The 60,948-nt window shown below is 49.4% G+C and overlaps 1 protein-coding gene across 1 annotated transcript; it reads left to right on the top strand.

The window, feature by feature from the left end:
• Nucleotides 1-1,936: 1,936 nt before the first annotated feature.
• On the top strand, nt 1,937-56,484 carry PDLIM4 (PDZ and LIM domain 4). Its single transcript, XM_029998264.2, has 7 exons — nt 1,937-2,116; nt 17,422-17,573; nt 28,240-28,324; nt 45,367-45,548; nt 48,227-48,384; nt 52,647-52,767; nt 53,638-56,484. The coding sequence occupies exons 1-7, from the start codon at nt 2,024-2,026 to the stop codon at nt 53,840-53,842; spliced, it is 996 nt and encodes a 331-aa protein (XP_029854124.1). The 5' UTR covers nt 1,937-2,023; the 3' UTR covers nt 53,843-56,484.
• The last annotated feature ends 4,464 nt before the right edge of the window (nt 56,485-60,948 follow it).

Below are 60,948 nucleotides of genomic sequence, written 5' to 3' on the forward strand. Positions count from 1 at the left end.
GGCTAATTCTAATTGTATTTTACTTGGGTTAAGTTTTTGACAAGCTTTAAGTGACATGAGGGGTAACCTAGGCTGAGCATTCAAAAGGCCTTGAAGAGAAAGTGCCTTGGAGCCAGCAGCTTTCCCATCAGCTTTTGAAATGAATACTTTAATAGAGAGGATTTCTGTTTTTTGATCATCTATTTCCTACACCCACGAATTACTTTGAAAATGCTGATGGTTTGCTGCACGGCAGAGCCTGCCACTCACAGCCTGGGTGCAATTTAGAAACCACCCCGGTAATGAAGCCCCGATGAATGCCAGTGGAAAATGTTTGACTCCACAGAACTGCAGTCTCCATCTTTTTCTCTACTCTTTTCATTTTCTCTGTTTTTATTGTTGCTGCTTTCCAGAAAACTTAGTTTCTTTTACAGAAAGGATTTTTTTCTTTTCCCTCCTAAGAGGAAGGAGATGCCAGTGCCGACACACCGCATTTGTGCACACCTTTAACTCAGTCCTCCTCGTCACTGAACAGCGAGAGCAGGAGAGGTGGGACATAATCTAGTCCTCCAGCTCTCTGGAAGACAAATTTTGGTGTTCAGCTAGGTGGATTTTCTAACGCAAGCAGGGAAACCTCAGGCCAGCCTACTCCCAGACTTCTGCAGCCTCAGTGATATCATACAGGAATGAGGAGGTATGATTCATCACCAGTTGCACAGACAAAAGTCAGTTTTTATAGCCTCTCTCGGTGGAGACACGGGCTCACGTGGAACAAAGAGTATGGGTGAGAGCTCTGCTGGTACCAGCTGCAGCTGAACTGCTCCTCTGTAGGCACCTTTCTAGCAAAGCAAACAAAGTTTATTGTGTTTCGGGTTTGTAACACAGTGCGCTCACTGTATTCACGTTGCTAAATCAGAAGGCTGCAGCATGGCTCAGGAGTGTGTACAAAAGGCTCAGCTCCCACCCCTGTCCCAGACCAAAGCCTCCCGGATAACACGGGCACGGCAGCGAGACGGTCACGCAAACCTTCCTGTGTCACGAGCAAACGTGTCCAAAAAGACTTTGCAGCAAATAGCACATAAATCAAATTCACAGAAACCGGGCAACAAGAAGGTACTTGATGAAACTGGACTTTTCAAACAATGAATCCTTTGTTAGGTCCTTTTTTGAAGTGGGATATTCTGGCCCAGCCCTTTCCAGGAAGAGAGGGAGGTTTACAGGCATTTTGAGATTTGCTTTCAGCTTTTGGGGGAGACGCTAAGCAGCTGACCACCCATCCCACCTCCAAGCTACCGCTGCGTCCCTACAAGCCATCACATTAAACACTCTCTGCGGCGTGGACATCTTCTGGGTTCTCCGACGGTCACCGATTCAGCCGTACCACCGGGAAGCAGGGATGCTCTGCGGTACCTTGTGCCGCCCCAGAGACCCCTGCAAGACACCCCCCTAAAGATGCTGGGGCGCATTGGCCAAGCGATTCCCAAACTGCTTGAAAACCATCTTGATTATTTTCTTGGAGCTTTATCTTTTGACCAAGCGCTACCCATGAAGGATCCCCAAACTGCTTGAAACCCAACCTGATTATTTTCCTGGGGCTTTATCTTTTGACCAAGCGCTGCCCATGAAGGATCCCCAAACTACTTGAAACCCAACCTGCTTATTCTCTGGAAATTTTCTCTTTTCTCCTTCAACATACCGCTTGCGCTGAACCAGTCGGTGATGACGCGTTGACCGACCTCTGACATCATTTGCCTTCCGCTCCAGAGGCGCGGTAAGTGGAGGCTTGGACCTCACCGAATGCGATACGCTTAACTTTACTAGTGGGAGCAGTCGCTTTGAAAATCCCTAGTAAAAATGGTCAGGGAGCTAAAACTCCCCCCTCCACAACATCCCCCCTCCCTCCTCTAACGAGGGGTGGGACGGATCGATCCCGCCTCCCCGCCACGCCCCAAAGGGGCGTGGCGGGGAGGCGGGATCGATCCGTCCCGGTAATTAGGAGAAGCGCGAAGTGGCTCGATCGAGCAGAGCCCCTTCCACCGTCGTTATGTCCCATTCGGTGGTCCTGCGTGGTCCTTCGCCGTGGGGTTTTCGCTTGGTGGGCGGGAAGGATTTCAGTGCTCCGCTGACCATCTCCAGGGTGAGCTGGGGGGGGGAGAAAAATTGGGGGGGGGGGGAGAAAAATTGGGGGGGGGGACCGGTGGCAGGTGATGGGCGGGCAGCGGGGCCGCTCTGGTGCGGATGGGGCTGGTGGTACCCGGGGGGGGGGGGCAGCACCCTTTGGGCTTTTTTTTTAAAGTATATATTATTATATATCTACCCAAATACAGGCAAAGAAAGCGTTTCCCTTTGAATGCAGCGCTGTTTCAGCCCTCCCCCTGCCCCTGTTAACGCAGAGCAGGCAAGCCTTCTCTCTGCTTGATTTATTTTGGGGGATGTTAATTCATAAAGATCCGCTTTCAAAGTTTTTAGTGCTTCAGTGCTACAGAGGGCTTGGACTCCTGCCCTGGACCGAGTTCACAGGCTGTTGGGGTTTTTTTTAGGAAGGCAGGAGTAAAGTCAGCAAGAAGTTTCTCTGCTGTGTTATGGGGTCCCTGTGGGCTGGTAGTAATTACTGTGTAAGTGCACTCACACTTGTATTTAACCTCACAAAGATGTATTCTGGAAATTTCTTCGCTAAGACACTGCGGCTAGCTTGAAATAGGCTTTGTGCGCAGATCTAGGTGAAAACAAACCGTCCTCCATGCGGGAAGGAGCCCAGCGAGGTGGTGCGGTGGGCTGCGGGATGGTTGAGGTGCTGTGCCCGAGCTGGGCAAGTTCCCACGGGCACTGGTGTTTCCATTGCCATCGGGCTGCCTTGGGAAAGGGCTGGACACCCGAAGCTGCCCTGTGGCGTGCTGAGGCTGGGTAATGTTGCTGAGTTTCTCCTGGGCAGCTGCTGCTGGAGCGCTTGAACAAAACACTGAGAGTATTGAAAGGCTTTGAAAGGAGCTATAACTTAAAAAATATCGTCGTAACGCATACAAGCTGTTTGCCGTCTTTTCATTCAGCTGCCAAAGCTGTGACAGAAAAGGGAAAACACGTACCCTGAGTTTTAAAGAAATAATTATGGGAGAGAGCACATTTTAAAGAGACTTGGTTTGTATTTGAGTTCAAATGTGCCTATTACACGGCTTTGTGTCCTTGTTTTTACTTTGGACTGTCCCTGACCAAGTGTTCCAGTGAGGGCTTTTTTTGGAGGAGAGGCAGGAGGAGATGGATGGAGAGGAGGGAAGACTGGGACCGGGAAAGGCCGGGGCGGTGCAGGGAGCAGCAGCCGGCGGGTCTGGCCGTGCTGCCGGGGTCGGGCACGCAGCGGGGGTGCCTGTGCTGCGAGGGGAGGCACTCGGCTTTTGGGGCTCAGTCTACCCCCCTGGGCACGGGGAGGTCCTCTCTCTTCCCCAGTAATGTGGGATGTATCGCAGCAAAACGCAAAATCGCCTCTCGGTGACTGTAAAAAATCTTCCTGTTGTGAAGATGAACATCTTAATTTAGCGGAGGGAGGCTGCTTTCCTGTTACTTTGAAAAAAAGTTTGGTTTAATGTTAAACAAGAAAAAACAAAGTCTGCTTTTGCCTAGGCAGGTGGCTTGCCAAATTCCTTGTTTGATTCAGCAAACCTGGGAGATGTGAGGATAATTCTCATCAGGCCAGTCTCGCTTGGGATCATAACGAGGTGTAACACAAGTAGCAGTCGTGGGGTGTTGCTTCATGTTACTGTGTGTGGCAGCCTTTTAAATCGGATCCTCTTTTAATTCTGCTCCCACTGAAGAGAGGGGCGATGCTGCGATGTGCTGTACGCTAACAGCTGCTCCCAGAGGGTGATAAACAACTCCCTGGGATGTAAATAGGGGTGTAGGGTGCTCTGCTTGGGCTCTGGTCTCTTAACACAAGAAGAGACCTCACTAGCTTTGGTAATAATACCTGAAAATGTTCAAACTGAGGAGGAATTGGCTTCCCCTATAGCACCCAGCCATGGGGAAGGGGCTGCTGGGGGAGCCAGGGCTTCACTTGATGGTGGGTCCGTGCAACCCTGCCTCTCTGCAGAGGACTGAGCGTGGCTGGTGTGGTGCCATATTCATTTTTATTCTGTAATTGTCTAGTTAGACAATTAAACTAATTGTCTAACCAGGAGATCTGTTCTTTCTAGCTTGAAACCTGGGCAAGGGGGCTGGGATCTGGGATGGGGAGTCCCCAGCCCCCTTGCCTGGGCTGGGTCGCTGCAGGTGGGAGGGAGACTCTTGCGGTAGCCTAATTGTTGAGGCTTTTGGCTGACTTCTGCTTCCTTCAAAGTGCTTTTTTAAAATTTTATTTGTTTTGTATTAAAATGCCATTAAATTACAAACATATTTTGAAAAGCAGAAGTTCTGCCGGGAGGCGGGACCAGACTCTGGGACTCCCGTATCCAGCTGCCAGCCCAAGATGCGGACACGCTTCGGGTGCGCTGGGCTGCCCGAGGGATGCGGGTTTGCTGCACCCCGCTTCTGTGCCCGAGGGGGGCTGAGGACTGATGGGCCACACAGTGTTTGGGCTGTACAGCTCTGCAAGCATCCTACCCGGACTGGTTACGTTGGTGAATTCATAGGTTGCAGTTTGGGATTAGAGGCATCCAAAAGCCACCCACCTTCAGTTCTGGGTGCCAGAGGCTGGCTGCCTACTTACAAAACACAAATTCATCTGCGTAGGGGTTGAAAAAAAAATTATTGTCATTAATAGGTTAGTTTTCTCTACTCTTTGCTAAGCTACTACAGGAAACAATTTCTCCCCAGACCTCCCACTAGCTGTAACAGTGCAGAGATGTGTCGCAGCCCCAGGGAGCAATGCTTTGCTGTCTGCTGGGCGGACCCTAGAAGGGTGCAGCTTCTTCTCCAAAGCCTGTCTTGAGTGTCGTTGCTCCGGGTTAAGTGGAGGCAGAGTTCCTTCCTTGACGTTGCATTTGTGGGACTGGAAGGCAAAGTGTCACTGTGAGAGGGGAAATAACAAAGCGGTTGGTGCGAGAGGAGCTGCCAGCCCGAGCGGAGCAGGAGACGCTGTGGTGCGGCTGAACCTCAGGCAGGGAGAGGTGCCTGGCGTGGGGCAGGAAGGAAACCTGAAGGTAATCCCCGAAAGTGGCTTGTGACAATATTGTCAAGGGCTAAACTTGGAAAAAATGTGGATTTGGCAGCAAGGAAAATAGTGACCGCACAGTCCTGCTTTGGAACGGGACTTGACTCACTCACCAGGACTTGCTTTAGCCTTTAGCCCCCAGGAGGTCACTGCATTTGTGCAGGTGCAGCTGATGGTGTTGAGCCCATCCCTTGCAGCTGTTTCAAATATGCTCATGAAATCAAGGAATGATCTGTTTTTCTTGAAAGCGGGTCACTTCCCTCTGTGGTTTGATGAATCTTAAGTGACAAGTGTTAAAGATGTGATTGCCGGAGTGACTGGGAACAGCTGATGCTGAGCACTCCCCTGGAGAGGCCAGGGCTCAAGTTGGAGTGTTAAGTTCTTCAATATTAGAGATAAGGAAAAAATAAGTGCAAATCCAGAAGGGTGTGCTTAGGGCATCTTTCTCACGTGGTCACATAAAAAGCTAGGTGTGCTAGCCGCCCTTTTCCCTCCCTGTTTCTCCCTGCGTTTTCTGGGGGACCCAGAAGAGCAGGGCTGGGGTTTGCTGGGCTGGTTTGGGGGCACGCAGCCCCGCAGGGTGCTGCAGCAGCTACGTGCAGGGGCGATGGTGGTGCGTTGTCAGCACAGTGCTGGGAAGGGAATTGTAGCCCAGGGCTGTGCTCTGGGGAAGCAACCCGGCTCGTTTTATACCCGCAGTTACAGTAAGCTGATGCTGGGTGTTGTACATCATGTAATTGATGGTTCCTCATCCTAGTGATATTTATAGGGGTAGGGGAGTGACCTAAAACATCTGCTTAGAGTTGGCCTTAAAACCACTTTCTATCAAGTCATTAAGACTTAATTAAGTTTCTGGTAGCTGACAGCTGCTTTTCCTCGGTTGAGCAAGTTAACAACTGGATACTGTGTGGTGGGAAAGGGAGCTTACGGTGGCTCTTACTCGAGGTAGTGACAACATTGCCTTTGACCAGCAACCATGGTTCAGGAACAGAAATGGAATAACTTACTCAGCTGCTCTCAGTGTGGTGCTTATAACCACATCAGTGAGTGCTGTGGTTCTGTGTGGGATCGCAGTTGATCTACCCCTTGCCTGGGATTAAAAGATAATCAGTCATTAGCGTAACTAGAGGAGCTGAATGCGTTTAATCACTTGAACTCGCTTGTCCAGCTCCTAGAGCAGTCAATGTCGTCATCTACCCAACTCTGCCAGTGTTAATCCAAGCACTTGCTGCTTTTAGAATCGTAGATAAATTACTTGGCTAAGCAGATAACTGACAAATGGACCGATTCCAGTATTTTTAAAATAAAATTTTGAAAAAATTTTTAATACAGTTTTTCTTTTATCTGCCAGCTTCAGCATCAGTTTACCCACTAGTCTCTAGCTGAGCAGCAAAAATGCATTTTTCAGTGTTGGCTTGGAACTGTAACATAAGAAGGGTGAGAAATAATTGGCCTGCAATCCATTATCCAGGTATTGTTTGAGTTGAGGTTGACTTTTAAACTTAAGTAGCTTTTGTATTTGAGCAAATACGTGTCCTGTTAAAGGTTAGGGTACTCGAGAAGGAATTCTGCTGAGGGAGGAATTCCAGTAAAAGTGGTCTTGTTGATTCCGTCGGGGCAGTCCGCAAATGCCCAAGTGTGTTGCTGTGATCCCACTTGAACGCAGAGAGTACCCGCTCGGGGTGATGATTTCTGGGGTGGCCTGTGAGGTTTGCTGTTGTGTGCTCCGGGTCGGGGACGGCACAGCACGAAGGGCTGGGCAGTGCTGGGGGGTCCGGGTTTAGTTACCCCAGGAACTCCACGGATGTTGGCGGAGAAAAGGCAAGAACCAGCGATGCCAGCAAAGGGAATGGGGCCATTTTTTTTTCTTTGCTTTCCATAAGTTGTTTTTTTTTTTTTCCTGGTTTTATGTGTAACTTGTATGTGTTGAGTGTTTATTAAATGGAAATGATGTGCTTTCTGTTCAGAGCTCCCAAATGGACTGAAGTAGTTGCTCTGTGGTGATGAATCCTAAAACTAGGACCCCAGCTGATTTCTGCTGACCTTTGGTGGTTTTATGGCTCGTATGGAGGAATGAAGAGATGCTAGCTATTAATGTTTGTTATAACGTAATAGTTCAAGTGGGATGATTTTTTTTTTTTTTTGAGTGGAAGGAAATAGTTTTGCTTGTCATTCTTCTTTGTTTTTGTCATTCTTTTTTGTTCTCATCATTCTTCCAATGATTGTTGCTTATAAGGTCTGGAGCAATAGATCTGGGTGGTTACACTTGAAGCTGTAGTGGCACTTAACGGTTAATCTGAACTACAGATAAGAACTAATGAAAGTATGTAACAAATATATTTGCTGCTGAAGTTATTCTATCACTGAGGCTTTATTTAATAACTGAAAGAGAAGAATAAATGCTTGTGCTGGTTCAGGAGACAGTAATGGTAGAATATGCTGGAATGAAAGCCTAATGCTAATTACTGTAATCAAGCACATTGATAATCCAGAGTGGGAAAGCAGGCGGAAAGAATGATTCATGTAGGTCCATTCATGCAAGGTCTGACCTTGGGGCAAGTTCAGCAAAATAAGCCTAGCACACCCTTGAAAACACTTCGGGCCTCTGCCAGGTTGAACAAAGCAGAATGGGCTCAGTGTAAGTGGTTATTTTGAGTTGGGGCTAGGGTTTTTGTGGTTTGGCGTTTTTTCTTTTTTTTCTTTTTTTTTTTTCTTTTAAATGATGGTGATGTCAATTTTCTAACTTCTTGAACATTGAAAGATTGCTTGTTGGGACAGGTATTAAGAGTTACTTTGGAGAAGTGCGTGGTTGTACCCCACTTGATACAGTGATAAAAGGAGAATAAAGTTAGATAGCAGACTTACTAAAATGGCCTTGTTAGTGTAGGAAGCATACAAGGGGGAATATGTGGAATTAATCTTTTTTTGTTAAACTTTTTGTTGATGTATAGCACGATAGCTGGTGATAATCCTGGTCCTCCTGGGGGCAGATCAGTCCTTTAATTTTAATACAAATATGCTGTTATGGATTGTGTGGGATTAGTGCAGACTATTGCAATTAATTTTTTTTTTGTAGTTTTGGGGGAAAATGCATATCACGGGTCTGCAGGAGTCATATGGCGAATCCTAGAAGGCACAAGTCCTCTTAAATGTAGTATTTCTGACTGAATTTGTTGTTTGATTTCTGAGGTCTCAAAATGCATTGACTCATGGTTCTTAGATACCCAAACACTTAGTGAAAATGTTTTTATTTTTTAAGTCATCTGTGACCACAGGTGCTAGAGTGTAAAAGAAAACAGTAGATTTCTCAAGATCTGGTAGTGTTGATAAAAAAAGCTAAAACAAACATGTTCACAGAAAATACTCTGCTTGATTTGTTGTCAGTGCAGTGCTGCCAGATGTGTACCGAAGCAAACCGTGGCGTATCTAGCTGGAGCTTGTTAATGTAGTGGATTTGTACACAGCCCTTAACACTGCACTTGCCCCAACCCCTGGAAGATAAGGTTATGTTTGGTTTCTACTTCAGGACTTGCGCAAAAACTTTAAGGAAACCCAGGATTCATCGGGTTACTTGAACGCCACACTGCAGCTTGACATTTTTTGCAGTTGCTCCAAGTAGCTTTTACAGCCAGCAGAGACCTAAAATAAACCCCACTTTCTCACCATAGAGAACAGAGCTCTATTTAAAAAAAAAAAAAAAAAAAAAAATTTGCTGTGCAAGAGTATTTCAGCCAATGAATTTTCCAAACATCATAAAGATGCCTCAAAGCCCATGCCACACTCAATCTTTCTTGTCAACCAGAGCAACTCAAATTCACACCCATTAAACCTTAAGTAGTTTTACATGTTGTGTTGACTGATAGCAGATTATGTGCGAATGACATTTTACAGTACAAGCTTCAGAAAGCAAAACGTACCGGATTAAAGAAGATTATTTCAAGTAATTATTCTTAATTATCAGATATGGGCAATGCAAAGCTAGAAGATAAACTGTCTTGAGCAGTTGAATCCAGGACTGTTCAATAGTGAGCACCATGGAGTAGAAGCTCAGCTGGGAGGTTTACAGTGCGCTGAGCCTGAATGCTGTCATTCACCATAAGCCACAAAACACTTCCCAGAAGCCTTTAGCCCATGTAAAGCTTCTGGTACAAAAGACTAAACCCTGCAAAATATCTAGCGTTTGCAATTAAACTGGGAGAAGGCAGACGCATTGCAAAGGCACAAATCCCTGCAGTCTGTGCGAGATTAACGCCTACTCGTTTCACAAGGACGAAGCTTCAGGTTTGCTCCCTGGATGAATTCAAACTTCTCGTGTTGGAGAATTTTCTGCTGTTTGGAGATACCTCTGTTGCCGCTTTCCTTTTGATAGGAAAGGTATCAACCCACCTTCCCGGCCGAGGAGGCCGGTGATTGGAACGGGAGAGCTCTGAGCAGCTCCTGCGTGTCTTCGGCAAAGCACCCGGGGGTTTCTCCAACCAGGGGTTTCGGGAGCCCCGCTGCTGGCTGCGAGGTGTCCGAGAAGGGGAGGCTTCACGGGAGACCTGAGCGCTAAACCTCTCGAGGAGATGAACCAGTTAATGATCATAAACGCTTTCTCTGATGCTGCTCAATCCAGTTTGCCCAGTGCTGTGCAATGGTGCGGTGTCCGAGGGACGGCAGCGATGCTCCGTCCTGGAGCCGTGTTCCCAAACATGGAGCGAGTATAAAGCAGATTTAAGCGTAGCAGCAGCTGTAGTGGTTAAGAGTGGGTCGCTCTGGTGTAGCGAAGCAGCATATCTATAACTTGTCCTCGGAGGAGGGGTCGGAGGGCTCCTGGTGACCGTGGACGCGGCAGGCAGCGTGGCGTGCCGCTGCTCCCGGTCCGAGCGCGGCCGGAGTTCTGGGTGCTCTGGGGCTGAGCAAGGCGAGCTTTTGGCCAAATAAGCCAGGTGTGAGTGTCTGAACGACCCGTGTCTGTCTCAGCATTTTGAGGTTTGCACTCGGGTTATGTGGTGGGTTGCTCTAAAATTTTTACTGGATTTCATTGATTATCAGCCTTAGGACGAGAGGAAATGGCCTCAAGTTGCGGCAAGGGAGATTTAGGTTAGATATTAGGAAAAATTTCTTTACTGAGAGGGTTGTCAGACATTGGAACAGGCTGCCCAGGGAAGTGGTTGAGTCACCATCCCTGGAGGCATTCAAAAAGCACGTAGACGGGGTACTCCATGACATGGTTTAGTGGGCATGGTTGATGGTTGGACTCGATGATCTTGAAGGTCTTTTCCAACCTAAATGATTCTATGATTCTTTTCTTTGTACAGAGTCCTCAGCCTTTGAGCTGAATTGGGATCTACGCTACGAATCCATTCTGAATTTGGATTTGGATCCATCAGCACTTGGATTCAAATGGATTTTCAAGTGTCTTGCCTTCTATAACGCTCGCACTCTGGTTCTTTCCCTTTTATGCTCTTAAGCTTCTTGTTTTCCTCAGTAGTTAAATGAATTCGTGTTGCATAAACAGTGCTCTTCATTTACCAGGCTGCACGGCACACCTAAATAATGTCTTGATGCACTGGACTTTTATATAAGCAATTAGAAAAATGCAAATGGTTGGTAAGGAATGTATGTGAGTTCAAGGCACGATGCTTTGAAAAGCTGAAGAGAATTCCTGGAACAAATGCTTAAAGGATTTGGGGAATTTATCTTCATTAGTTAGTCATTTAATTCTTGGTTCTTCCTGTTTTAAAAGAGATTGCTACCGTAAGATCACTGCCTCGTAGCATGCTTCCTGATAATGGAACAGGCTTGCTTTGTTTAAAAGCTGAGAATTTTGTCACACTATCTTGAAAGCCTCCCGAAGACTTTAATCGGGCCCTTTTGATCACACTTGCAGAACAGAAAATTTCCCCGGACTTGCCTGTAACAAGCTACCATTGATTTAAGAGAAGGGTGTTGTGGTCTGTGTAGGCTTGTATGGCATTGCATGTCTTAACCCATTAAGTTCTGGGAAGATGGCTTCATTGATTGATGGGATGTGTCGCATTTTGTTAATGTAGTGCTTTTTTTTTTTTTTTTTTTTGAAAGTGAAGGAGGCCTGGCAGAGAGAAAGCTGCCTTTATTATGTAGGTGTGATTGTCCTGATTAGGTGGTACTTGTTAATTTGAGTAAAAACTACTGGGAGAATAGATACTAAGTTCTTCCTTCCGATGGCTGTGCCGGGACCTGTGCAGGCGTGAGGAGGAACCGTGTCCCTTGTCCTTGGGTCCTGACACGGGTGATGTTACAGAGGTGGGGGAAAAAGAGGCGGGAGGAAAAACTGGGGGGGTGTAAGTTAATATAGCACATTAAACTTTCACTAAAGCGTTGAGCGTTTCAGCTTGCGGTGTTGGCCCAGTTCTCGAGATGGCTTGAGCAAAGCCGCTTCGGAGCCGAGCCGTCCCCGTGGCGGGGAGGGTTATCCCTGCGTGGGCGGTGGGATGCGCACGGCGAGACCCGGCGGACTTTGCCCTGTCAGACGGGTCTCACGGCCGGGCACGCTTCTGTGCTTGATCTCTGGGGGCAAAAGTGTAATGCGATGTGTGCTTCAAGAGTAAACTCCTCTCAGTGCAAATAATCTGGCTTACTAAATTAGATTGCACATCTCCCAACACCAACGGGCTTAGCGCAATAGTTGCCTTAATGTGCTTTATTTTATTGGCCTGATGTCAGATGCTAGCACTTAGTAAATCCTGACGAGGCTCCAGTGGCCAGATAAGATAGCTGCTGCTGGCTTTGGGGTTTTTCCAGTCTATTCCATAGCATCAGAGTATCCGCTTGGCTGGGGAGGGAGCTGCTCGAGGCTGGTCCCCTTGGAGGAGAGGAGAGAGGTGGGTGGTAATCTTGGGAAAGGTGGGGAAAATAATTGGAGAAACTTATTTTAAAAGATTGGTTTGTAATTGTGCAGTTGCAGTTCATGGGTTGATGACTTGGCAAAAGGAGATAGTAACTTATGGGGTGTTGGTCCAGCGCTACAGCCTGTGGGTCACATTTCCCCTCGTTATCCTTGGTTGGGGTGATGCTCACAGCCCTGTGACCAAACCTCCTGTGGTCAGAGGACAGTGAGAGAAGGGCTGTTTAATGGGCTCTCTTTCTTTAAAGTTCTCCTTTTCCTCTTGGAATAATATGAAAGGACTGAGACAGGCACTGATATTGGACCTTCAGTATTTTTTGAAGCACAGTGCTATGTGGAGGACATACAAAGGCGTCACAAATGAGACTTGTCCTGAGGGGATTAGAGAGAATAATATGCTTTTTGGAAAAGGGGGGGAAAAAAACAAAAACAAAAACCAAACAAAAAACCATTCTGGCTTCCTACTGGAGCGAATCCCTGCAGAAGGCATGCTGCACAGGGAGAGGCAGCTTTCTGCTCTCAACAGCCTGGAGTTACTTACCAGGAGCACGTGCTCTGCAAACCTCCCCACACCCTGCTGTACAGTATTGTTAGCTGTGCATGTTTTCTGTTTCTTTTAGTATTTCTGTTTATGAGTATTCTTATGCATCTGCATTTTTTTTTGAGAGTAACAAAGAAACAGCTGCTTATTTTTGTGGAGGGGTTAAATGCAGAACATTGTTCTCTCTTGGCTTTATTTAATTTTGGGAGAGCACTAAAAATGACACGCGTTTACGCTGCGTTCCCGGAGCAGATGCCGTGCTGTGCGTGCGCGGTCGCCTCGGGTAGAGTACACGCGAATGTGCTTCTATGGGCATAAAAGGAGCTGTGAAAACATGAGTGCCAGTGACCTCCCCAGCACACTGACTGGTCCTGCATGTATTCTGTGCTCAGTTCCTTCCTGCTGAAGATGCAGCAGCGATTAGGTGATGGGTAGTGGCTATTCCACACGTAGTGCTGTGTGGGATCTGCTTAATCATCTCGTGATGATCAGCTCACCACCAGCTAACTCCATCCCTGCCCTGGTCCCAGATGACTGGTCCAGTGCACCGGACCCGTTACGCTGAGTTGCTTTGATTCACTCTCAGAAAACTGTTCAGCTCTGCTGGATTGCATCCCAGGCTGTGCTTAAAAACCTGCTGGGCACAAGGGAAGAGGCTGGATGGCACGCGGGAGCGGGAAGGTGCAGAGAGAAGGTCTTCTCCCCTCTCCTGGGCAAGCTGTGGGGTTGACTAGGCTGTCTTGTGCAATTTCACCCCAATTGTCCATCAGCTGGCTTTGGATTTATGTTGGTGGGAAAATATCTTCAAGTGCAGGGCAACAATAACTAGCAGCACATGTTAAATGGTGGCCGGCAGTTCCCATCGGTGCTGCTTCGTTGCTGTATAAAGTTGTGGCTTTGGGAGCTCCGAGCTTCCAAGTGAGGCAGATTTCTTGTCTAGTTGAAAAAGAAAAACCTTTAGGGGAACTAATAAAAATATTTATGTTTCTTTAAGCCTGCGGTGTTTGCTGTGGGTTTGGCTCTCGGTGCTATACACTTGCCTGCTCTGAATGTGTATCGAGGTTACTGTCACCCCACGGCACAAGCAGAGCCCCTTGGGAGCCGCGTGGCCTTGATGCCAGCAGTGCCAGGGCTCAGACCACCCCGTCCACCCCCTTAATTCTCCACCAGCATCTTACTCCGGCCCTGAAATACCAGCACCCGCGCAGGGCACTGCAGCCCCGGGGGTTAGCAAGGAGCGAGGGACTGGGCTGGCTCCTTGCTAGTGTGTAATTGCCCCCCTCGAGCTCTTCGCTAGCGAAAAGCAGACAAAGAGCTCAAATCCTGGCAGGTGCCCAGCGCGGGCAAGACGAGGCATGGCACACGCAGGGTGCAGCGGGTGCCGTGGGATGGAGCCCGTGTTGGGACTCTGCTTTAGGGTACTCGGCATTGCCCGAAGAAAGGCAGCGTGCGGGGGGGGGGAGATCCAACCTGTCCTGGTCCCGGGGAGACCACTCGCACCACCCTGAGTTACCTATCCGTCGGTCTTGTCTTGGTCCACGTCCATTCAACCTTGATTTTTAAAATGGTTTGTTCTTAGCACTGATGGAGAACTTCAAAAACAAAGAAAGAAAAATCTTATCACCGTTTTTCTTAAGCCTATCCTAATCTCAAACCTCAGCTCCTTAGAGGCCCCTTTCGAGAACGCAGGGCTCCAGTGACCGGGTGCAGGTTTTCTTCGCAGTGTTTTTTAACTTCGTAACGTGTCCGGTGACTCTCCGATTTGTGCGTGCTTCGTTCGTGTCGCACACGCAGCGGTTGCGGCTCGCAGCAGACCCGAGGCCCCTCTGCAGGGAGGTGTGAGTGGGTGAGTGCCTCTGGTAAAAGCTCCAGCCCAAAACCGCTGTTTGCTGCTGGGCTGTAACATCACTGCCCTGCAGAGACCTCGCACCCACGGGCAATACCCGCGGCTGCAGGGACGTCGCTTAGGGCTATTGCCCTGCAGAACGGACTAATACACAAAACGAGGTTTATCACTTGTACATACAAAAAAAGTGGGGTTTTTGTTCTTGCTTATAATAGCAGATGCTCAGCAGCTCGTTGGGCAGCAGCTGGCCTTCCTAAGGGAAGAGGCTGGTTAAGGAGCGTTCTGGGTTGAGCCCATTGGCGCTGGGTGTGGGTGCTGGCTGCTTGTAGCTCAACGGGTGCCTGAACAAGACACCCAGATCCCTCCTGCTCCTTCCTTGTGTATTTATTCATTTCTGCGTGACAACAGAGGGTCATCTTTCTTGGGTGTTTTGCTCCAAGCGTAGACTCTATCACAAAAATTACTATATTTAAAATTGCATCCTTGTCCTTACGGAGATCCTGGTTTTGCGGTAGGCTGGCTGCATGGAGTGAAGCAGGTGAGGATCATCCCTTGCATGAGGATTCAAAGGCAGCCCTGACCCATAAGCAGGCTCGCAGGGCTTTCTGTGGCATGTTTGGCATCAATGGCTTTGCACAGCTGTGAGGTAGGAGAACTTGGTCTGAAGTATTTTAAACATTATTCACTAAAATACAAATTTTGGACCTGTCAGACATTACAATACTGATTCCCAAGCTGCTGTCACACCAATGCTGTATCTCAAACTAATGAGTTCTTGGAGTGCAGCTCTGTTTCAAGCCCTCAGTTATCTCCACGGCTAGCATAAAATGCTAACATAAAGATACTGCCAAAATAATTTGAAATAAACCAGAGTCTAAAAATAGGAAACTGCTAAGAGCCCCATTTATGAACAGCTTATTCTCCAAGGAAGCTACAATCTGGTTAAGATCAGCACAGGGAGAAAAATCTGTCAGACATCTAGACAGCATTGAATAGACAAGAACAAAATACAGCTGTCCTGGGTCAAACTGAAGGTCTGTTAGTCCAAAAGCCTGCTGGCAGCCGGGGCTGTGGGGTGGGCACTGACCGAAGTGGATTACAACAGGCAAGTGCGTGGAGATGCTTCCTTGGAAGTGCTGGTTGAGCTTCTGGTTGATTTTTCTGGTGGGTCTGGCAGCTTCCGAGGCTGTTAGAAGGACCCTAATGCTCTGTGAATGCCATGTCTTCTTACAGGGGTTCAAAAAACCCAACAGGACAAATGCACGCCAGGGAAGAAATAAACCTGTCCCGGGGTGAAAAGTCCTGTGTCGGAGCTTTACAGCTACTTTGGCTGTGCTCAGAAAAACCTCCTCTTGTTTGCTCTGAGCTGAGTCACGGGGGAGCCTGCGAGCAGGGACGGAGTTGGCCGGGCAGGTTTGTTAGAGCAAAATCACCCGGCTGAAACTATTGAAGAGCAAATGGCAAATGCTGATTTACTCTGACAACGCAACAAAAGCCTTAATTCGGGCTGCCAGTTCTACTTAAATGTAAAAAGTGGTTTGGAGCTCCTCGAACACCTTCAGGTTGATGTTTCAGTGGTACGGGCGGCTGTAGCCACGCGGGGAGCGGTGCGGCAGGGCTGTGTTACGCCGGGGGCTCTCTGCCTCTCGCCGGCTGTTCCACCGGCATCGGTCCTGTGAGCGGCCCCAGTGCGATCCACAAAGGGCTTCGGTGGCAAGACTAAATCCTCTCCAAATTCCCTGTGAAAACGGAACTGCAGAAAACGAGTCGAGGTGATAATGGGGACGATGGATGCGTGCCTCCCTTTCTAAAAGATTGCTTGTCTAATGATGGTCTGCGGTGGTCGGGGGGCTTGTGGGCACCGTGGAGCAGGCGGCCAGCACTTGGTCTCAAACTATCAGAAAAAACCATACCTGGTTTGTTAGCGTCTGGTTACCGCCATGCACCGATGTAAGATATGCCCGGGGGGAGATGGAGGATAGAGCAGTGATCCTGTTGCCTGGATCTTTTGGGCAGGGTGTGATGGAGCAGAGAGCCATTGCCTGAGACAGGGGATTATACCTGTGTAAATCATGAGTAAAGAGAATCAAAGCACCATCACACTCTAAATGCAGTGAGACCCCAATCCCCAAAAGTCAGACTCGCTGTACTTTCTCACTTGATAAACCATGTGGTTGGTTAGCGGAGCATTAGCAGATGCTCTGAATGACGGAAGAGGAAATTAGAGGGCAAGCACGTAGCTATTAAGAGTTTGAACAGACACATTTACCTGTCCTGTCTATGCCTTGCATCATTTTATATTATTGCAAAAATTAAAAACACATTTGGGCTGATGTAAATGAAATGGTGATTTCTCAAGAAACTCTTTTATGGGCTGCAGGATTGGTCTTACGGCTGACCACAAACAGTACCTGGACCTGTCATTAGTTCCTCAGGAAAGAAGTTACGAGTTCTATAAGGTTCTGGCATTCTTACAAAACCAGAAGGAAAGAGTTGTGGAGACTTAACGAGCTGCGTGATATTCCATGCAGGGGTAGAAAGAGACAAGTCATTTGAATGATGGTCAGGAAAAACTGATGTCAAATGTAACCTCTCCACAGGAAACAATTAGGATGACTGTGCTCATCTTCTAATTACGTAGTTAGCCAAAGAGGAGGGTTTCATCTGTTCTTTAGGGATTGACCCTCACAGCATGATTTAAGGCCTGCAAGCCAAAGGAGTGTAAAGCATCTCTGGAAAGAGCGTATTGGATTATGTCAAGCAAGAGACGAATCTGAAGAGAGGACCTGGTCACACACTGACTGGGGTTGGCAGAAATCTCTTATTTAAAAGAGCATTGTTGTAGAGGATGGCCTTTGGAGAACTGTGGCTGACCCAAGAGACCTGGCTCTGACATCCAGCCTCTGGTAGATGCCGTTGGTGTAGGCAAAAACCCATGTCTTCTCCAGAAATAACTATTCCCTTTATCTGCTGCTTATTCCAAACACAGGACTTTTTTTTAAAACCGAGCATTCTTTTAAGTAACCCTTTTATTTTTTCCTGCCTAGATTAACCCTGGCAGTAAAGCAGCCATGGCAAACCTGTGCCCAGGAGATATTATTCTGGCAATTAATGGAGAGAGCACAGAGAACATGACACACCTAGAAGCACAAAACAAGATCAAAGCATGCATGGACCAGCTGCTGCTCTCCGTGAACAGGTAGGTCCTCTTCGGTTTGGTGTGCTCGTGTGTCAGCTTTGCTTGGCTCTTCTGCAGAAAGCTTGTGGCTCGCCCCGGAGCAGATGTGCCCTGAGGCTCAGCTCTTGGTGCATCCCCGTGGTCTGTGTAATTGTTCTGCATTTTTAAAAACAGCAAAACAAAATTATTTTTCAAAGATCACAGATATAAAAAAAATGGGTTCAGTTCACTTATATGTGTGGATTATTATCTGTACCTTGCAAGGCTTGTCTGGGCTGTGAGCTGGGTTGGATCCCTCAGTCCAATGGAGGTTTTATCAACACAAGCAAGAGTAGCAGTGGGATTGAAATCTCCTTTGGGCAAAGCCTCCCTCTTCATTAACATCCACCTATTATTTTCCTAAACATCTGTTCAATGAATATACATTTGAAGGTCCTGCCAAGTTCACTTTTTTAGAATATTTAAAGCAAAACAAAGGCTTGGGGGTTTTTTGCTTTCGATTGGAATTAATTCTGTAGCTAAAGGTTCCTAATACAAATCACAAATTATCCAGGCAAAATGAGTGCTCCTTATAAGGCTCACAAATAGCTCTAGTAGATTTAAATAAGTGTATACAATTTTCTACTTCAGATTAAAAAGGCATTTCCTGCTGTAAAGAGCGATCATTTACTGTTTATACTTTTCTTGGAAAACATGTAGTTTCTGACTGGAAGCCGGGGCAGCAGGGAAGGAGCACTGCCGTAAATGGAGCAAAGCCTCGTTGGTTCCTCATGGTTCATCAGAGTGGTGTCCGAACCACCCGGCTGAAGCAGAGTCCCCTGAGTTCAGCCCATGCCATAGGGATGATGGGGCTTCAGCATTAGGAAAGAAAGAAAAAAAGAAAAACCAGAAAAGCCTTCACGCAGGTAGAATTTCTCATAGCCAAGAAGGACAGTCATTTTGCCTTCTATTTGGAGCAGTTTTAGGGAGACTGCATGGTCTTCTACCCCAAACGGGGGCTGTACCCACGGTAGGACAAGGGTTCCCTTCCTGGCTGTCCGCAGGCTGGTGGAGCTTTCCTTGGAAGAGGTGGAAATCCTTGTGTAGTGACGGAAGGTTTTGGTGAGCTACCAGCTGCTGAGGTGGTTTGGCAGCAGAACAACTTCGTCAGGAGTTAGAATAAAGTTTTGCTGAAAACAACTTTCACCTGCAGCGTGGCAGCATTTTATTCTCATGTATGAGGGTTTCTACTGTGTGAACTTATGGGATGAATTCCCACTTTTACACCTCGTTTTAGCCACCGGTATCAATTAGCATCTGTTTATTGGCTGAGACTGGACCCTCGAGTACTCCTCCTCCGTGGGAGGCAGGCGGTACGTGCCCAGCTTTCTGCTGGTGTCCTCCCAGTCCTCGTGGTTAGGAAGTGGTCCTTGGATCTTGCTGGTGGCAGCTGCGACCATACTGGTGGTGGTAGCTGCCATGTGAGCGTACGCGGTGTCTCCTCTCCGAAGAGGTGACTTCTTGCACGGACACAGGGCAGGGGTTGTGGCACGCTGGTACAGCTCCACTCCGTCACGAGAGGAGCAAGATGGAGGTCTCGCAGCACTGCAGGTATGTGCCTTGGTGGGGTTAAGGGTGATCTGTCTGTCTCGCTTCCCTGAGATGCAGAAATGGTCGTTAATGACCTCCTGGTGGTCTTGGAAGCTGCTGTGTGGAAGACTTCTGGCAGCAGGAGGGTCTGTGGCTTCAGGTTGGGTTTGCCCAACTGCACCTACCAAGACAGATATTTTTAACTGTGAGACCCTGCAGTGTGCCCAGAGGAGTGGTGGGTTCTCTATAGCAGAGGTTGCTGGTGATGGCCCACAGCCTTGCAGTGGTGCAGGGTTCGTGGGTGAGGTGGCTTGGGCTTTGCTAGACAGGAAGATAGGCAAGAGGATTGCAAGGGTTTTGTCAGGTCTTAAAATCTGCGTTTATGAAGACGTTAAAGGCTCTTGTGTCTCATAGGCAAAAATAAATGCTCAGGCTACTGCAAGAGAGGAACAGACAGGAGCTGGTGACGGCGAGGAACTGTTCAGCATGGGGTGGCTCCTCTCGGGGAGGAGATCGCACTGTTGGGTCGGATGGGTGGCTCCTCCGAGAGCAAAACACACCTTGGCTGTGCCCAGAGAAGCCTATGGGAGTGGCCTTTCTCTTGATAGGAAAAACTGAATAGTTTGGTTTTTCTACAGTAAGGACAGCAGCTCCAGTAATGCTTTATTAGGTCTATTTTTAGTTTGGCCCAAAGTGAGTGCTCGGTGACATGGCTCTTGGATCTCACTCCCCTGTTTCCCGAGTGACCTGTTGGATCCAGCTGACTCTCCCCAGCCGTTAGTCATCGCTGGAAACGTGTCCAGCGCTACCTCCTCGGTGTGAGCGGGTCCCTGCTCCGGGACCTGCCTCCTGGAGAGCGGGGTGACCTGGTGCCGGTGAGGGAACCGTGTCCTGGGGCAGTGACGGGGGGATTTTGTTCGTTTGTGTGTGTGTCCAGCAACTGCCGTTTTGTAATGGCTCCAGATCACTGCCCTGGACTCCGCTATGAGGCTGAGCTCCAGGAAGGCCCCAGGTGCAGAGGGGTGGATTAGTATCTCCTCCCCCCTGGGGCAGAAGGATGCTCTCCAAGCAGTGTTCTCTCTGTATGCTGCCTTCAACAAAATATAGTTTGCAAGTCAACAGAAGGAGCATTTTTTTTTTTAATAAGTGTGTTTGTCTGAAATTTATTTGAAACAAGAAGTTTGTTTGTATGTCTTTAGTGAAGATGTATGAAATTAAATGTTAATTGTGTTTTACCAAAGGAGGTTCCCTCCAGCTGGACGTTTATGGTGAGGGAGGGCAGGGAGCCAGGCAGCGAGCCTGGCAGCGAAGGGCTTCCAGCCTTCTGGGCTTCTTCCATCCCATGCCCTTTCTCCATGAACCCTTGACATTATGTGTTACTGAGGTAGAGAACAAGATTGGTTTTGTTTTCAAACTGTGGTCAATAAATGCCCTTTGAGTAGAAAGTTCAGTAGGAAAATCAGAATGGGGGGAAAACGTGTGGAGGAGGACAAGAAGGGGGAGTTACTGTGTGGTTTGATGGGACGTCCTGAGACCGATGTGGCCCGTCTGGGTTTCAGAGATGTTGGGGATGCTGACAGCCCATTGAAACTGATGGCAGGAGATGCTGCTTATCCTGTGTATCAAATTTGCTTCATTAAGACATTTGAATACACTAGTGGGGAAACAAGTAATGATCCACAAGGACTGACCGTTTGTGGGTAGAATAAACAATTAGAGTGTAAAACTTTCCCATGCAGCGCGGGCAGTATCTCTCCCCCATACTTGGGAGGGAACAACTGAAGTGGGATTTCTGCTGTGATGCAAACTTTGTCCACGGTCAGGCATGACCGTGCGGCTGGACTGCAAATAGATTGGCGCGTGTATCGTTAGCACAGTCTGTCATTAGGAATGTCACACTGGGTTTGATGGTTTTTCTCTTACCCAGCTGCATGGCAGAATCTGTTTATCTAGTCGGTCCGGAAGGAGAAAAACTGAGAGATTCTGATCAAACGTGAACGTGTAATTTCCAAACACCATAATGGAAAGCAGCACCCAGAGCGCTCCTCCCCGTGGCTCTGCCGGCCGGAGGACCGTGCCAGCTGTTGGGAAGCACATCTGCCGTGGCTTCACTGGCCGGGAGCTGTGCTGAGCTCCCGAGGGGGCTGGGGGCTCCAGTGGCACCGGGAGCCCTGGGGAAGTGGAGTTTTGAGGCAGCAGGAAAGATTCACGGTGCAAACGGCATGGCTGTGTTGGCAGAAGGGAACCACGTCGTTTCCTGGTGTATCTGGCACGGTTGCATGACAGTTCCTGGGAAATGGGAGGAACGCTTGTTTTCTCTCCTTGGGACACTCCAGTTTCTCTGGACTGGTTATGAACCCCGCAGGAGACAGGGCTGGGGGTGCAGCGCTGAGGAGGTAGCTGTGCAGATATGGGCCGCTGGCTTGCAAAGAAAAGCAGGGCTCAGGGCAGCTCTGTGTCTGATCTTTCACATAATTTTGGGGAGGCTGAGCAAGGCAGTGTCTGGAGGGTATCAGCAGCAAAACACACAGTACGGTGAGATGCTGGCAGAGCCTGGGCGTTCTGTTTCCAGACAGTGGTCACCTTGGATGGAAAAGCTGTTTTATTTTCTAACAGTAACAAAGGATCCAGCAACACAGGCTTGACAAATCACATCTGGATTTTCTGTAGTGATGTATGTTCGTGTGAACAAGTACTTGCATATTAAAATCAATATTATTTCTTGCAATCAACCCTTTCTTATTCTGGAAGACAGTCAATGTCTGGGCAAGTGCACATAACGCCTAGGGCCCAGAGATAAACCAGCTCAGCAGCGCAGCTTGCTCTGTTCTTGCTTAAGTATTCCTGTATATTTTCTTATCTCTTTTTTTTTAAAGAAAGCCTTCCCAGCTCCTTTGAATGTTAACATCTCTTGTGGTTATGCTGCAGCCCTAGTTATTAGGGAAGACTTGTTGCTTCAAATCGGATCATGCCTCAAATAAAAGCAGCCATAAAATTGAGTTGGAGCTGTGCTTTGCTGAAACCACCACTTGAGAACAGAGGCTTGAGTGCCCAGAGGACCTCGGGCACTGGACAGGAGACCTTGTGGCATCACCGATGCTGTTCCTGCAGACGCACACCGCTGGAAAGTCCTTGGCAGCACTGTCCAGACCTGCCTGTCTGTGCCAGAGGGGGAAGGCGAGCCCGAAAGCTTTTTCTGAAGCTTTTGTCATCTGCCAGCTGGGAGTTTGAGGCTTGTGCTGCATCCTTCCTGGAGGAGTTGGCCCCAAGTCCACATCAGGAAAACTGCTGGGAAGGGGACGTTACAGCTTTTCAAGTGTGTTGGGGGCTCTGGCTGCCCTGTGTCCCCTGCAGCCTGGAGTCAGTGCTGGTATCTGAGGCTGCCCCTGCTCTCAGGCTATACTAACATGTATTTCTTTTTTTAAAAAAATCTCTACTCCGTCCTTTATCAAGGACTTTAAGCACTCTTGGGGTAGTTCCCCCTCCTTCTTCGCACGCCCATTCTCTAATGCCTTTCTTGGCTAGACCCCTGTCTCCCCTGAAGCTAAAGGGTGTTTTGTCCCCGGCTTTGTCAGATTGCGTTTTGCCCCGAGATGTGCAGGGCTGTTTCTAGGCAGTGGTGCTGTGGAAAGCAAAGCAGCACAGTTGTCGTACTGTTCCAAAACGGAGTGGAGGAAAATCCTCATCAGCTCATGAAAGGAGTCGGTTTATGTAACCGATGCTCATGTGGGTACTGATGTACCGTGCAAGGAATTACTTGGGCATCCCTGTAACAAGGGGTGGGCATCCAGGTCATGGTTAAGGGCTCTGAAATGCGAGGCCAGGAGTTCAAGTGGGCTTAGTAAGGCTGGAGCAGTGCCTGGCACCTGGGCTGCAGGCGGAGGCGGCGATGGTGCTGATGAAGGCTTAGCGGGATGGTTCAGGATGCCCTGATGATAAATCAGCCTGTTCCAGTGTCGTCTTCCCAGCTGTTGAATCCCAAGCCAAGGTAGTACGGGGTCTGCTTCGCCTGCTGCATGGCATCTGCAAGGGAGGGTAAGGGCAGGTGTGTGGCAGCTGCTTGGAGAAGATCTTGGGTGTTAAGCAGCCTCGTGAATTATTACTCACCAAAATGTGGTATGGAGATCTTGGTATTTATCCACAAAATGTATGCATTTGACTGGCGGCCAAGGATTTCAGAGTTTTAAATAGTGTAAATGTGTGGATAAGGATGATCACGCAGTAAAACTTGTTCTTTTTCTTTTTTCTCGGAGACAACTTCACACTAAGTTACACAAATGAAGAAATTCCTTATCGGGCAAGAAGGATGCTTTCTGGCTCCTCTGCCCCGGGAGTAACGTGTTTACATTGCTGTGATGTGCAGGAAGGAATTCACGTGTGTGAGACATTTTTTTTCTTAAAAAAAAATAATAATTTTGATGCTGTTCTTCCCAATCCAATCCAATTACAGCCTTTTCTTTTGATAATAACACTGGGGCTGTTTGTGCACAGGGCTGGGTGGGTGCTGGAGGACTGGCAGCATCTGCCTGGCCCCAGGCACAGCCAAGGACCCCAGGGCTGTTGTGCTGTATTTATTTCCTGACTGTAGTGTCAAAGCATGAATTCTCAAAGGTTCAACTTTGGTTCCTTCTATCTATAATAAATCCTGGAAGCAGTTTCTTCCCCCTCCATCTGGTGTGCGTGCTGCAGCTGGGTCCTTGCCCCTGGAGGGAGGATATTTCAGAGATGGTGACTCTTTTTTTTGAATAGCAGCTGTGGAAACCCCTGCCCAGCTCTGGGGGCTGTTTTGCTCTGTGCAACCCTGGCAGAGCGAGGATGAGGGGCTGAGAAGGAAGCAGGCTGGCGTGCGTGGGCTGGGAAAACCCAAACTCCTTTACAGATGGCGACGGCATGCAGCGTTGTGTTCGATGTGAGGATCAGATTTGTTCTCGTTTGCTTGAGACCGAGTGACGAAGCCCAAGTGCAGGACTGCAGCGAGGCTTGTAGCCGCGAGCTGTGCTCTGCTGTGGGATGGAAAACCGATCCCCGCTTCCCAGGGGATGAGCGGCGTGCAGGGAGCCCACACGGACCGATGCACTGTTACAGTTCTGCTGAGTCTGCTTGGAGAATCTGAGTATGAAGACTTTCTATTTATTCCTGCTCTCTGTGCAGAGATGGAGCTTCTCTGGAAGTTTCTATGGGAGAAAGCCCAGTAATGAGTTTGCTGGACGTGTAGCCCCAAAAGTCCCTGGAACCTCACGTAGCTGATGTTCTTCTGAGCCCCCCTCCCGCCTCCCCCAGCCCGCGGAGGTTTTGTTGGGGTCTGTTTGCTGCGAGCAGTGCAGGCACACTGCTGGAAGATGGGAAGGATGACAATGTATGATGTTCTCGAGTTTCCAGTAAAAGTACAACTGAAAAAGTGAATCACAGCTTCCCCTCTGGAGCTCCTTGAGGACTAATAGAGAGGAAAAACGGCAGCTTTCCAGAGCCTCAATACACAGCAGTGGTTTCAGCTGAGAGGAATGAAGAAGGAGAAATCCTGCAGCTTCTCCTTCACGTACCCTGGACGAGCCGGGTCCGCCGTGGTGCTCAGCAGAGCTCAGCTCCTGTGCCCGTTCAGCAGCCTGTGCAAAGCCTTGCCCGCCTTGCACGGCCGGTGAAAGCCGTACATCAGGCTGCGGGGACGGACCCAACACCTCGCGGTTATCACGGCGAGGTTCACGGTCCTGGGGATTTAGAAGCGTCAGCTGTAGCTGCTTCTAGACTGAGTTGAGCTCCTAGAAGGCTAATGGCCTTATCAGTGATAAAAATCGGTTGTGACCATAGTGATGTGCCATCATGGGAGGTGAATAGCGTTCAGGAGATGGGCAGGAACCTGGAGTCACCCCCCTGCGAAGGGACTGTACGGTTTGGGGTGAAATACAGCGATGTGGTTGTTCTGGAGGTTTGCGTAGCTGTCGCCTGCTCACACCTGTGTGGCTGCACAATAGCAGACGGCAGTGTCCTGGGTCCGGTCTGGCGCTTTCCCAAGTGCTAAATGTTAGTTTATAAGAGGATGGAGAAATTAGAAATTCAATAAGACCCAGGAATTCTTGCAACTTGAAAGCAGCCCTGCAAATGTAGAGAGCAAGACTTGCGGATCGTTACCAGGTGAAAAAACATTTTGGTAAAATATGTGAGCATATGCAAGTAATCTTTTGAGAATGACGTTGAGTCTTTTAGAAAACAAATAGTGGGATAAAAGGTGTCTGCAACTTTGTTTTTTTAGTTATGTCTTGTTAGTGGGTCTGTTTCCCACGAAGCCCTGTGTTGAAGGCCTAGCGCTAACCTAGGTCAAGTTATTTTTCTTAGGATTGTCCTAGCAGCCGTTAAAATAGAGTAGGACGTTGTTAGTGCAGGGTAATGATTTCCACATAGCTGACTTTAATCCACTACAACACATCTGAAAACATTTTTCCTGTCCTTGAGCCGTAAATTAAATGACTCGGAACATTTGAGCGCGACGTCTGATCTCTCACCCATTATGTTAGAAAAGTGTGATTAGTTTTTGCTGTTGCCTAAACACAAAGCTTGGACTGTTGGTAGATGAACCTGCTGCCAGGGTGGCTTGGGGTGGCCGTGCTGACCCTGAGGTCCCCGCGGCTCTGGGGCTTGCTCGGTTCCCTGTCCTGGGGGGGCTGCAGGGACCCCCTCTGCTGCTGGTCCTGCCGGGGACGTGGGCACGGGGGTGTTCCTGCAGCCGGGATTGGGATGTCGGCTCAGAGCGTCAGCCCGTTCTGCAGTAGCTGCCCATGGCATCGTACTCGCAGACGGAGTCGTCTCTTAATTATTTCAGATGACCTCGTATTCTGCTGTTCCCAGGCAAAAGAGGGAGTCTCCTTGTGTAAGCATAAATGCTCATCAAACTTACGATTTGCATTTCTCTTTGGTGAGGCTGGTGTTTCTCCCAGTCCCCCTTTGCTTTGCCTTTAAAAGTGCCAAATAGAACCTAAATTGTGCTGTATCAGCTTAATTTCAGAGTAGTTCAAGTGGGAGCTGTGGCTGAGGTGAGTCCAGTTTTGTTCAGGCCATCGCTGGAAGCTGTACGAGGCTGTCTTGCTTATACCAAGAACTTTTGCTCGCTCTAAAGAACTGATGGTCAAGCCTTGAGTTTAATCATTAAAAGCACTAACTATGAAGGGGCTTTCTACATGCAAACCTAAGTCTGGCTGTGTCATTCATTAAGCGTGAAGACACCTATGATGATTTTTTGGAGAACACAAGTTTAGCTGTTTTCTGGTACAGATGGTGTGATCTTTGTTTATCAGAGCTATGGGGAACTTGGAAACTAGAAAGTGCTGGCAATACCGGTGACCAAATGCCATAGCTTCATGCAGAGCAGATTTACTGCTATCGCTCTTATCTTCTGCAGTCAGAATTGCTTTCTGAATCTCGGTTCTCATTTACTGGCAAATTGAAGTCTTCGGGGATCCTTTAAGCTGTGTTTGGCATGCGGGCTCCAGAGCTGAGCGAAGGGGAATGTCGTAACTGCCCCTACTCCGCAGCAGTGTGAGCACACGTCAGGCTGATTCAATGCAGGGGAAAAAGCACAGAAATAATAATGATGATCTCTTTGCATTGTTCTGGGCCTCCAGATGAAATTCTCAATGTGGGAGCAATATACACAGTGCTGGATCGTGGCAAAAAGCGAGTTGGGATTGCTGGGAATGCTGCCGTTCCTGGAAAGGATGGTTTCCTTTGTCCCACTGAAAACAGTTGGAAAGACCAACTTAAAGTGAATTGTCCCAGCCTAAAATCAAATAATTACAGGGAAGATGATTTATCAGAACAAGACATCTAGCTATGAGAAAAAGTATGTTATTCCCTGTTGAAAAAGCTGTGATGGTAGTACTGAGTAGTGGTTTGGAATAAAAAAAGCTTAAATCCTTAAGGGGTGGATCCAAAGTGCATTGAAGCCAGTGGGAGTCTTTGCTTTTGATAGGTTTTGGATCGGACCCTGAATTTGGGAAGGTAGGTTTGTATGCTGACTGGTTTAGATACAAAATACCAAAGGTAAAAAAATCACCTCAAGATTTCCTGGGTTAAAACCGTGCTCCTTATTTTTCAAACTTGGACTCTGCAGATAATTAAACCAAAGCTGAATGTCGTACATGGCAGGGGCCAGAGTCCGACGAAGGATACTTGGCCGCAACGAGTGATCTGTGCCTATCAGAACGAGGCCTGTTTTCGTTAAGTGGTGCACAATGGTGATGATAAATGGAATGGTTTGCATTTGAAGACTTTATCTTGTACTTCACACGGTTTCCATCTCCCAGCTCAACCTCTCAGCATCCAGAAAAGCCCGTGTATGTGCCTGCTGGACCTTGCCCGGGCCCCTGCAGCTCCCTCGTGCCCCGAGCGTTGGAGAGGACAGCCACGCTGGAGATCGCATCCCAGCTGTGCCCCCAGATGCCTCTGTGGGGAAAAAATGATCAGGCACTTGGAAAAACCTTTGGACGGTGGCAGCGTCCTGCTCTGGCTTGGCAGGACCGAAGATGCATTTGTGAATGGAAACTGTATTTTTAGAGCTTTTTCTATCTGGCACCTGTTGAAAGGGTCAAGATGATTCATACAGGGTAGCGTGTGAAAGGCATTTATATAATTCCTGCTGTGGTCTGGTATATAGGCCTGCCAGGGAATGCATATATATATATATATATATATATATATATACACACACACACACACACACATAATCAGAATACATTTCAGGATTCAGGGCCAGAACAAAGGGGCAAAGCCAGGCGTACGCAAAACAAGAACCACCACAAGCCTGTCTGCTGATTTCTTGAACTGAAATAAGTTTGTATCTTAAACTCCACACGAAGTTGGAGCCCGTAGCTTAAGAATGGTTTGAGCTTCCTGGTTTTAATAGCATGGAACTAGCATCTTCTCTATTTACCACTGTACTATTTCTGAGGATAATTTTAGACAAACGCATATACATATTCATTCCCTGGCAGGCCTATATACTATATATATGTTTGGTGGGGTTTGGTGTTTTTTTTTTAAAGTCTGTTTTTTGTTGCTCAGGGTTTTGGGTATCTTTGGGTTTTTTTTAAAGCAATTTAAGTTGAGTTTACTTAATTTCCCATTGCAGAGCTGAAGGGAAGACCTGGTCACCCCCTGTTCTGGAAGATGGCAAGGCTCAAGCGTATCGGATCAACATAGAGCCAGAACCGCAGGTACGGCAGCAGCAGCCCTGCACACAGGCTGGGCTTTCCAGCTTGGTTTTCTGGGGAGAGGAGATCCGTGTCTGGAATCTGGAAAGCTCTCTGCTCTGCTTGCAGTCCTTCCAGAAGTTAAGGAGTTTCTGTGTGTGGTTTTAAAACATCACGTTTGTTAGACTTTTCCGTGCAGGTCTTGCTGTGCATTCCTTGGGCTGGTACAGCCCAGGCTCCTGTGGTGAACTAGATCCCCAAACTGATCTGGCTTAAACCCAGCTCCATAATCGCCTTCCACCCAAGTTAGGCTTTGTTGAATGAGCTTGCCAGAGGCACGAGGAGGCTGGGCAGTGCCCTGGGGAGGGGAGCAGCACCCAGCACCAGACCCCCCTCGACGCCAGTGACCCAGCTCGTGCTCAGCATTATTTTTGATGGAGCTATTGGGAGCCTTCCTAAGGGTGCTGCCCGATGCCTGCCCTTCCTGGAGCACAGCACGCCCGGGGTCTGTTTGCACCTGCCTTGGCCGATGTGCCTCTGTCTTGGCTGCTTCCAAAATCCACTGCACCCTCCTAATCCCATGGCAGTGATTCATTTCACGTGGTGGTGGATGGTTTTTTTTGGTTTTTTTTTTGGTTTTTTTTTTTTTTTTTGTAATGGTCTCTTTTTCTGTCTCACTCCTTTCTCTTCCTTCTCTCTGCTTTGCAGCTTGTCTCTTCCCTCTGTCTTTAGCTCTTTTCCCTAGACTCTCCTGCCAGTACTCTGCCTGCAGCCTCCCCTGCCTTCCTACCCCGAGGTCTCGGAGAGCTGGGGCGAGGGCAGAACCGTCTCCAGCAGCAGCCTGCTACCGGGAGGTGGATGGAGCTGAACAGATCTCCATCTTTCGTACCCGTCTCTTGACTAATAGCTTGTTAGTGAGGTCAAAGATGACTCTCGTTCTCCTTTGGCTCCTTGAGGGCAAGAGGAACAGTGGTCTCGCTCCTTCCTTTCTGCCTCCAAGTTACCCGACTGTTGGGTTTTTGGATGTGCTGACCCGTGATGCCTGCTGGAGAGGTATCAGGGGAATGAGGAGGAGACCGGGAGGAGGGGATGAAGCAAAGGGGAGCTCCTGCTGTCTTGCTTCTCCTCGGATGGGTGCTGAGCTGATGCGCATGCTGCAAGCTTTCCCAGGGCACACAAGGTAATGGGTGGCAGGACTGAAGCCTGCTGAGACTTCTCGCTGCTGCAGGTTGGCCAACCCCTCCCAGAGCAGTGGCGGAGGCACCAGAGCTGCTTGCAAGCTTCGGAAAACAAAAGTACATCAGTTCAGGCTGGCAAAAAAAATCCTGCGATTGCCACAGCAACGCGGGAGCACTCTTGTGCTGATGCGGAGTGTTCAAATGTTGCTCATATGGTTTCTTTCTCCACAAAGGTGGTTTGTGTTATGGGCTGGTTTGTGAAAGCTTTTTCTCCAGCACTTATAAAGTGCCTGTGTGCAGATGCTGTTGGCTTAGCTCTGCTGCTTGTTCCTAGGGGTGGCTCTTTGAGTGTCCTGACAAGGGTCCCGAGGTCCCCCCACAGCCCTTCCTCAGCTCAGTCCAGAAGGAATACAAGACGTGCAAGGGTGGAAGAGGGAGGGATGATGCTACGAAGAGTGGTGTTGACCTCGTTTCCCTTCCGTGAGCAGTGGGGAGAGAGCACTGGCAGCAGACACTGCACCAAATGACAAGGTTGGGGGTGAGATTCTCCAAACCCCACAAAGAGTGGACCTGTATAGTCACGCCTGTGAATCTGTTGGCCATTGTAGCCATGTGGAATTTGCAAATGTTTTGCGTTCCTGCCCGGGGACAGCGGGCAGAGGGGCTTGCAGCCGCTGGTGCTGCGGAATGGCAGCAACGGCAAACCCATCCCAGTATCGCACACAAGCGAGTCGTGGGTCTGCTCGTCTTTCCTGCGCTGACTGACAGAGCAGGGGGATCTGTGTGCTTGGGCTTTGAGTTCTGGCCATGTTTGCTTCATTAATCAATTACGGCAATCTTTTTTGACAGTTATTTTTTCTTAATAGACTTTGATGTGCCCAAAACCCTATGAATAATATTAAATAAAGACCAAATGTGCAGCAGATCTGCTGCCAGATACAACATTTCTGAGGTTTAATGCAGATTGGATTTGAATCTGACTATTAATACATGTTACATATGGATCTTTTTAAAAATTAGACAGTTACATAGAATATAATGAGGGAGTAGAGGTGGATTTTCCCGAATCCAGACCTACACTGAAAATGTGTAAATCTGGGGAGTACTCAGTGGGTAAAGCAGACATGTTTGTGGCAAGGCACCGAGAGAGGCGCACAAACAAGAATACGCAGGTACAGACAGCAGGTTCCTGCTCTTGCTCTCTCTTTCAATAGATCTCCACGTTGTCTTGCTTAACGGCTTTTCTGGTCTCCCAGAGAGGAGGTGAAGGAGGTACCACGTGCACATTAGAGTATTCTTTCTGTGGTTGCACCCTAGATGCGCTGGTTGACTCTTCTCGCTCCCCAAACCGATGGTGCCTTGAGTGTGGTTCACGCTGACTGCTCGGGACGTGTGCCAGTAGCTGTACTAACTAACCCCTGTGTTATTGCAGATGTCCTCTGACTTGCGTGGTGCTAAGGGTGATCATCAGCACCCAAGAGTGCCGACCCACGCAGCAGGCATCCTGTCCACCGGGAACAGAGATCCCGGTCGCGGCTGGAGTCCCCTGTGGAGCAATTCCATATGACCCGGGGCTGTCCTATGCTGTATTCATTCAGCCCGTGTAGCAAAGGCACTTATTAGATTGTGAGAAAGAAAAGACGCGTTGTAAAGTAATAGCGTGGCTCAAGATGTGCAACCTTTAGGTGCACTTCCTTGCATCTGGAAAAAAGCAATCTGCTTTGAAACACAGGGAAAAAAAATCTGCTGGAATTTGGCCCTCGAATCGCAAAAATAGGTTTGGGGTTGTCCTTGAAAAGGGTTTTGAGAGCTTTACCCCAAGTGGCCTTTCCAGTAATGTGGAGCACATGTCTTTCCTTCCTCCAGGTTTTACTCGATCAACTTTTCCATCGTACCGGGCAAAGATGTCTTGAAAGTCTTTTGACTTGTGACTACAGGAATTCTTGGTAGAGGCCCCGAAACATGTGAGCATAAGCAGAATGCCTAAATCTCTGTGATTTCTAGGAAAGCGTGTACCCTGTAGATTACATTTTTGTTAAGTGCAATCTTTGTCTTGAAGACAGTGAGGCTTGCAGTTATATTCTGTGCAAGAGAACTTGGAAGGTATGGACCAGCTGATGAGCTCTTCTCTGCTCTCTTTCTAAATCTGTTGTGCTTTGTCACTTGAGCTCTGTGGAAAACCCCTACTCAGAGACCAAGAATGTAATCAATCTGCCTTATTAAAATTTTGATTAGTGCTATGACTGCAAGGAATAACTGCCCTCGCGACTGAAGAAGCTGGAAGTGGAGAGAGCTGCTTGTTCACAATTAGCAGAAATGACACTGAACAGGATGCTAGTGAGTCACCTTCATGAAATAATATATTTTTTTTTAAAAAGCAGACTTTGGTTATCAGTTGGTTACACTATACAAGTCTGTCCTTAACAGCAAGGGTCTCTAGAGGAGGACACAAATTCAGTGACATTCAAAGTTGCATCCCAAATAACGAAGGGCTGCATGTCTGTCAGTCCTGGTCGTAGGTGACTGCGGGACCCACGGGGATGCTGCTCGCTGCTCTCCGGCCAGCAGCACCGTCGCGTGAAGTCCAGATTCCCATCACGCAGACATGACATCACTGCTGACGTGTTGGGATCTCCAGTCTTGCTTTGCCACTGGCTGTTTGCCCGGTGGCTGTGGGCACCGGCCCTTGCCGTCCCTTCCCGGCAGACGGGGAGAGCGGGAGTGTTGATCCATCAGTTTCTGGAAATCCCACTGTCTTGTAGCATGAGCTCGCTAGTCAAAATACCGCCATGTGGTGCTAATAAAAGGAGAGGACGTTTGTTTTCTTGACTGTTCCCACACTGCCAGAATTGGCAGCCTTCTGGCCCAGGGGGGCTGGAAACGTGGGCTTTGGGCTGTGGGGCAGAGCCCTGTCAGCGCTAATTGACAGTAGATCGAGTGTCTGGGTGGGAGAACAATTGCAGCAGAAATTAAATTGGCCATGTGTAGCCGGAGCTGGAATAGGATGCGAGTCCTCCCGAACCTGGACACTTGGCTAAAATAAGCTATGTGGGGTGGAAGGCTGGGTTTCCTCCGGCTGTCCGGAGAGGGAGAGGCACTTCCCGCAGACGGCCAGTCAGCCCAGTCCCCGTGGGAATGGCATCCCAGTGCCACCCAGCTGGCAGAGCGGCACCCGTGTCGTTCTCGGGGGGAGGGATGGGGACGGTGGGTCGGTGCTCCCGGTCCTGCTTGCTTTGGTCCTCTCTCGTGCTGTGCCCAGTGAGCCGCAGCTTTCCGAGCCCGACCGAGGGGTGAGCTCTGAGCAGTGGAGAAAAACTGGAAGGATGAATGACTCCTCATTTGATTAATTGGCTCCGAGTATTGCTTTAAGTTCTCAATGGGTTGGTGTTGTGCAGGAAATTTCCATACACGTCTTTGCGAAAGCGTGGCATAGGCCATACTTGTGAACCAGGGGTTAAAGCCTCCTCGCTGGAGAGGTGGAATTTCCTTTCTCGAGGTGACCGACCTTCCTTCCTCCCCTGGTTGGCAGGGCGGGATGGGCCACGGCTGCTCCTGGGAAAGCTCCCGCCGGGACCCCCGGCTCCCCCATCGAACCCGTCCTCGCGCGGGCATCCACTGGTGCTCTCGGGGCTGAAGGAGGGGGAAAACGTCTGCCTCGTACTTTCGGGAAAACAAAGGATGAGATAATGCCCTGGCACGAGACTGGGTTCCCGTCGCGTGGGAACTCCCAGCGCGTTGTTTGAGGACTGATTTAATAGCAGAAACATGCCGAATCCTGATGGCTGCCGTAAGCGGCGTCAGCCTTGAACTGCGGATACTCAGGCAGTATTTCACATTTGGGTGTCAGGGGTTTGTACACCACCAAAATCTGCTGATCTAATTTACTGGGTGAAGAGGTTATGCACAAGCTGGTGTGCGCTTGTGTTTATTTTTTTCCTGTGATATCACGTTGAATCACTTGGAAACAAAGGCATTTTCTCAGTACCACTGTAACATGTTAATCTCTCATAACTGTAACCTTTTATGTGAAATCCTCTATACACCTCTTAGATAAATCAGCATCTTTGCTAAGTGAGCTTCAATAATCTTGGTATATGAAAGAGTAAAGAACAATCTGGCGATAAAAGAAAAAAATGGGAATGGAAATTTCAAAATGGTGTTTTCTTCTGCCCAGGTAACTTGACTAGTTTGCTCTCATAGAAGGTAAATAGGAGCTATACTAAAATACAAACTGTGGGTTTATTTAGGACAAAACAGAAAATGTTGTTGGATAAAGCACTAACGCAGATATGTGCAGTGTTATTTTACTTGATAACATCAGTTTCAGTGATGACTCTGTTAATACAGGTAAGGAAGCTGCCTGCTTGTGTACTCAGAAATACCGAGTGCTTGTTTGGAAGCAGGCGTGTAGTTCAGTGCTGCTGTTCTTACCCATTGGGAAAAATAACTTACCCCATTTCATGGGTCCCTTCCAACTTTGACATATTCTGTGATGATTCTATGGTTTTTCGTTGTCGCTCACTTAAGATGAATGAATTGCTCTTTGCGGTCACTTGTTTGACCTGCTGGGGTGAGAGCACGTGTAGAGAGCAGTCCCCGAGCGGTTAGGGGGGGATGCTGGGTGCAGGAGGGATGCTGGGTGCAGGAGGGATGCTGGGTGCAGGAGGGATGCTCACTGTGGTCCCCCGGACTCCTTGCAGCCAGCTGAGCGGCACGGGGTGGACCAGCCGGTGAAGGGGATGGGGCGAGGGCAGGGAGCGGCTCCCAAAACTCTTTTTGGCAGGAGGGTGGGTAAATGGCAGCCAGGGCGTGCGGAAATCCCGGGACAGCCGGGCTGCAGCAGCTGCCTCCCATCCCCTGGAACAGCACGCTCCTGCCGCAGAGGGCTGGGACGTCCCACGGGCACTGCCGGGGCTTGTTTGTTAGCAGGAAAGCCTGGGACGTGTTTTTGACTCGAGCTGAGTTTATCTTCTTTATTAATGAGTAAAAGCAAAAGGCTGGGGCGTTCCAAAATGAAAACCAAAATATTATCCCATTGCTTTTGTTGTGGGTTTTTTTGTGTAATTTACCCCGGTTTTTACGGAAAGAGACGTTCAGATAAGCCATGGTGATAAAGTAGGCATCTTTTGGGTTTAAGCATGTAATATTTCTGTAGACTGAAGTTTAGCTTGTTGCCAGTGATGCTTTTTTCTCTCCATTAGCTGCTGGTAGTGGTTATGGAAAGAAAATCAGAAAGTGTGATACCATAACACCTGAAAATGCAACAATTCTCCCAACTGGGAGTAGAGGAGAGAGACAGCAAGCTGAAAAGGATGAAATCAGGACAATGCCCGTTAGTGTTAAGCTCGCTAGGCTTGTTCTTTATGCCAAACACCAGATGGTGAGAAAAGTGATTTAATGGTAGTATTAAATGGTGGCTCGGTCAGGTGACACTGAAAAGGGAACAGCAGCATCTTCCCTAAGAGGAGGGAGAGCAGGCAGGAGGCCGGGGTGGATACTTGTGATGGTTTTGGAGGTTTTTGTCTCTGTAGCGGACGTTATTTTCTATGAGTGGGGAGGTTGAGCCAACGCACACGGCAGCCCTTGCGCGGCGGGGGCAGCTGGAGGCTGAGCACTGGCAGGATGCATTGCCTGCACTGAGCAATGCTCTCCTGCACCTTAGCTGTCTGCTCCTGGGCTGGAAAGGTGACCCTGAACACTGGGAAGCAGAGAGAAAATCCTTTCTAGGGTTTAGACTGTCGCTGAGCTTAGCTATGGCTAGATAGTCACCTGGCAGGAGGGCACCGCTGCTGCTGCCGGAGAGAGGAGGACGTTTGGAGGCTCTTGTACCTTTGTTATCCAGGGTTACTGTATTGCAAAAATACCTTGAGGTTTTACTGATGTTTATTTTCTGTTAATGGTCGTTAGGTTTTCCTGTATGAATGAAAGTTAAATACTGCTTATACGTAGAAATTCTTTTATTCTTAGGCTTCTTCACCTAGCCTAATTTCTTCTAGAATTACTTACCGTGAATATTAGTTCTGTTCACGTGGAACTGCGGCTGAGGTTGTCTTAGGACTGTGAGAGCCAGAGTTACTCACACCTAGCCTGAGCCTTAACAGAGTTTATGATGTTACCGCGGTGCAATAGTTACTCCCATGTCCAAATGTATTTACGTTGCCTGTGCAGAAGGGCTTTGTCTGCAGAGCTTTGCCTGAAGGTGTTTTGAAAACGCAGCCAGTATATCCTGTGCCCTCCAGTTCAGCAGAGCCTATGATCCCCAGCTATCTTGCTTTTTTATGAAAGTGTTAATAAAACCGATACATTTGTACAAAGCCCTCCTCCCTCTGCTTGTTAAACACCCCCTTGCATCCTTGATATTAAAAACATGCCCTCTGCACTGGAGCAGGCAAGATAAATGGAAACACATTTTAATCATTCTTGCCGGTCTTGGGGAACTTTTTTCCATTGCTCTGGATTTTTAAGAGACCACTGGGGAGCCAGGTAGCTTAAGGGATGAAGTCGTGGCGTTGCAGCTCAAGTCCCTCTTGAGCTCTTTAAATCGCATGAGGGCTGTGGCTTCTCCCGGGGGGTGAAGCTGTTCGCCGGAGCTGTGGGGAGCCAGCAGCCATCGGACCCTCCCCAGTGGCCATCAGCGTGACCGCATCAAGGTGGAAAAGTGTTTGCTCCTTAAGAAGGGTCTGTGTAGCTTACTTCTCTAATTGGGAGAGATTGTCCCTGGGTTAGATGTAGGCTGTCCTTGTGCTATACATTATATAGTGCAGAACATGTGCAAACATAGAGCTGGAATGTTTTCCTAGCTCACCCTAAAAGTACTTTTTTTTAATAATATCTCATTTTACATCAGAGCTGCTTCTCATGAGAGCACCCCTTCAGAAAGGGGTCGATCTCTTCCTCCTGGAAGTTAAGAAATGCCCAACCATCGTTTACAAATGGTTTAGAAACTTTCCTGCCCATGCAAATATATTTCAGGTGACTCTTGTCAAGGCAGCTATAACCCTGTCAGAAGTGACACATCATTTAAAGCTGGTAGGAAGTGTTCAGCTTTTCCCTCTCCGGTGCTGTCGCTCCTGACCGGGCGCTCTCGGCGGGTAGAGCCCGGTGCCGGCCCCGGTGACTCTGCGGTGCCCGAGGCGAGGGCAGCGGGTTTTTTTGGTCAAGCCCTAGCTCCTGGAGTCGTGTGTTCGTGGAATTACTCCTGAAAAACTAAGCTTTGTGGAATTACTCCTGAAAAACTAAGCCAGGCTGCTGTCCGTGAAGGTACGTGTGTTTTACCTGTGGAAGTGGGGTTTTGTGGTTGGAGATTTGCAGTGACGGGAGGCGGCGGGGCTGACCTCAGCCTGCTCCCTGCCGTAACAGCAATTAAACAGAAAGCAATGGAGACTTTCATATAAAGCTTTTGCTGTAGCTTGCAGGGGTTTCGGCAGAAATTGCAGCGTGTAATACAGAAACAAATGCTTTAAAATGAGCCTGACTGCCAGGTCCAAGACCACAAAGCTGAGCAAACCTTAGCAACGCTCGCAGGGGCTGCACCTCTGCCTGCCAGGACACGACCCACGGGTGTTTTTCAGCATGTCCGAGGCCCGGCACGAGGCTGTGGGGCTTGTGTTGGGTCCCCGTCCCGCGATTTCACCGGCTGTGCCCTGACAGCCGTGCCTCCTCAGGGTACAGACCGTCCTGGGGACGCGGGCAGGCTGGGGCTCAGCCAGGCTCCAGCTTGAGTCATGTTTCACGTGAACGTTGTCTGCGGCCTTTTAACTAAAAGACCATCTGATTTTAAGGGTTTGGTCTCTTACTTAGAGAGATCTGAAAAACGAATTTGGTGTTTAGCTGATGACTGTGAAAGGAGTGCAGTGAGAAGGACGTGATGGATGAAGTTTTACTTCAGACCATGGTATACGCTGAAAGAGGAACTTGGCAGAATATTTGAAATCCGTTTCATAAAATAACACACACGCTCTGTTCATCCAGCTTCAGCAAACTACACCCGACCTTTTTTTCTTATCTGCTAGTCTTCTGAGCTGAGCTAAATAGTAGGATCATACTTAGAGAGCTTTTTAAAGTTAGATTGAAGCCTGCTTAGTCTGTAAGAACAGCATCTCAACACAATATCTGAACTGTGCTTATAGGGAAATGTGTTAAAATGTGTGTAGCTTTTAAAATTTATCCTTTTCCCCTAGCTTTGGGGGCAGCCTTTGACATAAGGGTTGGCCATGGGGCTTCTTTTGAGGCAGTGAGCTGGAGAATCGATCCCGCTCCTGCGGCCACCGGCCACAGTGTAAATCTGTTATTTGCATTCAGATGAAAACTGTGCCATCCATCCCATACACGTCCTCTGTGGGGTAATAATATGATTTCTATTTCTAGGACTTTTGAACTGGTTTATCAGAGGCAAAGCACTGTCTTTGCTGTTGAAAAGCTCGGGGGGAGGAGAGGAAGGGGTCACTGCATTGTAGTTGTCTTCTGTGCCGAGGCTGAATTTCAGTCTTTGAGGGTGTCGGGATATGCTAGGATATGTCTTCAGCCTTAATTGCTCGTCACATATGTACGAAAGAAGACTTGCAGCAATGAAGGCAGTACAATTTTGCCCACAAAAAGCCCTCTGCCAGGAGAGGTCAGAATCAGGTCGTCGAAGTCCGACTGTACCCCTTGGGTCAGAAGAAAAGACAGCCAGGGGCAGAAATTGCATCTTTGCTTTAAAAAAAAAACAAACCCTTGCCCATATCCTATTCTTTTCTCTTGCTGCCAGGTCTGAGCTAGTCCCCTTGAGCCCTGGGCAGCCAGCGGTGCCAGGTGCCCGTTGGAGAAGCCGGGGAGTCCATCACCAGGCTGTCTGGGCACGTTGGACAGCAGGCACGGTGGGGACGGGTCTCAAACCGCTGCTCAGCCTTGCAGAAACCGTGATGGGTTTGCTCTAAGCTGACCTTCCTTCAGGCGTAGCTCTTGAGGCAGATGCTCCGGTGGTCTCCTGATAACGGTAATAGTGACGTACAAACGTTATCCCGGTTCCGCAGAAAGGTGCTCTTGCCCTCTTCTCTTCCATGGTTGGCAGCTGAGGGACCGATGCCAGGGACACATCTTTTATCCATATATCGCAGAGTCAGTCGGAGAGTCGCTGGCGGGCTCTCGGCAGAACACAGCTGGGCTCAATTACCCAAGCTCGGAGCGAGGGAGAGAGAAGTCAAATGCCGGTGAGGAGCCGGAGCACTCGGGCTCATCCTGCTGCTGCTGGAAGGCGGACACAAGTAACCGAGCATGCTCACGAGAGGTACCTCTTCCAGGTGACCCCATGGCTAAGAGATGCTTTGACCTCCTGGTGCACAAATAGCAACGCTCGTGTCTCTAATTCAGCATTTTTGGCAGCAAACGTCTAGCTGACGCTGACTGATCGTGTTCTGGTTTTAGGAAGAGAGTGGATACGAAGTACATCAAACAGAAGACTGCTTTCGGCTGAGCCAAGCCGTTAATGACCTTCAGCTCTGTTTAAGTCTGATGCAGCACGTGTTTATAACGGAGAGCAGGACTGGCTCCCCTGGGCTTAGCAAAATAAACGTCTTGCAGGCGATGCCCGCAGCGGCTGGGTGCCTGCGCCGGTGGGAACCAGAGCTGCTGCTGGTCCTGTCCCTGCAGATCTTCTCCCACCACTGCACAAGTGGGCTCCGGGATGGATTTGGGGCTTGGAGGTGTAGTTTCGGAGGCGTGTTCAGCTCTGCAGCTCGTGGGTCTGCTCCCAAGGAAGGTTTCTCAGATATGCCGAAGCTACCGTTGCTCAATGCCCTTCCAAATCAGGCCATGGGTGTAGGTGCTGACATGGAGGTTGTAGGAGCCAACGTTGGCCTCTCAAATTAGCAATCTTCAGTTTTAATCTCTGTCTGATAGTCTGGAAAGTGAGATTAATTATTTTGTTTGTACTTCTGGCCTTTTAGGGGTCTAATTTAATATGCTGTGAAGTGAATGAACTTTTAAATGCTTTGGATCAGAACATGAAGATGTTCTCTAAAGCTGTGTCCAAAACCTGTGGTCTCTAGAGCTAAAGACTTGTGCTTGAAAAAGGCTGAAAGGGCAAATAGGGCATTTTGCAAAATGTCAAAAAAAAAAAAAAAAAAAATCTTTTTTTTTCTTCCCTCCCCCCCCCAAGAATAAGAAAATTTGAGGCAGCAAAATGGTCAAACTTTAGGAAAGTAAGGCTGGATGTATTTTACCAAAGTGTATCAGAAGACAAATGTGAGTTCTCAAAACTCTTAAGAAATCATGTCTGGTATAGCATATTCTCTGAGTGCGAAGGGCAGTTAACTCCTGCAGCTCTGCAAAACACAGCCCTGAAGAGCACAGCTGAGGTTGGCTGGTACCGAGAGCGGCTGAGGTGGCGAGCACAGGGGACTTGTGCTTGCCCAGAGAAGGGCTTAGGTTCAAATCCATGAGTTAAACTCTTCCCAGCTTTGGATCCCAACATTACTCCTGTTAAGCAGACAGCTGAAACTGTGTGCTTACCTTGATGTATTTTGAAAATCTGAAGAGATTTATGGTTTTTGTTGACTCTACAAAAGGTGGTTTCAAAAGATGATAAACTCTCTCCCAAAGAGAGTAGGACTGAGACTGATTTTCAAACCTTTTGAAAATTCTTGGTTGGCTGCATGTTTTCCCATTTATGGGAACACTTATTTCAGCAGTGATTAGATTGATAGAAGTTTTTAATTTTTGAGTCTTCTGTCCTATTACAGGTTTGACAAAAACCCCTGAGGATTGAAAGTGCCTCAATTCAGCTACTCCAGCAGAGTCAGGGGCACAACTGCAATGAGCAGGCAAAGCCTATCTTCACATTTGTTACCTAGAGTATGTTTTAGCTCTGCCTGGGGAAGCCACAGAGTATATTTGTATTTCTGTTGAAATCTTCAGCTTGCTTCTTTTAATGGTCCCCTACATGTTTCCTGAAACTGGAAACGATATATCCTGTGAAAAGCATTGGAGCTTCATTACTTTGCTGATTGTGCACATTGCTCCGCTGGCTGTGTCCAGGCATCACGCTGTAGCTGAACGAAATACCTTCAGCTGATACAGGGGAAAAGAGATTTGCAATAAGCAGTCACGGAACAGAGGGACTTGCTAGAAATTGAATAAGTGCTTGTAGAAGGAAGGAAAAAAAGCTCTCCCTATTTATGGCTCTTTGAGGAATTCCCAGGATTAAATCCTTCATTCAGTATCCTTCCCTTAAATATAAAAGGAAATCCCATGTTTTAAGAACATTGTTTTCCTTCCAGCACAGAATTCCCATTTGGAGGGACTGCTGGGGTGGATGCTGGGTGCCGTGCCGGAGCGCGCTGCCTCTCGGGCTGCCCCTCACAGAAGCACCCACTGGGTGCAAGGGCCACCAGCTCCTTCAGCAGCCCAGCCAAGCCCCTTTTCTCCCTCTTAAATATTTTTTTTTTCTGATGAATGCCAGAACAAGTTACGTGTTTTGGTGGTGTTGGGATGATTTTTGTTTGCTTTGTGCTTTATTTTCTAGATGTCTTGAGAGATTTTGTTTGGTTTTCAATTTAATAGCGTGTTTTTCCAATAATACAAGTGGCATCAGTCTCTTGTTAGTAGAGTCTCGTTCTAAGTACCAGCCTTAACTCCCGTTGTATGTACGCGAGAAAAAACTCTTTCTGTGGGCACCGCAGAGCCAGCCGTGCGTGCTCAGCGTGGCCCGAGGCTGGCAGGGTCACTGGCTGCAAACGCGCTCCCTTATGTCAACAGCTGTTGCAGAAAAAAACGTTTTCATTAAGGAAATCAAAGACCTGTACCTGTTTTCAGCAACGGTGCAGACTGAATATATCAGTCCTGTTTGGGATAGAACAGCCTCTTTCCGTTCCAGATTTCCCCGTGCGTATCTCGTGAATTTTTTTCCCTTATAAGATTTATAGACACCCTTCATGTTTCAGCTGATTAGTGATATGGGCTCTTTGCTTCAGAAAATCGTTCCTTTCATGCTCTCGATGCTGCGTTGTGTGGGGGAGACAGGAGCCAGGCATCTGAAAACGAGTTTATCATCTCTTTTCTTCTATCTTAATAAACGGTGGCACCCAAGAACGTGCTTGAGACTCTGCACAGGGAGCTCCAGCTCAGTGCAAGCAAAGTTGACGGCATCTGGCTGTCGGTGTCCGAGAGTCGGTGGAAAGAGATGCAGTAGCTCAGGCACGATAGCCAACCCAACGTGGCTCATCGGTGCTTCTAGCCCGACAGCAGCTCCGGGCAAGGCGCTGCTTGCTGCCGGCGCTGCTCCTACCGCAGCTACGTACATACGGCTTTCTGCGCCCGCTGCCAAGAGAAACACTCCCGTACGCCGTGTCCTGTCTTCCTTCTGCTGGAAATAGTTCCTCAGGATATAAATACTGTCTCGGTAAGGGCAGCCCTTACCTGTGCTTGATAAGGCACAGGCTGCGTTCATGCAACGCTGATAAATGCATCTCGAGGAGGGTGAGGAGGTGTTTTGATGAAGCTGTGCACGGGGTGGCCAAGGCAAGTGGTTGCTGCAGGTCATCTTTTTTGTTTGCTGTGGCTCATTCTCCTCCAAATAATCCCTTTTCCTCTGCTCATTCCTTCCCCCGGTGGGAAGGGACGGGCTGGGGGTCTCCAGCAGGGTGGTGACCAGGGAAGGTCAGTCTGGCTGGGCACTGGCTGAGGGTGCTTGCCGCACACAAACCCACCCCAAAACCCGCCTGCTCCCTGGGACTGGGACTTCAAACAGCTCCTTTCTAGCTCTGCCTTGCATTTATCTGCTGTGGGGTAGCTGTGTGTATCGTCTCTGCCAGGAGTGAGGAGGCCTGGGCTCCAGGAGCTCCAAGTGCTGCGTGTCAGGAGGTCGGTTGCGCTTCATAATTGATGGTCCTAGAAGGCAAGCGTGAGAAAACAGATTGCGAGTTTCTGTTCCGTAAGCTAAAAGAGTTCTTCTCGGTGAAACTTCGCAGGCCAGCTCTTAGGAAGGGTTTGCAAACCCTCATAATTTAAGAGAGACCATAAAAAGCAGGAAGAAAAGCCAGCAGAGAAAAGCAAACTAGGTCCCAAAGGGGGGAATTTTTTTCTGATTTTGAATTTGAGAACTGTAAAGAAATCCATCTGGTTCTAGGTTTCCGAGAACGAATGCACGAGTGTTTTGCACAATGCAAAGCCTTGCAGTCTCACGGCCTTTGAGATGAGAAAAAGGAGACAGAGCTCTGTTCTGAGAACAGCTTTTTGTGCAACAGGAAAGCTGCGTAGCAGAGAAACTGAGAGCAGCGAAGAAGGGAAAGACTGGTGTGCTCTCAGAGGGGTAAATGCTTTCTCTGTGTTTCCCCCAAAGCCGTTAGCTGCCCCCGACGTGAAGCACAGCTCTCCAAAGCCTGCCAAGAACTTGGTGGAAGAGGCTGAGGGACATCTATTGCTTCACCTCCATGGTCTTGGTCTGGTAGGTGTTAGGGTGGTGGGAGCACTCTGGTGTCCATCAGGAGGAGCCTGTTGATCCCTATGGATGCTGCTGGGTCACCTCTGGCTTTACAACACGGCTGAGCAGAGGGAAGGGTGAGCTGTCACCACCATGAGCATCCCCGTCCCTGCGGGATGGGGAGCTGGTGGCAACTGGGGATGCCGAGCAGCTCGGCAGTGCAGGGAGGGCTCTGAAAAGCCCCATTTCCATCACCGGGCTTTCATCCCTTTTGGAGAGTGCCCAAGCAATAAGTTTTAGCTTTATAGCAACGTTTGCTCTCCATGTACAAATTGCTGAGCTTAACAGGGACGAATGGGCAATGCTTTACAAGCTACCTTGGATTAAAGCAAGTCTGTGGAGATTATGGTCTCTAGGCCCTTTGCTGGAGGAGGTTTTCATGCCAGAAATAGCTGCCAGCCCCGTGCTCCCCGGCGAAGGGTCTGGGTGTCCCTGGTACGGAGGAGCCCGTGGGGCCGGAGGAGAGCGGAGGATCCTGCCCGGTCCTCTGCAGGCAAAGGCTCCCGCCACTGCTTCCCTCGGACCGAGCGTGCATCTGGGTCCTGACGCACAGATAATTAACCATAATGGCTTTTTAAAAGCATAACTCTGTAGCTCGCAGTGGCCTGCCGGGCAGCACGGACCATTGCTTTTTCCCCCGAAATGTTTATGATCCTTCTTTTCCTCTCTGTGTCATGGTTGAAAGAGTTTTCTTTATTTCCCTTGAAATAATAATGTAAATCTGGGAACTGGAAACCCATAGCCTGGTTGGGTTTTGGGGGTTTTTTTTAAAGAATATAAATTGGGGAATGGTTAAAATTATATTATTCCTGGCAGCAAAATTCCTTTTTTAATAGATAATTTAAAGTTATTATGTTGGAGGCAGTTTTCCCCACGTGTGTGTGCATGCACGGTGTGGAAGGAGCAGTGCCGAGAGGGCTCGGGGCGGCTGCCGAGGCTTCCGAGGTGGTGGAAGTGCTGGGAGCTTGCCGGAGTCTGCAGTTTTTCAGCTGGTGGCAGAAAAAACCTCAAAGGCACCATTTTGCAGTTCTTAATTTAGCCCGGTTTTTATCAATGGGAGTTTTGCCTTAGGAAGAACTGAAGTATTGGACTTTCAAGATCTTTTTCTAGCAGGATCTGGTTTTCATTTCTCTTAGCTGTTCATTTTTACAAGGCTTGGGAGCACCAGTGTTTTCTGCCATGCACCAGTGATAGACATTTGTTTCCAATTAGTATTTATTGGATTATTTTAGTCAAAAGTAAGCTTTGTGTTAAAGCCCCGCAATATGCACTTTATTATTTGTTCACAGGACGGTGTTTTCTCTTTCTGCTTGGTTTTGCATAAGCTTCAGTCTGCTGAAAAGCTGGTGCGAGGCAGCATCGCTGGGATCTGCCCTGGAACAGATTAAATCAGATTAAACAGATTACAGCCTCTTATACAAGCATCTCTTTCTTCCATCGGTACGGGCATGTTTCTGACTCACATGGCTGGAAATAGCAGCAGCCGGCGCGTGTCCTTAGGCTGTGTCCGGCTTTCTGCTGCTTTTCCCGATAGCTGGAATTAGCCCCTCTCTGGGGAAGGGGCTGCTGGTCGCTCCCCAGGCTGAGGGTTAGCAGGTAAAGCCTGGCTCCCGTGGCTTGCGGCAAGATTAGCTGTAGGTACTGTTGGATTTATGGGTGTGTGCGGGGCTGACTAACAGAGCTTTGGAAAAACACGTAGGTAATGTTTTATGTAGGTAAAATAATATGGAAAACTTGCCTTTTAACAGCATCTGAGTTCCTGACTTGAGGTCGTATGACAAAAAGATTTCCGTAGTTTGCCTTGGGAATTAAAAAGCAAATGAAAATAGGAATACCAACCTAAACCCTTGACCAGTGCGTTTCTCACACTGTAAATGACTGATGTTATTTTGGGAGAAAACCTCCCAAAATGGATCTTTGTGCAGGAGGGTAGCTGCAAGTAAACAAAAATACCAGGATTGGCCCCTTGCCTTGGGGTCTTGCCCAACCTGTACGCGTAGCTGTAGAGCTTGGGGTTTGCCGTGTTTTCCTAATGTAAATCAGGAGTGATTGCCCCGAAGTCAGGAGAGCGATAAGTGCTCTCGGAGTGATGTAACGCGAAACGAGAAGCAGACTTGCAGCCTTTCTTTTGCGGAAATAACAAATATGCTTTTACAGGAGAATAAATGCAGAATACTTGGCAGTGGCTCACCGTGGAGGAACAGGCAAGTTCATTTGGTCGGAGGCCAAGGAAAGCTTGCATAGATTCAGCAAGATTTAACTGCAGGTCGAGTCTGAGTTTTCCTTTTCCTGCTGCATATCTCCATTTTCCACAGTGCATATAAAATATTATTACTGCAAACTGCACGTCCCGACGCAGTCTCTCCGTGTATGTCATACTAAGAACTCTAAACCTCACGGGTTTTTTTCTGCTTTTTCTTCTCTTCCAGGACAACGGGCCTGCCCAGAGCAGGAGGCCGATGATGCCCCACGGGGCTGGGGGCAGCCCCATGGACAACAAGCAGATGCCGAACGTGCAGCACCATCACCCGACCCGGCTCTACGCTAACAGCGGCTCCGAGGCGGCTCTGCCGGGCCAGCTGAGCGGGCTCCACATCGCTCCTGCCCAGAGGTGGTACGAGAGCGTGGCTCGCGCTCTGGGTCCCGCTGCTCTTCACGCAAACTCGGTTTCAGGGGGCTGCGTTGAGGTTGTGGTGTTCCTGGAGCTCCTGGAGCTCCAGAGATCCCGGGTTCGGCTCCTGCTCCATTAGTTGAGTGTAGGTGGGAGAAAGGGAAAAAAAAGGGAAAAAAAAAAAAAAAAAAAGGGGGGGGGGGGAAGGGAAAAAAAAGGAAAAAAAAGGGGGAAAAAAAAGGAAAAAAAAAGGAGAAAAAAGGGAAAAAAGAAAAAAGGAAAAAGGGGAAAAAAGGGAGAAAAAAGGAAAAAAGGGAAAAAAAAAGGGAAAAAAAAAAGGAGAAAAAAGGAAAAAAGGAAAAAAGAAAAGAAGAAAAAGGAAAAAAGGAGAAAAAAGGAAAAAAGGGAAAAAAGAAAAAAGGAAAAAAGGAAAAAAGAAAAGGAAAAAAGGGGGGGAGGGGGGGGAAAAGGGGAAAAGGAAAAAAACAAAAAGGTAGTTTGGAGATGCCAAGTTCTGAACAAAATGGCCACGTGTATATATGTAGCAACTGCAACACTGAATTTAAGCTTGTGATGCTGAAGCAATGTTCAATTGTTCATCTCGGAGATGGGTAAAGGTGCTGGTTTTCCAGATCTACATAAGATCCTTCTGTTGACGATGGGGGTAGGTAGATTAGCAGCATCAGATCCAGTTCTCAGGCTGGGATTAATGCTAGGGCCCATCACAGACGTTAGTATCCTGGTTTTTCAAAGTACTTATTCAAGGCAGAATGGAGGGTTTTGCCTTCCCAGGAGTGGGGATCGCACCACCACAGACCCCGCAGCAAACCCTTGGTCTGGGAGCTGGAGGTATCCGCAGAGAAAATTAACCCCATCGAACTGGGATGTTTATAAATGTAAGATCTGCTTAATGCAGCTGTCCAGGAGGCTGGGAAATAAATAATGCTTGTAGGAAAGAAAAAGCTTTTCTGTAGCCAAGAATGGTTTGGGAGGATAACTCGGACTTTGAGACAGGCCAGGCTGTGGACTGTGATGCTTTCGCATGGCTTACGCTGCTGCTGATTTATGCTCCTCCAGACTGGCAAAATATTCTGCAAGAAAGTAACGTCTGTATCAAATACAAAGAGCAAAGAGCGTTTCTTTTCAGCTCGGGAACTCTGCGCCTGCATGAATTCATGTTTCGATGACGCTGCGAGCCAGCTTATTCCCTGTGCTGCTCCAGGAAAGTTAATGAAGTTGGAAAGAAGAGAAGCGCACAAAAAATACAGAGAACAAAATCTGATGTTATCTGCGTGTGAGCCAAAAGCCAGGAGATTAGCTTGGGTGTTTGAGTAGAATTGAGTCAGAAGTGCATTCTCTTTGAATTCGTGCTTGATCAGGCTGGACTGGTCAAAACCTGTCCTTTTTCATTGAAAACGTGTGAGTTGACGTACGAGAGGGCTGTAGCAGGGCAGATGGGCACTCGGGGCACACGTGGAGGGTTTGGGCTGCCCGGGGGTCGCAGGGATCGATCCTCTCGACCACCCGGCGCTGCTGTGCCCGGCCAGCCGCCGAGGCTGGCACTCGCCTGCCCGCGGGGACTGGGACGGCCAGGCAGGCCCATCCCAGAAAATGGAGCTTTGGCTTTTCTTTGAAAGTGAATTTTGTTTGGGTTTTTTTTCTTTGTTTGAAAGTGAATTTATTTTTTTTTTTTTAAGGGGGCATGAGTACAATGCTGGTAGAGAAAATGAGTCAGATGAAGGCTAAAATATGTTAAGCTGTCTGATGGGGTTCAGGGCTCTTGCTATTTTTATTGGTTTTATAATGACCTTGATGACCTTCCCCTTAAAAAGGAAAAGGAGTCCCTTCCCACAAAGCTGTGCTGGGCTTTGGGGCCTCAGCGAACCACAACAGCACTTCAGTTCATCTCGTACTTAAACGTGTACCCGAAACATTTTTGATTCCAAACTACGCTTTTCACGTTTTGACATACTGAATGAACTGGAATAACGGTTTAAATCGCTATTTGTTGCCTGTTGTGCCCCAGTCATGCCGCATACAGACAAGGAGCAGCTTCAGGTCTGGATGCTGAGGGTCGGCGCGTGGTTGGGGGGGAGTTACGGGACCGCTCTCCTGTCCCGTCCTCGGTGCTGAGCGGCCCCGCGGGGTGGTTTCCTCATTTAAGATGTGGGCTGTGTCTGGCACACGGATCTTTTAATGCAGTCGCCTACAGAAACGCTAACTTCGAAAGAGGCGCTTGCGGATGGTAAGGAGATTTGCTGTCACGCCTGTGCCTGGCAGCAGCTCACGCTCTCCCCGTGCCGGATGCCCTAACAGAGATACGAGGGGTGGCCCTACGTAATTAATGAAATGCATTGTTTTACCCATTTTTTCAATAAATTCCATGTGTGGCTGAACAATTTACAGTGCTTGTAAGCAGCTGCCCTCTTTCCCGAAGGCATCTGGTAACTGGGCCAGCCCTAGCTGCGTTGCTCAATCGGAGCCGAACAGGGAACAAGTTTAACTTCCCGGGTTCAGTGGCTGTTCTTGGGACAGACATACCTCCAGGCAGAGAAACACATGGGAACAGAGGTGTTTAATTGAATCTGTGGGAGTGTGGAGGTTTCAGTACTTCCCTGATGAGCTGACAATTGCTGTTTATATTTGACTGGAGCCTTTCTTTCTTTTCTTTAAAACAGCCTCGACCCCTTGAAGTCTCTCCCACGGAACAGAAATGGGATTGACGTGGAGTCGGATGTGTACAAGATGCTTCAGGATTACGAAAAGCCCGTATCGGAGCCTAAGCAGTCTGGATCCTTCCGATACTTGCAGGGCATGTTGGAGGCCGGCGAGAACGGTAAGGAGGTTGGCACCCATAGCCATGTCCCAGCGAGTCCCCTACACCTCCCCGCAACCGGGGCTGCGGCACTGCACCGCCGCGGGGCTTGAACCATCGCTCGGTCCCTCTGCACCCACCAAGTTGCTGTTGCAGGCTTAGCTGCCTCCCTCTTCCCTTGCTGACGTCCAGAAGGTGGAAAAGCCTCGAAAGGACGCGTCTGCCAGAGCCGATGGGGTGGGTTTGCAAACTCTTCTGCTCTGTCGTTATTCACCGCACGTCGCCTCGGTGCCGAGGCAGCTCAGCTCAAGACGGGGCGGGGGGGGTCCAAGCACCCTGTGAGGGGGAACGCCCGGACGGCGGGTTTCAAATCAGGGTTTCAGATGCTCAGGCCAGCATCTGCGGGCTTACCAAATTTTGTGGCCGACTTGAGCATCGCGTGAAAGTTGGATTTGCAAACAGCTTCTGCGTGGCAGCTGTTTTCCTGAGACGGTTTATGAAATGTAATGGCCTAAAGCGGTTGTGTAAGATCACCGGTGGAGAACCGTAGGCCTGTTTAAGTAAATGGCATTTGCATAAGGACGTGGGATGGTCCTCAGCAATGCCGGGATAGAGATCAGGAGCTCTTGGCTCACTTCTCAAGTCTGTCAGTGTTTCCTGCCTGTGTTGTTAATGCGGGCAGGAGCCAACTCCAAGGATTAAATAATAAGATCCCCAAACTATACATTTCAGCTTCTTTTTATTTGCCTTTCAACCTTAAGTCCGTTGGTGCTTTCATGTTCAAACTTTCAGGCTTTGCTTTACAATCATTAGGGCAGGACTCTTCATTCTGCTTCCTTCCAAGAGCCTCGTACTCCCATCATGTGAATCCAGAAACTTAGTTTTTATGGGAGAGTACCAACTGCTGCAAATCTCATTATGAAGCTGCGAGAGGTAGCGAGTCAGGCTGTTGCATTTCAGTTTCTGTGTATATAAAACAATGGAGAAGGATATTCTTTGACTAGAAGGATATTGCTTCTTGCTTCACAAGAAGAACCACGATCGCAGGTAACTCCTGAGCATCAAGGGTTTCTACCAACTTTAGTTTTCTCAGTGGTACTTCGGCATGTCTGCAAAGCACGAGATGGGATTGGCCTTGGAATTACTGGGTGTAAATATTACAGCCCCTTCGAGGCTGGCAGGAAAACTGACGTTAATTACAAGTTCCAGATGTACTCTCACGTCCCTCACCAAGAGTAAGAACGAGCAGCTTCCCAGTGAGGTGCCTGCTGCAGCCCCAGGTCTCCTCGTTAGGAAGAAGCAAATAGGAAGTGACTGTGTTAATCCCAATTAAGAACACTGCTGCCTTCCTCCCTTCTCTGTGCCAGGGAATGGGAACAAAATTGAAGCTTTCCTGGTTTGCTGCTGCCTCCCCTTGCATCGATGGCTCTGGGGTGGCAGAAACCCAGCGCTGCCCTTCAGGAGAAAGGGAGAAAGAAAAGGGTGTGGGCTGAGGGAAGGGGAGGACAAATTGGTGCCAGGACAGTCCCCAGACCCTGGGACTGTCCCAGCCAGTCCTGGATGTCTGCTCATCCCAGCGGTTTCTCGGCACCAGCCCGTCACTAGTGCAGCGCCGCGTGCTCGGTCGGAGCCCGAGATGCTGCTGACGGGTACCAGCCAGCGTGGCGGCGGGCTGGAGAGGTGACCTCCCGGTTCTGCCACCGACCCCTTCCCTCTCGGCTGTGCTGGGCAGCGGGATGTGCGACTGGCCGCAGGCACGGTCTCGCTCGTTACGACGCTATCCGTTTATTTTGTAAGGTATGAGAAATGAAGGGAAAAGCATCCCTCCTGGCATAAAGCTCTGCGATGTTTCGGCACGGTGTAAATCCCCAGAGTGTTCCTGCTAGGTTGTTTTACAGCTTCCACCCCTGCTCCTTTTTCCTTAAGCCTAAAATTAGACACTTTGGCCTGAGCCCGCTGTGTGTTGTCCTTTTAAAGTCAAGATCTCCTCTCCTGAGGAGCTGAGTGTCTTGGAAAACGACCTGTTTTGTATGGAAGGTGTTTCTCCTGGAAGCTGTATTTTCTTCAGCATCTCCAGCCCCATCCCTCATCCTTCAGGAGAATGCTTCGTGCTGAGGATCTGGCGGAATCGCAGCGGTTGCCTCCATAGGTGCCCTTGGTGCGGGAAGGATGAGCGCTGCAGCCACAAATGGGGACAGCGATGGTTAAGATTGTGGAGTTAAAGCATCTCGCTGCCTTCCTGAGGACCGTAAATTACGATGAGACTGTGGGCTGGTAAATAGAGGGAAATGATCCATCGTTTGGGAAGATGGGAAGCAGCCCTCTCTGCAGGGTTTATTTTGCTGTAAAATCTCTTCCGCCCCCCCCCCCCGCCTCTCTTTTAAGCAGCTTATCCAAGCACTCTGTCTGAGAGACAGTGACAGCTTAACTGTTAAATGTTGGCAGATGAGCGCGTCTAGTCCAAGCATGCCGTATCTCATGCTGGGGGAAGCCAACAGCTTGAGTAGTTGTTTCTGTTTATTCCCAGCAAGGCAGTGGAAGGACTCGAGAGGCGACCTTGGCTGGAGCCAGCCACGCGCTCAGAGATGCTCCTGGGTTGGAGCAGCCCCGGTCCGCTCCTGGGCAGGCGTTCTCGCGCGTATCGGGGCTCTCGGCATCTCCAAACACTATACTATGTCTTGGGATACTGGGGTTTGGTGGGAAATTAGTCCTTTTGGTTTCACTCGCTTGGCTAGAACTGTTGGCAGCCTTGGTCTCTGGATCAGAGTCACGGCTGGAGACGGGGTCCGCTGCGCGAGGACGCCTGCGCATCCCCAGGGTGGCCCCGGGGGTGTTGGGGTCGGGCGTGCTCCCTCCTCCCCAGCCGAGCCCAGGACCGTGGGTGCTCCCGAGACGTGCCAGATCAGGGAGCGGGGCTATCTCCGTGGAATGAAGCTTTGCCGAGCGGTGCCCTTCAAAACGTACTGCGTGAACCTGCATGGGATCAGTGAGCGACCGCCGGCGACGATGTGCCCGTTCCGGGTACTAACAATTCACTTTAGGAAAGGCAGAGGCATTCCTGGAGCCGTGGGGGGCACTTCAGAGCAAAATCCAAGTGGAAGTTTCCAAAACGGGCGCAGTGCGTACGGACACCTGGGTCAGAAGGTGCCTGTGCCCCTCCTGAGAGCTCCTGGGCATCGCGGGCTTTAAGCACATGTTTAAGGTTGACCCCGGGCTGAAATACTGTGGAGGCTCAGGGAGAGTAGGAAGTCTGAACGCTGAAGAATGGCTTGTTCATCCAAGAGCTCCTCTGCTGCTTTTCCAAACTGTCTCGGCTGATGGAGTAAAATACATTGTCCTTTTTCATGAGGTTTTCCTTTCTGTAACCTCAGGCCATCACAAAGGAACCACAGATCAATATATACCCAAAAGACTGGTCAGTTGTGAGCCATGAAAAACCATGCAGTGAATATTGGAAGCTTTTAAGTGTCCCAGTGGTTGGCAACAAGCGTGTTTTTATTGTCTGAAGTACGAGGGCAGATGATAGATGATCTCGAGGGAGGGGGGCTGCAACAGTGAAAACTTTGCTATGATATTGTTCATATGCACAAAATCTTCATTGCTTCCTTTTCCTGTCACTGGACCTTTATGAACGGAGGCTTGGTGCCCCAGAAGACCTTATCTTCTATCACAGTGTTTTATTTTAGATTATTTGAGATTAAATGAGTGTTCTGGGGAAAAAAGTGCAAGTAATTCTATTATTGTTTGTTTTAATTTGCCTTATTCTCCAAAGGCTTTCACCTTTGTCTCCTTGACTGATGGTGGATCTACCAAGTGCACCTGAAATGGTGGTGTGATAGAACCTCTTATTTTTGGAGCTTTTCTGAGATTTTTTACTATTTATCTTTCTTAACTCACTAGGTAGTTTTGCAGCCAAATTCATCTCTCATCTCTAAATTAAGGCTGCTTTGCCTTTTGACAAGGTATATGTACTGACTTGGTGCTATCACGTGGATAGATCATCTGCTGATGCAGCCAAGGGCTTCTGCCACCCTCTGTGCTTCGTTAGGATGAGCAGAGGGTCAGCACAGTGTCCTGCGGTCATCTGCACACCCAAACGCTGCGTGACTTTTGAGATAGTTGGTCTCCCTATTTGCTCCTTACTTCCTTAGGAGCGAGTTGCAGGTTCTGTTGTGACATGCAGAGACTCATCTGACTCCTCAAGGGAAAAAAAAAAGGGGGGGGGGGGGGGAAGCGCCAAGAAGACACGTTTTCAATCTGTGTCTGTTTAAAATTCTTGGCAGGTGAAAAACTCGACAAACTCAGCAACCCCCGAAACATCAAGTCCCCGGTGTCAAAGCTTGGCGGTGCCATGTCCGGGCTGCAGATGCTCCCCGAGTGCACCCGCTGCGGGAACGGCATCGTGTAAGTGTCGCGTCTCGCCGGAGCCTTGCAGAATACCTTGAAGCCCTTTCTGGTTTTTGCTAACCGTATATAAACTTGGAATTGAGGAATACGGCTTGGATTGACCCTTTTAAGGGAATCGTGTGGCAAAACGGGGATGATTCATGGGATGTTTTCTGCCCTGCTTATCATAGTAACTGCCCAGGGACTATGAATAGCGCCGGCAGTGCTGGCACTCTTTCGCTGCCCTACGGAGGGAGAAATGCTCTGAGGGTCAGGTAGAAGGGGTCTGCGGATTATTTTTTTTTGTTTGTTGAAGACTTAGTCTCTGACAGATGGATGTCGGGTCTGATTTCAGAGGATATAGGCGGTTTTCTGCTTCATTGTGTTGTAATTTATGTTCTGTTGTAATTTACGTTCTGCTCCAGCCAGATTTGCTGGCTGAGAGTCTGCTCTGCAAATGCCTGTAACCACGTTCCTGCTGGTGCTGTGAGCTGAGGCTCTCCGCTCCAAAAGCCGTGGTGCCTGCGTGTGCGCAGCCCCAGCCCTGCCAGCAGCGCTTGGAAGATGCTGGTTCCTGATGTTCGGATCCATGCTGGGCGTAGATATTTGAGGCTCCGTTTTGCATCGAGCCGTGGAGCGATGCTGCAGTGGGTGCGGACAAATGGGAACGGAGCATCCCTTCCCGCAGAAATACGGCGGAGCCGTGCCTGGAGCCGGGTGGCAGCTTTGGGTGGGCTGAGCTGTTGAGATGGGAACCCACGATAACACCCTTACGTGCCCCTACATGCCGCTTTCCTTCGCTTACTCCGTTTTACTCGAGGCAGCGGGAAAAGCCGTTGACGCTCATTGTTTCTCCATCTCACCCGAGCTCTCCCCGTCTCTCACCAGGGGCACGATCGTCAAAGCTCGGGACAAGCTCTACCACCCCGAGTGCTTCATGTGCGACGACTGTGGCCTCAACCTGAAGCAGCGAGGGTATTTCTTCATCGAAGAGCAGCTGTACTGCGAGACGCACGCGAAGGAGAGGGTTAAGCCCCCCGAGGGATATGACGTGGTGGCTGTTTATCCAAACGCTAAAGTTGAACTTGTCTAAACCCAGGCTGTGCTCTGGAGAGGTCGGGCGGCCGCGCGCCCACCCACGTCCTCCCCGCCGGCTGCGCAATGTGGCTGTAATCAGCCCCGATTACCAAAGCCCAAGTTAAAATGCCTTTTCCTAGATAAAACCGTTTACACTTGGGATCTCCAGGGGATGGTGTTGAAAGCATACGAACAGGTTTTTCCCTTCTTCTTGTCACTCTGCTTTTTGGGTTGCTGTGTTGGGTTATTAGTCTGTGCCATAACCTTATCCAACCAAGATCTGTGTAAATATTGATTAATTCTCTGCTCTGTTTCATATAAAACCAGTATTCCTTTTTTTGCCCCCCTCTTCTGAAAAAGCGAGGAAGATGTTTTAAAAGCTGAAAGAAAATAAGGCACTTTAACAAAAGAAGCTGACTCCTATATCCTGACCTTAATCTCCTGCCCTCCGGCTGCCCCGGTGATTAGAAACCAACCCCCTGAGGAGTCTGGGACGTGGTACCGGTGGGTTGGGGTCCCCGGCTCAGCCCCATCCCCGCAGATGTGCCAAGGAAGGGCGGTCTCTTAAAACAGTATTTGCTGTGAAATTCCCTGGGTCAGGGCACTGCAGTTTGAGGCTGACACAGACCGATCCAAGTTTCCCGAGAGATCTCCACACTGAGCGTGCGATGAGGCTTTTTTCTTCCTTCTTCCACTCTTATTCAGTTGTTCTCTGTCATCTAATCATCCAAGCACACCTTTAAAGGACACTGAAATAGCACAGAGCCCACCTCGGCTATTCCCACCTCCCATGCTCCTGCCCCCCAGCTGTCCTTGCTTTGGCTGTTCTGGCTCTTCTTCCCCAGCTTTTGCTGTATTTTTGTAGTCCTTTATTTCTCGATCCCCAGATTGCTGCCATCTGGGTCTGCCTCCCAGCAGGGAGGCGGTGATGAAATCCCTCCAGGCACTTAGGAAGTAACTGGAGTGGGGGTGAGCCCCAAGTCCAGAGGCAGTGGCTTTGGATTTATACCCGTATACCAAGGCTGCGCTTTCAGCCAGGTCCATCATCCACTTTATTTGATGGGGAAGAGGTTTTGAGGATATTGGGATGTCGCTTTGTTGGAGAAGTGGTTTTTTTTTTTTTTCATGTTAGTGTTTGGAGGGGAGAGAGAAACAGAGTTTACTCACGCAGCTGCTGGATGCCACTGCGCGTGGTGGTAGGAGCCGTGGGTTTGGTACCACGAGGTTACTTCTGCTTTGCGACAGCCTCCTTCCTCCTCCTCACCTGAGAGAGGGAGGACGTGGGGGAGAAAAAGAAATGTCTATGCTTGCTTCCCTTCTGTGGAGAAGGAAAATAAGAGATGGGGTGATGGCCAAAGCACTCCTTCCCCTTCTGGCTCTCCATAACAGGGGTCTGAGAAATCTGGGACTGGAGGAGGGTCGGGAACATTATCCTGGTTGGGGCTGAGCACGCAATTTCTTCCTACAGGTTCTGCACCCCAAAAGGGAGTAAGGATTTTAGGGTGTTACTGGGCTACATCTAGACCTCTTCATGCAGTGCCTTACAGGGACTGGAGCAGCTCCTGCCCTGTGCCCGGCAGGATTGGGCTGCCCGAGCGTGCAGCTCCCTCCGGCCGGGTACCGCCTCGCAGCCGCAGGGATGCTGACCATGCGCGTTCCTGCTAGTAGCAGAACATCCACCTCCCCCTCCTCCTACCATCAGGATTTGTAATTATTAAAGTACAAGTAACACGTGGAAACTTTTATCACAGCGCTGAGCCTCGTTTTTCTTGTATTTGCATAGCCTTGCTTGGTAGGTTGGACCATCTGAAGGGAAATACTTGGGACAGCTTTAAATGATGAGGAGACTAACAATGATCAGGTGGGAAGTGTTACTGCCCCTGTTTGCAAGCCTCTGCTTGGAGCTCCTTAGTTTTCCATCATCAGAAACATTTGTTCTGAATTCCTCCATTAACTTTGCGTGTTGCTGGGCCGAGCTCTGGTGCCCGTAGCTTGAAAGTTCAGGCTTCACCCAAACCCAGGACTGAAGCCAGCTCGGCTGAGCAATGGAAAACTCACGACACGAATGGCGCAGGGGGCTTTTCCCATTTTCGACGGCCGCAGCTGCCAGCTGGGGCTGCGTGTCACGCTCTGCAGCTCTTGTCCCTTGTGCGGCTCCATCTGCGCGGCGGTTGTGTCCTGTGGGGATGCCAGGCGTCCTGCAGCCTTGGCCCAGGGAACACTTTACAAATTCATAAATTGTTCCATTGCCCTCATTTTGCACACCTAACTGAGCGGGCTGCTGGCGGGGCATCCTTGCTGGTCTTGCCTGGCTGCTGTACCAGTACAGCACTGGGAGTGCTGGGCATGGGGCTTTTCTTTTAATTTGAACCCAAGTTCCCACAAATCAGTTTTTCCATGCGGTTGTCTCGTGATACCATTTCTTAGGAGTAATCAACTCATTTGATCCCTCCATGGAATTTGAAGCTGGAGCCGCCTCGCACAACCCCATCCCGAGGCACATTGATTCCTGGCTTCGGGCCATCTCATTCACATTATGGGGTTTGCAGGACCTGCCGCAAGCGAGACTCCCGTGTCACCAGGTAATGCTATTTAACTCTGTAAAACGTGGGGAGGGCACCATTTGTATGAAATACGAAATAAAATTGTATTGTCGGTTTTATGTCTCACGTTACTTAGCTTGGCCTTTGCCTGGTCCCTGGCTGGGTCTCGCCCGTGGCAGTACCTGTATGTGCGGGGGTCCCTCGGCATCCAGATAAGGAGGATGCTGGATAAACTTCAAAAACCATCTCAGAGCCGGAGAGCTGCGCTTCTCACAGCATTATGCATTGAGAACCTTGTCTGAGGTTTGGCCTGTGTTTTGGTGGGGTGTTGGTTGTTTTTTTTCTGAACTCATGAGACCTTCCTGGGACCTTCTGTCCCATCAGGCGCGGAGACGGGAAGGGTCATCGTGTCTCTGCCCGTTACATGAATGCCCACGGGTGCCCGGGTCTTCTCCAGCAGCGTGATGCAGCTCGTCCTGCGACGGTACAGAGCTTGACTGCGTCTGCCCCTGCTTAAGGCTGATGAATCAGGTTTATGAGCAGCGTTTAACCAGCCATGGTGCTGCTCCGAGGGTACCTTCTCCCACCTGATGGCCCAGGCTCTCGCCAGACCAGGACCCGTAGCTCTTTGGGGTTGGGGATGTCACCTGCCCCGTCACCACGGGCAGGATCTGGGCAGCACCCAGGCTGGCAAACACCCTTCTCCCCAAGGATGATGTAAACCACGGTACAGCCGTAAGCAAACAGCATTCCTGAAAATCCCCTTGCACGGTGCGGGCTGCGGCACTGCTCGGGCTCGTTCCCCATAATGGGCCAGCACAGGGAGCCCGGAGCTGCAGCATCGGCATGGCGGGGACAAAACCAGTCCCAAAAGCCCTGTCCTGTCATTGCTGACCCCTGAGCCACAGAAACCCGCTGGGTGGTAGGAGCACGGGGGACCAGGAGGGTGAGGGCAGGCTCGCTGAGGTTTAGCAGCTGTATCATAGAGGGATGCTTACGTAGCTAGATCTCAACAGGTCTGGTTTTAATAGTTGGTTGCCATTTGATTCACTGGTATGTGGGAAAGTGGGAAGTAATGTCAGTTAAGTGCCTCCAATAGATATTTAATCTAAAAGGTTTTATTTGGAAAGCGTTCATATGTGGAAATTGTTGTTTGTGTGTGCCTAAAATATTTAAGAAGACAAAGCCTCTGAGGATCCCCACGTGGCACGAAAAATTTCCATACAGTTTGGATCTGTGTAACTCCACATCTAATTAGTGCACATATTCAAATAATTAACATGCTTATGACTCTCCAATTAGTGATTTTTCTAGTCACCCTTGAACGCGTACGTATGTCGGATGCATTTATACATTATAGCCACCGCGATCCCCGGCCCCTCTGCCCTGGGCACCACTGCTGTGAGGCTTCAGCCCCGCGGCCGAGCTCCGCCGGGCGATCCCCGGCTGTGAGGCTGAAGAGGGGGACGCGGGGTGCCCGGGCAGCCCTGAGACCCCCCCGAGACCCCCCCGCTGTCCCCACGGCAGCTCTGGCCCACGCAGCAGCCACCGTCATGACCTGCCCAACCCTGGGAGCCTCCTCCGGTCTCCTTGCAGGACGGGTAAGATCAAACGTGATGAAGGGCACCGTTTATTAACTAAATGAGGTGGGACCGGGGCCAAACTGATTCAAGTTCTAATTGTTTAACTTTTTCCATGTATCATCATTAAAGTTTCCTACTTAGCCAGGCATTATTTCCACCACCACACCCCCTTTCTTCTGCTGCTTTTGTTTGGAGTTGTTTAACTTTGCTTTTGTTACTGGATGGCTGCCCCAGGGACCTTAAAAAAAAAATCTCAGCTGGTCCATTTGTGTTAGGATAAAAGTCCTTGTGCCACAGGAGGGGAGGTAAAGAGGCTCTCTGGAAAAGTTCCCCCTCCTCCCTTTCTCATGTGTGAAAAAGGCTATTTTAATTACTTCAGGGGAAAAAATCTTCCCCACACGTATAATAAAACACACAAAGCTGCTCCTGACTGTAAGGGAACTGATCTGCAAGTTATTTTGCCTCTCTGTTTCTCCCTGGGAAAGCACAGACTGTCAGGAAACACCCACAGAGCTCCCCCAGCCCGGGAGCAGCTTCTCGCAGCGGGACATTTAAATATTTTGAATTTTTACATAGTCCTAAAGCAGTTCCTTCGTGCAGAGAGAGCTGGTGGGGAGGGCCTGGGCTGCGGCCAGCCCTGCTGCTTTGGGCAGTTAATGTGCACAGGGTCGCTCGCTCTTGCTGTGCAGAGGTGCTGCTCAAGCACACTTCAGGCTTTTAGCTTTATCAGTGAAAACAACTACTTTTTTTTTTTTTTTTGAAGAAGAAACACCCTAGTTCTTCACTCCCAAACCTGAGGGGTGCCAGGAGGCCAGTGGCAAGCGTCTGTCCTCCCCAAGCTGATTGACTTAGAGGAGACGCAAGCTGCCGTCACTGCGGCACCACGGCACAGCAGGGCTGGGGCTCGCTGGCTGAGGCTCACCGGAGGGATGCTGAGCACCATCATGGGAAAAGCCAGCCGGAGGGGACCTCAGGAGGCCGCTTGGTCCCTGCTCCTGTCCCCAGGCAGCACCAGCCACCCACGTCCCTCCCAGGAGGTGTCTGATCTGTCCTCAGGATGGAGTCTCCCAGCTCCCCAGGCAGCGTGTCCCAGGGCATTTCTGAACATCTTGGGGGATGCAGGGAGTGCCTGGGATGCAAAGGAGTGTATCGGGGGGGTGATGTGCAGAGGAGTCATAGAATCGTTTAGGTGGGAAAGACCTTTAAGAACATCGAGTCCAACCATCAACCCAATACCACTGTGCCTGCTAAACCATGTCCTGAAGTGCCACATCTACGTGTTTTTTGAACACCTCCAGGGATGGTGACTCCACCACATCCCTGGGCAGCCTGTTCCAATGCCTGACAACCCTTGCAGTAAAGACATTTTTTCTAATATCCAATCTAAACCTCCCCTGCCACAACTTGAGGCCATTTCCTCTCATTCTATCACTAGTTACTTGACAGAAGAGACCAGCACCCACCTCACTACAACCTCCTTTCAGGTAGTTGTAGAGAGCGATAAGGTCTGTATGGGATGCATAGGGTAGACAGCAGTAAATGGGGGTACCTGGGGCTGTATAGGATGTGTAGGGGGTACCTGAGGTGCATAGAGGCAGATGGGGTGCCTGGGGTGCAGGGGCATGGGGACAGGCTGAGCTCCAGCCCCGCTCCAGTTCAGCCCAGTTCAGCCCCGCCGGGCGCTGCGCCTCTCTCCTGCACCATCTAGTGATGGAAACCGAAATAGCCAGCGATTTCAGGCGGGCTGGGAGAAGAACCTGCGCTGGGAGGGAGGATTCCCGGCGTTGTGGGGTGGTTCCCGGGTGGGAAGAGCCAAACCCACCCGGGGGGCAGCGCTTCTGGCAAAGGCTGCTCCGGGAGAGGCGGCTTTAAGCCGCAGCGATGGCTTTGAGCTCGTCCCCTGGGCACTTGCGTGCTGGCAGACATCCCATCTCTGCTCCGGCAGGATCCCTTGCCTTGCCTTGCTCTGATGCAGCTTTGCTCGCCCTGGCCCACATCCCTGTGTCCTGGCCCAAAGGCTGAGGGGCCGAGGAAGCAGGATGGGGTCCTGCTCTTCGCGGCGGGATGCCTCAATGCATCTGCTCCTGCTGCAGAGCTGCGGTGGAAGCGCGTGCTGGTGCCCTCCTAGCCGGCAGGGCCAAAGTGATGTCTCTTACCTGAGCGGAGTGACATTGTGCCAGGTAAAAGTACTTAAGTCCTTGGTGAGCGGTGGATGGTCTCGGGAAAGCTGACTCCACTTGAGGAGATGCGTTTTTGGGGGGTTTATCCCAATCCTCACATGCGTGCTACAGGCACCCTGGCTCCATCTCTTTTACGGGATTCCTCCTGCAAATACTGAAAAAAAATCACGCTGAGTGCTTGTCTGCCCAGCCATGCTTAGGAGGGGAAAAGTTCACACACCACTGCCAGGAACTGGGAAGCGATGGCCACAACTGCCCCTAAAAGCTCTAAGTCCTGTAAATTAATATGCTTTCAAGTGAACCTTGCACTGGGCCATCCTCAGTACGGCTCCATGGGTAAATGCATCACTGAGAGAGCAGCAAGGCTGAAATGAGTCAAAAGCCCTTTCAAGAGTTGCCAAAGATCACTTTTTCCCAGATGCCATCAGTCCAGTGGCCCTGATGGACGTGATCACCGGCTGCAGCCGCTCCAGCGCTGACAGCAGGCAGGTAGGAGAGTAAGTCCAGGGCTTTGGGCAGAGCACGGCCGTGCCACGCTCCAGCCGGGTGGCAGACGTGCTCCAGCACCTGGGCACGGAGCTCCTGGAAGGCCACTCTGCAGGCTCAACAAACACACTTACAAAATGGATTTTGCTTCGCCCCATCAATAAGCAAGCTTCCACATGATCCGAGTGCTATGCAAACAAGACAGAATTACAAAACTCCAAATTATCACGTGTTTTCTTAGTTCCCAGCTCTCGAGATGGCTACTGGGAGGATGATGCAGTAGTCCCATGCAGGCAGAGAATCCCTTGACAGGGGCCTTGCCCAAGCAGA

The sequence above is a fragment of the Aquila chrysaetos genome, chromosome 22, assembly GCF_900496995.4.
Source record: "Aquila chrysaetos chrysaetos chromosome 22, bAquChr1.4, whole genome shotgun sequence".
NCBI lineage: Eukaryota > Metazoa > Chordata > Aves > Accipitriformes > Accipitridae > Aquila > Aquila chrysaetos.

Excerpts from the sequence above, each read along its gene's own strand:
- PDLIM4 (XM_029998264.2), top strand. The coding sequence starts at position 2,024 with ATGTCCCATTCGGTGGTCCTGCGTGGTCCTTCGCCGTGGGGTTTTCGC. Across the intron at positions 2,117-17,421 it reads CTCCGCTGACCATCTCCAGG|ATTAACCCTGGCAGTAAAGC; the intron begins GTGAGCTGGGGG and ends TTTCCTGCCTAG. Across the intron at positions 48,385-52,646 it reads GTTGGAGGCCGGCGAGAACG|GTGAAAAACTCGACAAACTC; the intron begins GTAAGGAGGTTG and ends AATTCTTGGCAG.